The 53,908-nt window shown below is 44.1% G+C and overlaps 2 protein-coding genes and 1 long non-coding RNA gene across 5 annotated transcripts; all 3 read left to right on the top strand.

The window, feature by feature from the left end:
* The first annotated feature begins 1,823 nt into the window (after positions 1 to 1,823).
* Positions 1,824 to 14,269, top strand: ppp1caa (protein phosphatase 1, catalytic subunit, alpha isozyme a). Of its 2 annotated transcripts, none has more exons than XM_029768101.1 (8): positions 1,824 to 1,966; positions 2,216 to 2,323; positions 11,116 to 11,247; positions 11,520 to 11,750; positions 11,852 to 11,956; positions 12,237 to 12,460; positions 13,068 to 13,202; positions 13,389 to 14,269. In XM_029768101.1, the coding sequence occupies exons 2-8, from the start codon at positions 2,269 to 2,271 to the stop codon at positions 13,503 to 13,505; spliced, it is 999 nt and encodes a 332-aa protein (XP_029623961.1). In that variant the 5' UTR covers positions 1,824 to 1,966; positions 2,216 to 2,268; the 3' UTR covers positions 13,506 to 14,269. The 2 variants fall into 2 exon arrangements, with proteins under 2 accessions (XP_029623961.1, XP_029623954.1); XM_029768094.1 differs by having other exon boundaries at positions 1,827 to 1,966; positions 2,213 to 2,323.
* A 2,567-nt stretch (positions 14,270 to 16,836) lies between these two features.
* Positions 16,837 to 18,569, top strand: LOC115203422 (uncharacterized). Its single transcript, XR_003880164.1, has 2 exons — positions 16,837 to 17,032; positions 18,339 to 18,569. It is a non-coding gene; the product is annotated as an uncharacterized LOC115203422 (long non-coding RNA).
* A 970-nt stretch (positions 18,570 to 19,539) lies between these two features.
* On the top strand, positions 19,540 to 32,279 carry kmt5c (lysine methyltransferase 5C). Of its 2 annotated transcripts, XM_029768081.1 has the most exons (10): positions 19,540 to 19,898; positions 20,272 to 20,404; positions 20,651 to 20,816; positions 21,074 to 21,183; positions 21,301 to 21,464; positions 21,806 to 21,825; positions 22,069 to 22,205; positions 23,919 to 24,085; positions 24,338 to 25,615; positions 29,999 to 32,279. In XM_029768081.1, exons 2-10 carry the CDS (start codon positions 20,292 to 20,294, stop codon positions 30,193 to 30,195), a joined length of 2,352 nt encoding a protein of 783 aa, XP_029623941.1. In that variant the 5' UTR covers positions 19,540 to 19,898; positions 20,272 to 20,291; the 3' UTR covers positions 30,196 to 32,279. The 2 variants fall into 2 exon arrangements, with proteins under 2 accessions (XP_029623941.1, XP_029623931.1); XM_029768071.1 differs by having other exon boundaries at positions 24,338 to 32,279.
* Positions 32,280 to 53,908: the final 21,629 nt, after the last annotated feature.

Below are 53,908 nucleotides of genomic sequence, written 5' to 3'. Positions count from 1 at the left end.
GTGAAATGACACTCACACACAAACACACGCACACATAAACACAATCTAACACACACATTATTCTTTAATTGTATTGTTTTGTATTTCATTGTATTTTAAATGTGTGTGACTGTTCTTGTCTGTCAGTTTATCAGTGTTTTGTTACTTGTCGTGTTTTATGTTTTTGTGTGGACCCCAGGAAGAATAGCTGCTGCTTCTGCAAGAGCTAATGGGATCCAAATAAATGAAAAAAAACAATAAAACATAAAAACTGTTTCAAGTGAGAATTATGGTCTGATGCTGAAAAAGAAAGGAAATGATTGCCCACTTCACCCATATTATATTTTTGCAAAAAAAGTAGTGTGTACTTCCAGTAGTTAGCTACACTGCTACATCTCAGAAAAGTAATTCAATACTGAAAACACTACCTAGATTCAAATTTAGTTCAACTACCACCAAGCTACTGCAAAATGAGGTTCACTACCCTGTCATACTTTATTTGGATAGTCTGGATAGTCCATCTGTAGACGCTCTACAGATGGTCATACTGACAACAAACTATCTGTTGATAAGAAACTGCTTGCTAAGGTTACGGTTAGGGTTAGAATAAGAGTTAGGGTAAGGGTTAGGGCTTGGGCTAGGGTTATTAAGTTTAGGGTTAGGATAAGGATTCAGTTTGGGGTTAGGGCTAGGCTTAGTAGATAGTTGAAATGTTACGGATAGTCTGAAGAGCATCTACAGATCGACTATAAAGTGATACCCACTACCCACTACATGAAAAAATGAAAACAAAGGATATGTGAGTGAAAGATAAATTGTTTATTTTTGGTTGTATAGATTGAAGACATGAACAACAATAACAGCAGAGGTCTCTCAATACCATCATGAAACCATGAATCATTTGGAGTTCACACATTTAGGCTCTGATTCATAGTAAACATGTAGCCTATGATTCACTGTGAATTCAGTCGAAGTCCCCCCCCTCCCCTACCTGTATCATAAGGCACAGAACTCACAATGTCCCACCCATACCCCAGACCTCCAAGGAAAAGTTTAGCCCATACCTCTGTCGAAACTGTCTGACGAATAGAAACACAGTGAGGTGAGGGATGGATTTGGAAAGCTGGTAAAGAACGACTAAGGAGGAGGATTGTGTAATATCGACCTGTAATGGAGGAACGTGAATTTGTGGAGATAATGGGAAGGAATGAGGAATGTTGGGAAAGAGATGGGTTAGGGTTGCATAACATCCACATATTACCTTCCCACAAAGTTATACACTACACACGACACACTAACCTACTACATTATTTGAATAATCTGTGTAGTGATAGGGCAAAAACCAGGACCGAGTTTGGGAAACCCTAGACTCTACACTAATGCAAAATATGCCTTACACTTTAGACTTCTAACACACCGTGGCAGTCCTTGCCTGTACCAACCCCATTGACGTCGGTTTCCACTAGATAGCACAGTCACAAAGTCAAAATTGGCTATATCGTAAAAATCATTGAAAACATGCTTTTCGGTCTTAATTTAACGTTAGGGTTGGGTATACGGTTAGCAGTGTGGTTATGGTAAAGGCTAGGTCTAAAATCACATTTTAAGAAGATACATTGTAGAAATAGGCAGAGTTTCTGACTTTGTGGCTGTGGTAGTTCTTTATACCTCAGTAGTGGTACCTAGTGACGACCGTTGATGTCATCCGTAAAACAGCTGGAGGTGGGGCACCAGTGTGTGACGGATGTACAAGGTATCCAATGGCAAACGACAACATGGGTTCAAAATCAAGCAGTGACCCAATCATCATTGAGTAAATCTAAAGCTCGCCTTAGTATCAACCCCCTCTCTTCTAGCTTCCCCTGAACAACACGGCCCTTTTTAAGTTCAGTGGGGGAAGAGAAAGGGGGACTCTGAAATACGAAGACACAAAACAGACCTGAAAGGGCCCTGTCTTCTACACGGGAAGACTATTGTCACATCAAAGGTTGATTATATGTTAACATTTCATATTTGCATCATTCATTATTGGCTAGCTGTAACTAAAGCGGGTAGCTTGGTTTGTTAGCTAACTAACATCGGCTAGCTAGCTTGAACTAACTAGCTAGCTACAACACGGAAGGGAAAGTAAAGCCAAATTACATTCCCCCCCCTCAATTTGACATAACAAAATATAAGCTGCCCAGTTGTTTGTTTAACTTGATCGGTACTTGTTTTTTTTGTCTCATCGAAGAAGCAACACGAAACGAAGGTCTTGACTGCCTGAACCACGACAAAAAAATAAGTAAAATGGCGGAGCCGGACAAATTAAACATCGACTCCATAATACAGCGTCTTCTGGAAGGTGAGGATTTGCACTTAACTAGGAATCAAGCCACTTAATTTGATGAATTACGAATCAGTTGTTATTTGGATTTTTGGATTTTCAAAGAAGCGTCGGAATTCTAATGATGTCTGGTGTATGTTAGCGTAGTTAGTAGGCTTAACGTCAAGTTAGCTGTTCTCTTTGAAAACGATGGGTCCTGGTTAGAGTGCGAGAACGTTACCTAGGTCTACGAACTAGTAGGGCAAATGAGATGGCTGGCTTGCTGCTTCAATCTTTATCACTCGGCCTGAAGTGCCCATTTTGTTGTAATATTAGTATTAATGGCAAATCATTATTAAGATGACAAACACGACTATTTTACGATGGTGCTGTGTTAGCTAACTAACTCTAGCTAGTTACTGTAACGTTAAATATGTTCCGTGTTCTGTCTGGTGTATGCTGTTATAAAAATGAATGCGAAGCTAGCCAGTAACCTCGTTTAGGAGGTTTTGTTTGCCAGTATTTAGCTAGCTATGTCTAACACACACCGGTTATACTGTAGCCTAGGCAGACGATAGTACATGGGCGCAAGATCTGTACTATCGTCTAGGTTGGATGTGCATTCCCGGTAATACACTAGTGTCCCCCTATGGATCGGCTTGTACATAAAACATCCTCCATTCAAGGGAATGAATGAAACACAATTTACCACCACAATTGTTTCTATTTTTGGACAATCTAATATGTCGCACACCATGTTCAACCAAGAATGTGCAATATCCTAAATTGTCCTTAAAGACAAATTGTTTCATAAAGAAAGTATGCATATTTTCAGTTTTTTTTAATGCCCATTAAAGCTAGTTAAGGAGGAAAGTGATGCATTTGCAGCCTGAATGGAGGATGCTGTATGTCGGAGCAGGCCCATTGCAATTCATGCCTGGATGAGGGAGAAGCATACTTAAGCATGTTTTGTGCTGAAAGCGTGCTTGCTGAAGTAATAACTTGCTTTTATTGTTTAAATGCAAGCTACAGTAGGTTTAGCCATATCATTAGTGGTTGGTTACACAGAGTGAAGGGCACCAATGGGTCACACTGGCTTTCATTCGGTGCAACTGTTTCCACCATGATAACATACTACTGTGATACTCCAAATTCCATGGACAGGAAACATCAGTGCCCTGGTTTTAGACTGTCTGTCTAAAGAAGGCCAATGGCCTTTACTACATTATAAAGTAAAGGGAATATCCAGATTTGGGTTTGTTTTTCATTGGCCAAGTAGCTTATAGCAGGGCTGAAAGTTGTGCATACTGTAAACACTAGAGGTGGAAACATTATGGCACATTACATTCTCTGCGATTGCAGTAGATTTGTAATGTAATGAAGTGTTGCTTCCGTCACTCTCCTTGCCCCAACCTGGGCTTGAACCAAGGACCCTCTGAACACTGCCAACTTTCACCCAAGAAGCATCATTACCTATAGCTCCACAAAAGCAGTGTCCCTTCAAGTGCTAGGGAAACAACTACTTCAAGCTCCGAGCCAGCACTAGTTAGCGGTGCTGGCTAGTAGTAATTGAACACTACTAGCCCGCACCACTAGGTATTTCACATCGGCTACCGAAGCATGAATAGTAGAAATATGGGCAGACTTGGGGAATGTGAGGGACAGTGTTGTTTGCAAGTAGCAGTCCTAATGTCTTTCTCTTGGGTTTTTACTCTGAACACGTCTTTTGTTATGGGCAGCTTATGGACGTATTGATGGATTAAAACGATTCCGCTATCCGTGTTTCTGTTTGTGACCACCACACCACTCTTGGAGTATTGTGGAGGTTAATGACTGTTGAATAATATGTAGGTGTTAGTGTTTGGTGCATGGGAGAAGCTGTCTATACCACACAGGTTTGCCTACCCTCAGTCCTGGCCACTCCTTAGATTTATGATGGCTTCTATAGTAACATATATGAGCCTTGGGGACAGTGTGTGTACATGGGGGGGCAGAAGCAAACTTATGATCTGTATGATAAATGTTGTGTAATGGGAGACCTGAGGCTGTCAGACCAACATAAACCCCTCCAGCTACTAAATCTGCAGGGGCCTTCCGCTGTAATAAGCACAGTGGCTGAGACAGACATGAGCTTCTGCTGGCCTGGGAACAGTTCAGAAAACAGGAAGTGGGGCATTCTGCTGCTCTTGAAACTTGTCTAGTTAGATTTTTTTTAAATTAAATGTCTCTCCAAGTCTGGTCTAACTGGTTTAAAAGTCACATCAGGTGTTCAAACCCCTGAATCTGCTGTTTTGTTCTTCCCTTTTTGAAATCTATTGATCTAGATGTATACAGATTATTACTGTATCAATTTATAGGCTATCGCTTATTTATGTTTTGACAATTATTGACTGTAATGGTACTGCAGTTAACCTAGACATTTTCACATGTCTGTTTTCTCGGTGTTATCGCTCCTCTACATCATGGTAATAGCGGTGCATCATGTTGTAGGGCTCCACCACGAACAATAATCCAGACATTTCATCGGATGTATAAGTGTGAAGCATCCGATTGACACTTCCACTCACTACCTAATATGGTGATGAGAGAAAGCCCAGTGGCCTGCAGTGAGACAAGATGGAACGAGATGGATTTTTGCCGACATCGTGATCATTTTCTCCTCGATGAAACATTTTACCTCAACAGTTTTCTGTTCTCAAAGCTAGAATCCGTTATGAAGAGTGGACTAAGTTTTGGAGATTTTACCCTTTGTCAAAGTCAAACAATTAAAATGTTGTTTAGGAGAAGTGCAAGGGCAAATTGAGTTGTTGCACACACACACTTCAGAGTAGGTGTTCCTTAACGGAAATATGCAAATACATGCTAGAACGCGCCAATAGGACCTCTCTAGCTCTTGCTTGGCTCTGCCCACTCCTTGCTTGTTCTCCCCACTATGACTCATTTGTTCCCGTTGGAAACGCCAGGCTGTGGTCTATCTTGGGTTAGTTATAAAAAATCTTTAGCTCCACCATGTTGTCTGTCTCCAACTGTTTGAACAACATACTAGCCTGTCCACTTTGTCGTTCTTCCACAATGAAATCAGGTAGGGGACTGTGGATCGGTCTCTGTTCGTACGTTAGTAAGAACGCCATCTCAGACAGCGCTGGCCCGAGTTTGATGAAACTTGGGTGAACGATGTCACTGATTGGCCCAAGGCAGGAGCTATAGTAATTAACTGAAATTTGTGAGTCACACCAGAGAGGAAGAGGTGAAGCGAGAAGGATAGCTGGGCCCAAAATCTGTCTTCTCCAGCAGATGGTGTTTTTATATTTTTCGCTCGTTAACTGAGGTGTTTTTGTATGGAGGTCAATGCTTTATCTTGGCCAGGTCGCAGTTGTAAATGAGAACTTAACTCAACTAGCTTACCTGGTTTAAGTAAAGGTGAAATATATATATATATATATATATACATACACACACACACACACACACACACACACAATGGAATGGCTTATTTGCTACTTAATTGATCAAATAGAAATTTCATAATGTTTTAGTTGTTAGTTTTTATGCTCATTGCACATTTATAAAACAGGCTAGACAGCTAGTAGATTAGACAGGGTCTGCTCTGTGCTAAATTTTGGGAGTTGAGACATAAAAAGGGTATCATTGGAAAGGTTCACTTTTCTACTACAGTAAAATGTCTCGAATGTGTTTCGGTGTCCATATGAGTGATTCTGTTGTACCAAACCTCAAATGCAAATAGCCAGTTGAAACTGCTTGTTGTCATAGAGAAAGAAGTAGTCTAACAACTTTGTTGTTGTGAGTGGCAGGGGGAGGGGCTTGGTGTGTGTGAATGGGAAGGTGCACACAGCACTGGAGTAGAAAGACAAGCAGACATAAATGCTCATAAAAACGGGACAGCTTTATTCTTGAGATGCATGTGTTTGGAATTTCGCGCTAAAATGCACATTCAAATTAATTAGATATATCGCTCAGCCCTAGCTCCTTCTGACTTTGACTGTGGCTCTTGATGGCTGGAAGCGTTGTGGAAACCGTGTTCTACTCTGTTCATGATAAGGTTGTCTGACAAGTTCAGAAAAAGAAGAAAAACAGCTGTACTGGCAGTATATATAGCGGACCTTTTTTTTTTCCTCTTGCGGTGTGGCAACTCATTACAAGGCAGAGTGTTTGCCTCTGTCGTGAGAGTTGTCATAATTAGCCTAACATGTCATGTATGGCATTTTCTGAATTAGTTTTGAAGTCTTGGCCAGTCCATAAACCATCACCTGTGGCTTTTTGTCCATCCAATCCTGCTGTATTTCTATGATATAGAGACAGGCCAAGGTAACTGCCTTCTGGTTGCTTAATCAGTCGTTTGTCAGAGAATGCACTGACCACCATCGACCTTTAGCTGCACCATGTACACCTTAACACATGGGCCAGCCTGGTGACAATGTTTGCAAACCAGTTAAATGTGGTAACGGTGTGACTAGTTTCAATGGGATTGACCATCAGCCTCCTGACCTGTACATCTGAACGGTCAGTCCAGGCCGCTACTACCACCTCCTGTCACCATCTAAGAGGATGTCCATATCAGCCATGGACATATCAGGTGGGGAATCTGAAGCCAGCCAACTGTTGATTCCTAACGGCTTTCCTATTGTGCTTGTCCAACTTTTTTATTTTCTATCCCGTGACCAGTAAAGCGGAAAGCCCTTTGTCTGACCCCCTCCCCATCCCCCACGCCCCTTCTCTAAGCTCACTGTTGCCATTGGCCATGTGGCTAACTTTAGAGTAAGCTCTGTCATGGCTTAGCCGACCCTAATCCAGGTTTAAAGTGACAAGCAGCACTACCCTATTTATACCCACATTTCACTCTTTAAGGCCAAGGCCTGTGTTGCTGCCCAAACATGACACTGCTCATTTAGATCTATTGCTGAGGTCCTACCTGGAAGTCCTCGTCCGTTTCCATCCTCCATTTTCAGAACAAATGTGTGTGCCCCTCTCCCACTGCCTGTGATTTTATTAGGGCAGAATATATTTTTGTGAAAGCACTACACTGAACAAAAATATAAATGCAACATGTAACAATTTCTAAGATTTTACCGACTTACAGTTCAAATAAGGAAATCGGTCAATTGAAATAAATTCATTAGGCCCTAATCTATGGATTTCACATGACTAGGAATATACATGCATCTGTTGGTCACAAATACCTTACAAAAAAGGCAGGGGCATGGATCAGAAAACCAGTCAGTATCTTGTGACACATCTCCTTTGCATAGAGTTGGGCGGCAGGTAGCTTAGTGGTTAGAGAATTGGGCCAATAACTGAAAAGTTGCTGGTTCGAATCCCCAAGCCGAATGTTGTTCTACTCCTCTTCAATGGCTGTGTGAAGTTGCTGTATATTAGCGGGAACTGGAACACGCTGTCATACACGTCGATCTAGAGCATCCCAAACATGCTTGATGGGTGAGTTGTCTGGTGAGTATGCAGGTCGTGGAAGAACTGGGACATTTTCAGCTTCCAGGAATTGTGTACAGATCCTTGCGACACGGGGCCGTCCATTATCATGCTGAAACATGAGGTGATGTCGGCGGATGAATGGCACGACAATGAGTCACAGTATCTCTGTGCATTCAAATTGCCATCGATAAAATGCAATTGTTTGTTTGTTCGTACCTAATGCCAGCCCATACCATAACGTTGACATCAGCAAAATGCTCGCCTACACAACGTGGTATGCAGTTGTCAGTACGTCCAACTGGCCTCACACTTTTTCTAAAACAACGTTGGAGGTGGCTTATGGGAGAGAAATGAACATTACATTCTCTGGCAACAGCTCTGGTGGACAGTCCTGCAGTCAGTATACCAATTGCACGCTCCCTCTTTTTGAGACATCTGTGGCATTGTGTTGTGTGATAACTGCATGTTCTCTAGTTTGGTATTTGGCATGGTCAGCAATGTTCAGATTGAGCTGTCAGAGCTTTGACAAGTGTTCAATTAACCCCGGTGTGTGTTTTTATAAAGAACACTGTCTGCACCCAGCTTGTAAAGCAGAATGTCACTGAAGGGTTTCAGGCAATTTTATTGTTCTGCTCTCTTAAGTGTATCGATACCCCATTTAGCTTCAGCAATTACAGTACCAGGTGCATGATGGAGCACAAAAAGTGTCTGGTTGAATATTAGGTTTTCTGTTGATGCTTGTTTGTCATTGCCTAGTTCTCCTGTGATGGTTTATAGAGCACTGGCATTGGACTTTTCACCTGCACCTAGGGAAGACAGCAGAACATGCAGGAAAGGGGGTGGAATTGATTCTGTGACACAAATAACCCTGATGCGCATTCTTGCACAAGTTCCCCCGTACATCACTACAAATACCTAGGTGTCTGGCTAGACTGTAAACTCTCCTTCCAGACTCATATTAAACATATCCAATCCAAAATCAAATCTAGAATCGGCTGTCTATTTCGCAACAAAGCCTCCTTCACTCACGCCGCCAAACTTACCCTAGTAAAACTGACTATCCTACCGATCCTCGACTTCGGCGACGTCATCTACAAAATAGCTTCCAATACTCTACTCAGCAAACTGGATGCAGTCTATCACAGTGCCATCTGTTTTGTTAACAAATCACCTGATACCACCCACCACTGCGACCTGTATGCTCTAGTCGGCTGGCCCTCGCTACATATTCGTCGCCAGACCCACTGGCTCCAGGTCATCTATAAGACTATGCTTGGTAAAGCTCCACCTTATCTCAGTTCACTGGTCACGATAACAACACCCACCTGTAGCACACGTTCCAGCAGGTATATCTCACTGATCACCCCCAAAGCCAACACCTCGTTTGGCCGCCTTTCATTCCAGTTCTCTGCTGCCAGTGACTCGGGACGAATTGCAAAAATGTATTTCCCTCGCCAACTTTAAACATCAGCTATCTGAGCAGCTAACCGATCGCTGCAGCTGTACATAGACCATCTGTACATTGCCCACCCTATCTACCTACCTCATCCCCTTACTGTTTTTATTTTATTTACTTTTCTGCTCTTTTTGCACACCAGTATCTCTACATGCACATCTTCATATGCTCATTTATCACTCCAGTGTTAATCTGCTAAATTGTAATTATTTGCTCCTATGGCCTATTTATTGCCTACCACCTCATGCCTTTTGCACACACTGTATATAGACTTTCTTTTTTCTACTGTATCATTGACTTGTTTATTGTGTTATTGGCTTGTTTGTTTACTCCATGTGTAACTCTGTGTTGTTGTCTGTGTCACACTGCTTTGCTTTATCTTGGCCAGGTCGCAGTTGTAAATGAGAACTTGTTCTCAACTTGCCTACCTGGTTAAATAAAGGTGAAATATATTTTTTAAATGAGTCACTTGAATACACTTACTACATGCTCCTTTATATCCTTGCCTGGAGCTTGTCATGCAAACAGGATTTCTGAATAATACAGTCCTACTGTTGTATTTGTTTGACTATAGATGTGCTGTTGTAGTGATCCCTTGCAGCTATAGTGAAGGTTTTAGTTTGGGCGGAGTGTTGAGATTGAAGTAGGAGCCTCATCCAGCTGATCATGTTAAACCTGTACTTGACCTGCAGCGCCACAAAAGCCTCAAGCTGCCCTGCAAATCATGCCAACATACTTATGAGTATTCCCTGCACCAGAGCTACAATGGTGCGTTAACTACATTAAACATTTTACCAATTTGTGGCTCCAGTAGAGCTGATCACCTGTCTGTGTTGATCATTGAACACATATCAGTTGCACTGTCGATTTGCACCTCTGCTTGATAAACACTTACACAGCCACAGGGTGGGTTTTCCTTTTCCTGGTAGAATGTGTGTAAATGTCATAACTAGCTACTATACTCAACAAACATGTAAGATTCTTGAGATCCAGTGAGAAGAGTTAGGGGACAGCCAGGAGCATGCCTCAGGAAGATGCTCAGCGCAGCACTGTGCATGTGTCCCTTGTGACCTGACCACATCTCAGAACAGCCTGCTACTACCATCCTGCTACTACCATCCTGCTACTACCATCCTGCTACTACCATCCTGCTACTACCATCCTGCTACTACCATCCTGCTACTACTAGCCTGCTTACCTCTGCAGTGTGGTCAGAGGCGGCCTAGCAACGTTTGCTGTCAGTTCACAGGCTACCCTATGCTAACAGACTGCATGCGGTGCACTTGTAACCAGAGAGCTCTGAAGTTGGCCATCAATGATATGTTTATTTAATTGTGATGTAGGCCTACTTTGATTTGAAGGGCAGTGTATTTGATCCTTGTTTGAGTCGTCCACCCTCTTTGAGTACATTGTGAGATTCGCTGCGTGTGCCTCTTTCCGTTGCAGCCTCTCTGTCCTGGTTACATCAGCAGACAGGCAGGTGGTGTGTTCATACATGCTTCTGGGGCTGGGTGCACACTGCACACATTTGTTCAGACACATAGCCAGGCCTGTACCTTCTGCTAGTGCTCAGTTCAACACTGCCATCATCATCCCCTAGCCTTGAGTGCTCAGAAACAAAGACCCCAACCCCCTTTTCATTTAGGTTTCACGCTCTGTAACCTTGAGATTCTCACGTCAAATAGTTCATCCTCCTGGCTTGTGCTGTGTGAGCAGATTCACCTTGGCTCTGCAGTATGCTCAGGGTTGTACTGTCAGCGGGGCCTGTGATATTGATTGGTTTCTCTGCTCTGGTGTACTGTGTGTTAGATCTGTGGCTGTGCTATTTGTGTATGTGTTGTTTCCATGGTCTTGGCCTAGCATGTTTGTTCCAATAAGCGCAATGTCAGTCCTCACTCTGTTTGCTCTGTCTTTCTCTCTCCTCCAGTTAAGGGCTCTCGGCCAGGCAAGAACGTTCAGCTGACAGAGAACGAGATCCGTGGCCTTTGCCTCAAGTCTCGCGAAATCTTCCTCAGCCAGCCAATCCTGCTCGAGCTTGAGGCACCACTCAAGATCTGCGGTGAGTCATATTGGATAAGTTACGATGGCTGAAATTGGTTTCATAGTAATTAATGTCAGTGTAGCAAAGCAGCTGCGCCTCTCTGACACATAACTGATAGTGAAAGCTCCAAGGTTTCACAACACGACGGATTGTCTGATTTTACTGTAGAATTCTAATCTCTAATTGCCTTTGCTATCTCAGTCCAACGGCCTGTATACACACACAGATCTAATGTAGTCAGGGAGGGTGTGGTAGTGACTGACTGGCCACCTCTGTGCTGCCCCCTGCAGGTGACGTCCACGGTCAGTACTACGACCTGCTGCGGCTGTTTGAGTATGGAGGCTTCCCCCCAGAGAGCAACTACCTGTTCCTAGGGGACTACGTGGACCGAGGGAAGCAGTCCCTGGAGACCATCTGCCTGCTTCTGGCCTACAAGGTCAAATATCCAGAGAACTTCTTCTTGCTGCGTGGCAACCATGAGTGTGCCTCCATTAACCGTATCTACGGCTTTTATGATGAGTGTAAGTGCCGAGACGAGAAGCTGGAACACATGCTTAACGACAGGAGACCGGAACACACACAGAGTATAGCCTTTTTAGTAATGTCCCCTGCTCCTCTTTAGGTAAGAGACGGTATAACATCAAGCTGTGGAAGACGTTCACAGACTGCTTCAACTGTTTACCCGTGGCTGCCATTGTAGATGAGAAGATCTTCTGCTGCCATGGAGGTGGGTGGTGTATGCTTGCATGGTCTGAGTGTGTGGGTCTTTCCCCTGTGGGCCTTATCAATAAGCACTTGGTGGCCCCATGATCGTTTGGATTAATCACTCCCCTTAAGTGTTTGTGGTGGAAGATGACTCGTGTATACACTATACGTTTGATAAGAGGTGGTAGTTATCAAGGTGTGATTTCAGATATTATTGTTCTTGGTGGTAGAAGACAGTATCATGGCAGTCATCATTCATTTGTATGGTGATGTAATGTTTCTGTGTGCTATGTTCTGTCCAGGCCTCTCTCCAGACCTCCAGTCCATGGAGCAGGTGCGCAGAGTGATGCGACCCACAGATGTGCCTGACCAGGGCCTGCTGTGTGACCTGCTGTGGGCCGACCCAGACAAAGATGTCCTGGGCTGGGGCGAGAACGACCGCGGGGTCTCTTTCACATTCGGGGCAGACGTGGTGGCCAAATTTCTGCACAAACACGACATGGACCTTATATGCAGGGCACATCAGGTAATGGCTTAGCTCAGTGGTTTAGAGTTTTGGATGGAGGTTAGGGGCTCGGAAGAGAGTGTTTTGCGGGACACTGTCAAACCAATGGTAGGTTTGGAAAGAATAGAGGGATCTTGTTATTAATCAGGGAAATCAGATGATCGAAGGTCAATGTAACCTACATAAATTTTGAAGCACTTTTTAAAAGCTGGAATCCTTAATTGGTGACACTGCCACGTCTGTTTGTGATATTACAACAACAAAGAAGTTGCTGTTAACAACAAACCCTATTTTTTTCCCTCTGACATCATTGCACGCGCGATAGAACAGCAGAATATGTACTGCAATTTTTTTTGGTCCATGCTGCCGAAGACGACTACTCCGTTTCACAACACAAACAACAACAAAGGTGCTGGGGTGAACAGTGGCTCTGTTTCCCCTGATGCGGATTCCATCTTTAAAGCGTGTCATTTTGTGTTTTTACTGGCGACGGAGGTTGTGTTCATTTAAGATGGTAACTCCTCTGTTTGAAATGTACTGATTGCCCTGCAGTTGTTGGTTATCCACTCCTGGTATTTTTTCTGTTTATTTTTCATTGCGTTCTTACCTCTTTCATTCCTGTCCTCAGGTGGTAGAAGACGGTTACGAGTTCTTTGCAAAGAGACAGCTTGTTACTCTATTCTCTGCCCCTAACTACTGTGGAGAGTTTGATAATGCCGGTGCCATGATGAGTGTGGATGAGACCCTCATGTGTTCCTTTCAGGTGTGTACTCCTCTGCTTTTCTCTCTGCCCCTTTTCTCTCTCCTTCAGTCTGGCTGTTCCTGTCTGTCAGTCTAGATTTTTAAGGTCTGCCAGTCCCCTGTCTTACCTGTTATGTGCTGCAGTGTTCAGTCTGTAGGAGTATATGTATATTTATAGCTGTCTAAAGAAAGCCTCTCTGTTCCTCAGATTCTCAAGCCAGCGGATAAGAAGCTCTACTCTTATGGTGGAGGTGGAGGAATGGGATCTGGACGCCCCGTCACCCCGCCACGGAATTCCGCCAAAGGCGGAAAGGCCAAGAAATAACACCCACTGGACCCCCCCACCCCCCTCCCTGAGCACCCCTCCCACACTCTTTCTCTACCTCCCTCCTTTTCCCTCATCACCAAACAGCAACAAAGCAGACAGTACCTAGGGTTCGGTCCTCTTTTTCTCTGATACTGTTTTTAACTGTTTGAGTGTATGTATGTCTGTGCGTGTGTCTGAAAGAGAGGTTTATTGTATTCTGTTTGTATGTCCTTCCTTTCCCCTGCTCTGTTCTCCTGTCACTTTGTAGATGAAATTGGTCCTTCCTTTCAGTGATGTAAATGCACACCTGGGGGGCGGGGGGGGGGGGCCTTTACTGTTTGTTAGGGCCCTGCACTGTTTTGATGCTCAACACAAGCTTTTGTACATCCTGTTTGAGAGGTGTGTGTGTGTGTATGGAATGGGGTCAATCTGCATGGTCAGATGGTAACAACGGCACACACCACACACTGAGAGCACAGGTGGATATGTGCAGATGGACCCTTTTAGTTTATGGATTCACAAAGATCAAGAAGTGGACACGTTTATTTTTTTTCTCCCAAAAACCAATGATTTGAAAACGCAATCATGGATGTGAACTCGTTTTTTTTTTTTTTTTTTTTTTTTGTAGATGCATAAAAAAGTTTGAATCCGTGAGTTTTAGTTTATTTGGAAGCCGATGATTAATAAAGAACCATTTATTTAAAATATTCCATCACACTGTTCACTATGTTCACCTCACCATTGCTTTGTGATTTGTTTATATATTAAATTCCTCTAACCCACATGTCGAACTCATTCCACAAAGGGTTTCTGTGGGTTTTTGCTCCACCCTTGTACTTGGTGGATGAATTAAGGTCACTAAATAATGAATTTCAGGGATCCCGAGTGGCGCAGCGGTTTAAGGCACAGCAATCTCAGTGCTAGAGGAGTCACTACAGTCCCTGGTTCGATTCCAGGCTGTATCACAACCAGCCATGAGTGGGAGTCCCATAGGGCGGCGCACAATTGGCCCAGTGTCGTTCCGGGTTAGTGTTTGGCCGGGGTAGGCCGTCATTGTAAAGAACTGACTTGCCTAGTTACATTCGGCCCTTCATGCAATGAGTTTGACACCCCTGCTCTACCCCCTTTGTCATTCCCACTTGCTCTTCTCTTGTCTGAACGGTATCGAAAGCTTTGTTCAGGGTGGGATGTTGGCATAAGTTGCTGGCTCCCAAGAAATACCCATTTCCTGTACAGCATTTTGGGGGCTTTTGCTTAGCCATTTTCTATCATCCCCTTTCCTTAAAATGTGTTCTCCTTGCTCCTATCCTTTAAACACAGTCAATGTTCATCTCTGGTTCTCACCCCCCCTTCCCATATTCTGTCTCCCATTTTGCTCAGCAGTTTCCCTCTGGGTTCTGAGTAGTCAAAGAATGTCATACCTCAATTCTCACCTCACTTTGCATCTGCCCCCCCACCCCTTACTCAGCTCATGTTTTTCTCTTCTCTTTTATATTTAAAGATGTGTAACAACTTGCCAGACAGCATTAATGCTCATTTCCTGTGCTGGGTTCTTTCTCACATTTTAGTAGCTAGCTCATATCTGCTTCTAGTGCTCTATCCTCTCCACTAGGTGGTGCATTTCATACAACACTCACCATTGCGTCATCTCACTGAAGACGGGGATCAGGAGTACTGTACATTCAATGTGCCCCCAACAGTGCTGAGTGCATTAATGGTGTATAGGCGGCAGTATGTTTTTTAAAGAGCACATGGCTCAAGGTTTTTTGGCTTTGTAGTTTATAAGGAAAATTGATCATATTGTGAGACCAAGGAGTGTTGGTTTTAATGACATGTTATGATCTATTGACCAGAGGAAGTGTTATTTGCTGTTAGATAAGGATATTGAATGCTTGATATACAATATTTTTAAAAGAGCTGTAATATTAGAGAGAACATTTTGGGTTAGATAACTTTTTTGCTGATAAAATAACAGTGCAGGAGTTTCAAGTTGTCGGGAATTGTCAATGGCTTGTTTTCTGACGAGGCTTTAAGACAATGATTCAGAGCTGTAATGTAGACCATCTGCAATTTTTTGAAAATATGCATTTTGGAAACAAGCTTTGCTTACATGCTTTAGGCAGTAGGGTAGAGCAATGCCTCAACTTGAAGATAAATTGTTTTGGGGATCATTGCAGGTCTTAGTATTGCTGTCCTGAATGATGCTTCACAACTTCCAATGTCACCCGATCCTACGCTGTTCATAACAGGGTAAACATTCTGCTTGTAATGTTGGTCAGATCATTAATTTGCTAAAATCATTATGACATAACCAACAATCTACTGTAACTATCGATATCAATCGTATTTCTTTTGAACTTTTATTTCAAGGACTAGGGCAATATAGATATTGTGATAATGTAAAACGTTTATTTTATTTTAACCAATCAGGGACGTTTTTCCTTAATGCACTGTCGCTGGGGGCAATACAAGGCCACGTTCAGTTGCCAAACGTTGTCGAACGTTGCAGATAGAAATGCCATGAATAGAGCTGATGCGTTCGTATTCTACATGTCAGAGGCGTTTGTTCTACATAGCCTATTTCTATCCGAACGTATCAAAACGTGAAGTCCTGCTGGACGCGCCCCAGGCTAGAAAATCTCAAATATAAATGAATCAAAAACGTTAAATAAAAATAAAATGTTTTATTTTTATGTAATTTGTTTTCCAACCAATCACAAATCCTGTCTCTGTTACCGGGTAGATAATAAAAAATAGTGAATTTGTACTTTGTCTGTTTTTGTCTTAAAGATGATACAATATGGACGTTTTTCTCGAGTGTTGGTTGTATGGTTCGTATGCATGATGTGCAATATAAACTTTTGCTCATGGGTGTGGGGAGGTTGGCCCCCCTTCTGTCTAAAGAAGTAATTCCTGGACAATATTACTGTCCATAATAGTGGGACATTTTTGTCTCAAGAAACGGCCAATATTCCATAATGGAACTTTAAATGAGCCATGGTTTGTGTATAATGTAAGATAAATTGACGCTATAGGCCACTAATGTTGAATTACCCATATCGTGATACATACTACATGTTTGAGATTACATTTTCAATGGGCGCCATCTAGTGTATACAACAACGTATGCAGTTCATCTATTGGAAATCATTTATAGTAAAATTGTATTATAGGGAGAAATAGGCGGGGCATAAATGCACGTTTCAATTTTGCACATTGCCCTATTAATTCCGATCATATAAAACAGCTGAACCAAATCTCAAAACAATAGCAGACAAAGCGCCACTGGAACGGAGTCAGGTCAGCCTTGTTGAATTGTTTGGGCTAAGATATAATTCAAACTGAAAATGGATCCTTGTGATTGCTCAAAAAGTAAGTTCGCCTAATGGAATTGATCTCTAAATTGCGAATTGACCTGAACGGGTACAATGGATTTGCAGTGCAGGTGACCCTTATTGCTTTAGTAGTTGACGTTTTGTTTATAGCTGGACGCTGCAGTTGCGGTGGACTCTGCAAGTGTACAAACTGCGGATGTGCCACGAAAAGTAAGTGCATGTGTTGATCTGTTTAAGCTCGGAACAAAAATTGTTACACCCGCAATAACTTCTGCTAAATATGTGATCTATACAATTTCATAAAGTGCAATCCGTCGAAGCAAAGTGACGCTAACGGATGGAGCTGGACAAATGTATACTTAGACTGCGGTATGGGATGTAAGGACTGACTATCCATTTAAAAATATAGTTGTAGCTTTAGTGTTTTCTCTTCCAATATTTTGTAAACTTTTTTTTGATGGAATAGGCCTACGACAGTTAAACTAAGCGCATTGTGCATTTAAGTTAAATACTTAAAGAATCAATGGGTACATGTCGTGAATTTGTCAAAATAGCTGTAACAGGTGCAGATTGCCTGCCCCCCCCTTGTTTTTTTACTTTACAGTTCAGTTGTGAACAATTGGTAGCTACGTCTTCGACAGACTAAACATCCCAAACCAATGAGAGGATTCGAAAAATTGGGCCCGGGTAGGCGTGCGTTACACCGAGAGAAAGATTATTGCGTTCGTTTAAGAACCGGGCTGCCTCCTGAGCGTGAGCCAGGTTCCCGGAGAAAGCCCACGGCGAAATCGGCTCAAAGTGACGTAATTATGCGCGTGAAGTAATGAGTAGGATTGCGTTAGTTAGAAATTACTATTGCTCGTTATCTGCCTTCCCTATGAAAACTAGTTTGCAAATTCGGTGCGGTGCAGATTAATGACTGTTCGATTTGCGAACCGGCTCCTCCCTCACCGCCTTTGCCCGTTCACATCAAGGGCCATAGGCTGTGCCCCGCTGCTCGACATAATCAAATCCGCCCAGTGTCAACGCGCAACCCACCATTGAGACCTAAGAGCGAAATTGACTACCCTAGTGTCTCTTTTAAAGCATGGGTTCCCGAACTCGGTCCTGGGGGCCCCCCTTGGGTGCGCGCTTTGATTTTTGCCCAAACACTACACAGCGGATTCAAATAATCAACTCATCAAGCTTTGATTATTTGAATCAGCTGTGTAGTGCTTGGGCAAAAATCTAAACATGGGCCCAAGATCCAAGTTTGGAAACCCTGCTTTAAAGGAATCCTTCACCTGAAATTACTTAGTTGCGTATCTTTCCTTACATTGTAAGCATTTAGTGCAATTTTAAAATGGAATATCCACTGTCAAACTCTGGATGCTGGCACTAGTGGCATGTCTAACATTCAGCTGAACTTTTAGCCCAGATAAAATGCCTTCAGGCCTGTTATATAGCAGCCACAGGTCTTGTTAGAAAACCAGTCATGGTCATTAATCAGTACTAATCTCTTCTATCATTCCTCCAGGTTGTTGTTCCTGCTGCCCGACTGGATGCAGCAAGTGTGCCTCTGGTTGTGTGTGCAAGGAGGGCAAGACGTGCGACACAAGCTGCTGTCAGTGAGGGCTTGACGCATGACACTCCATGTCCTCTACCTGTGCACATGTCCTCTACCCGTGCACATGACGTTATCCCTGTTGTATGACACAAGAGCATTGTAATAAATTGCAGCTCCAATTTTGGATGTCTTCAATCATGTGAAACTGATTGCTTTTTAGTAGCATTAATGTGACTTTGTGATATTACCATTTCCTTGGAAAGTTACATGTCTGGCTAAGTAAACATGTGATCTGTCTGATTGTAGTGGGTACCATCTGGGGCCAAAATCAGGCCCTTGCTGGTATAGGGACTTTGCATGTCTTCCTTATTCAGTGGTGCCATATATTTAATATTGTTCATAGGACATGAGGGGGGGGGGGGGGGGGTCTCCACTGTCCTTGATCAATCCTCTGTGATTCCAGTTTTCTGGCTTCTTCGATCTAGTCCTAGACATTTGCTAAGTGTTCTATTGCCTCACACTGGCTGCGTTTAGACAGGCAGCCTAATTCTGATATTTTTTTCACTAATTGGTCTTTTGACCAATCACATTTCAGAGCTGACCCATTGGTAGGAAGAAATATCAGAATTTGTCTGCCTGTGTAAATTCATGTTAATAGGCCAACATCGTAATATTGGCTTTGTATTTAACGTAAGCGTATAGGCTTAATCAAGGTCTGGAAAACTGGCCCAAAACTTCAGTGTAGTTGGAATGGGCTCGATCTACAATGATTTGTACCTCAAGCCTGGGTAGTTACAAGCTTACACTGATGCGTTATCCCCTCGGTGTCCCGTGCAAGACACCCAGCGTGTGTGTAAGGGCACACTTCCCCAAGACCATGAAGGACCACTGACATGATCCCACTGCTTACACCAATGTAGTAGATGGCTGAGACGGGGTCCTTAGCCATGGATTCTGTCGATGTAACAGCGTTATTTGAGAGGGTTATCCATTTGTGTAACGTGAAAGTTCTGTTAAACTGAAATTTATAAATAACGACTGTCCATTCAAGCAACTGAAACCCAACCTATGACCAGGTACAACCAACAGTATTACTAGAACTAAAGGACATCCTCTCCTTATTGACAAATGGCCTGTGAGAGATTTCGTAACGGGCGTAAAATTGACCTTGGCAATAGCCAATGAAAAACAACGGATATGGCCCTAGTTCGGTTTCACTGCAGCAGTGTTACTCGCATACCTCAGTGGTTGTTCGCCCAACTTCTGATACGAGAATAACAAACATTAAAAAAAAATATTCCTTCCTTCGGGTCAGTCGTTTTGCTGTGGAAACCAGCTGATTAGCTAATTTGATTACATTTGCAGCGTTGAATCAACGAGGCAACACCAAGAAATTGTGCTGTGTTTCGGCGGATCAGCTAGCTACGTAACGTTAGCTAGCTGACTCGACATCTGACATAGCCAGCTAGCGGCTAGCTAGCAACCACTACGGATACAATCTAGCTAACGGCTTTCGTTAAATACTCCCAGGTAATGTTATGCTAAATATAACTGCAGACTAACTTATATAAATCAATATAGCTAGTTATATTTCTCATGTTTGCTTATGCTTGAGTCAGACGCTAACTAGCTAGACTTTCAGTTTAACGCTATGTCCTGCGGTAGCTAGCTGCTAGCTATGATAATTTAGACATCAAAATCAGAAGGCTAGCTAGCTAGCTAGCTGGTCAGTTTGCTAGTTTCTAACATAACCTTATTGATGTTTGAGCTAGAACTAGCTTATCGAAGCCGTACATAAAGGCTAATGTTAGCTTGTATGGGGATACGAGGACGACTTGACTCAGTTGTGGGTGGTTGTCAGTCGCATCGCCCTGTCCCTTGACCCCGACCCCTGTCCTTTCAGCATGCTGATGGTGGGAGGCGATGGACGGATGCAGTAAAATGAGTGTGATGGAGCTGTGTGAGACGGATGATCTGGCCACCAGCTTGGTGCTGGACCCCTTGCTGGGGTTCAGCACCCATAAAATGAACGTCAGGTAATCTCTTTAAACCTCCTATCCATTACATTATATTTGACAAAAGTGTGTGAAATGACAAACTTTTGCCATAGGTGTATGCATTGTACCATTTTTGTTGTGCTTGGTCTTGATGGTTCCTCTATGCTTCTAGTAATCAGTCTTCATCAGGCAGTTAAGGCACAACTTCAGCGTTCTTCACAGAGAAGTGGAAAAGTTAATTCACAATTGCAAAGAACAGCACACCTAATTCTTGTCGCCCTGCAGTCCCCCCCCAGAGGTCCGTCGTTGGGGCTACCTCAAAGAGACTCTGCTACGCTTCCAACGCACACATGACTTGCAGGCCACCTTTGAGGCCCTTACAGTGGGAGACTGGGCCTGTGACTACTTCACTGGACTGGGAACACATCGTCTGGAACTACTGAAACAGCATGTAAGTGTGTGTTTGCAGGATCAGTTAACCCTGTTATATCAGTGTGCACTAGAAGTATGTTTTTGATTGCCCCTTCCTTTCTTTAGTCAGTATAATTTCTTTCATTTGTTCATTTACTTTTGTTGGCCTCTGTCATTTTTTCTTATTAGTTTGGGTAGTTAGCTAATATTACCTGTTTTCACTCTGTGGGTATTCATGATTGTGTGCATGAACATGCTTGGCTTTATGCATGGTCTTGACGGCTATTATTTCTTCAGGTGTATCGCTACCTCTGTGCCTTCCTGTTGGATAGTGGTGTCCAGATTGAGTCATGTGACCGATACTCTTCAGAAACCAACGGAGCAAAGATAACCTCTACCAAGCACTGGTAAGGATCAACTTCTTTTAACAGTTGCATTCAATAGTCATGTGCAACTCTGCAGATTAGATAAATCTTGTCTGTGTTTTTATATATCATGTTTAACTGTGACGCTGAATGCTGCAGGTTTGTAGGTGAGCGGATGGAGGTTCTGTTGGGTTGTATAGCCGAGCTGAGTCCAGCAGACAGTGCTGTTCTGAGAGCAGGGGTGAATGACTTTAGTGTGATGTACTCCACTCGTAAGCGCTGTGCACAACTCTGGCTTGGGCCTGCGGCTTTCATCAACCACGGTGAGTTTTTCAAGATTCAACCCCAGTTACTGTCTGCCACACTGTACACACACTAAAACAGAAACCCACTGTGCATACACTATCACAGAACACACAGACAGAGCATCTGCTTATGGGATTTCTCTTAATTAGTTATTCCTAACAAGTCATACATTAGATCTAGAGTGATCAAATCAAATGCTCTAATCCTGTTATTTAATGTGCTCACCTACAGCAGAGCTTCACAGGATTTGCTAATGGTCAATACTTTTATTATACAGACGCATGGCACAATTTCCAGTGTTTTTAAGTTGTTATATCTGTATTGTAACCATACGCTTGTTTCTGTTTTCTGGGTGAAGACTGCAGACCAAACTGTAAGGTAATCAACAGTGTTATATATTATTAGTCATGTTACTCTTCTATATTTTTAATCGCTCTGTGTGTTTGTTCCTGTTAAGCATAATTCCCTTTTTATAGAAGTGTTGTTATACATGATTATTGTTATTATCCTCTTCGTCTGTGTCTTTTGTTTGTACTATTATGGTTTTATTGTTGGAAGTGTTACATCCCCAGGGCTAGCGATGTCACCTTGTTTCATCCCTCACCTCCCCCTTCTCTCCAGTTTGTTCCTGGCGATAAGAATGGAGGCTGTGTAAAAGTGGTGAGGCCCATCGCACCTGGGGAGGAGATCACCTGTTACTATGGCGACAGCTTTTTTGGAGAAGACAATGAAATGTGTGAATGCTGCACCTGTGAGAGGTGAGAGGATTGAGACATATCTGCTCATTGTCTCAATGACCAGCTTAATTTACATACATGCATGCATGCATACATGCATGCATACATACATACATACATACATGCATGCATACATACATACATACATACATACATACAGTACCAGTCAAAAGTTTGGACACACCTAAACATTCAAGGGTTTTTCTTTATTTTTTACTATTTTCTACATTGTAGAATAATAGTGAAGACATCACAACCTTGAAATAACACGTTAGTAATCAAAAAAGTATTAAACAGATCAAGAAATATATTTTAGATTCTTCAAAGTAGCCACCCTTTGCCTTGATGACAGCTTTGCACACTCTTGGCATTCTCTCAACCAGCTTCACCTGGAATGCTTTTCCAACTGTCTTGAAGGAGTTCCCACATATGCTGTACACTTGTTAGCTGCTTTTCCTTCACAATCTCAATTGGGTTGAGGTCAGGGGTTTGTGGAGGCCAGGTCATCTGATGCAGCACTCCATCACTCTCCTTCTTGGTAAAATAGCCCTTACACAGCCTGGAGGTGTGTTGGGTCATTGTCCTGTTGAAAAACAAATGACAGTCCCACTAAGCCCAAACCAGATGGGAGGGCGTATCACTGCAGAATGCTATGGTACCCATGCTGGTTAAGTGTGCCTTGAATTCTAAATAAATCATAGACCGTGTCACCAGCAAACACCATAACACCTCCTCCTCCATGTTTTAGGGTGGGAAATACACATGCGGAGATCATCCGTTCACCCACACAGCGTCTCACAAAGACACGGCGGCTGGAACCAAAAATCTCAAATTTTGACTCCAGACCAAAGGACAAGTTTTGACTGGTCTAATGTCCATTGCTCGTGTTTCTTGGCCCAAGCAAGTGCAACCTTCTTATTGGTGTCTTTTAGTAGTGTTTTCTTTGCAGCAATTTGACCACGAAGGCCTGATTCACACAGTCTCCTCTGAACAGTTGATGTTGAGATGTGTCTGTTACTTGAACTCTGTGAAGCATTTATTTGGGCTGCAATTTCTGAGGCTGGTAACTCTAATAAACTTAACCTCTGCAGCAGAGGTAACTCTGGGTCTTCCATTCCTGTGGCAGTACTCATTAGAGCCAGTTTCATCACAGCGCTTGATAGTTTTTGTGACTGCACTTGAAGAAACTTTGAAAGTTCTTGACATATTCCGCATTGACTGACCTTCATGTCCTAAAGTAATGATGGGCTGTTGTTTCTCTTTGCTTATTTGAGCTGTTCTAGCCATAATATGGATTTGGTCTTTTACCAAATAAGGCTATCTTCTATATACCACCCCAACCTTGTCACAACACAACTGATTGGCTCAAACGCCTTAAGAAGGAAATAAATTCCACAAATGAACTTTTAACAAGGCACACCTGTTAATTGAAATGCATTCCAGGTGTCTACCTCATGAAGCTGGTTGAGAGAATGCCAAGAGTGTGCAAAGCTGTCATCAAGGCAAAGAGTGGCTATTTGAAGAATCTCAAATATTAAACATATTTTCATTTGTTTAACACTTTTCTGGCTTACTACATGATTCCATATGTGTTATTTCATAGTTTTGATGTCTTCACTATTATTCTACAATGTAGAAAAAAGTAAAAATAAAGTAAAACCCTTGAATGTGTCCAAACTTTTGACTGGTACTATATAATGACGTGTAACATTATACTATTTGTTTATTATTTAGAAAAGGAGAGGGTCACTTCCGACACAGAGAGAGGCAGCCTGGTTGTGATGACTCTAATGACCTGTCTGGCCAGAAGTACCGCCTCAGAGACACAGACCTTCGTCTTAACAGAGGGAAAGCACCCTGTCCTCCTACATTTCGGCCTACATTTACATTTTCAAATTCAGGTAAGTTTGTGTTTCTCGTTTCAAACGTTACGCTTGTCTTTTAACAATGCCTGAAATTCTCATTCTCTGAAGATCCAAGTGGTACTAGGTATTGGTCATTGAGCAATAAACTGTCTTTATTGCTAAATGTTTTGCAGATAAGACAGTTAGTGACAGTATGCAACTAGAATGTAATGTTAGGTGCAGTATGAATTTATTTGTTATGCTATTGGTTTTGCCTGAATTTCTTAGTTCTTTGTCTTCCTGTCTTAGCTATCCCTTCAAGGAATTCATTTACCCAGCAGATGAAGAGAAATGCTCTGATGATGAGCAGGAAGACCAAAAGGTTGAAACAGGAGGGGCAAAGGAGGATATCGGGAATGAAGCAGCAACGGCTGATAATGCCATCCCTATCAGAGGTGGTGTTGAGGAACCTTAGGGTTCGAGTACGGCGCCACACGTTCAACTTCTTGTTGAGCTGCAAGGACCCCACCAGCAAGGAGAGGGCCTTGCTGCACCAGCTTGAACATGTGGAGACAAAAGACAAGTGGAGGAAGGAACAATCTGCTCTCTGCTGTACAACCAAAGAGAATGACAAAAAAGAGAAGAGCAGCAATACTTGTGAGTTAAACCTGAAGCCTTTCACTCTTCACCCTTCCTTGTCTTCTCAACAGAATGCTGGACCAGCAGTTTGTGGACAGATACTGGGTGGCAAGCCCCTTCGAGTGGTGGAAAAAGTATCTGTCCAGACAAGGATCTCTTCCAGAACAAGGAGCATGATCAGAAACTGTCACACACGCCAGTCTGTTTCCAGAGCCAAGAAGAACAACAAAATCATTAGCAAGCGCATTGAACTCACCAAACCCATTTGCAGAAAAAGCAACAGCGCAAGTCCTCAGAAACACATGGATAGCTGTAGTGGAAAAGATGCCACGCACAATGTTATCGAAGATATTCATGGGACCAATTGCATAACCATCGAAAATAACACCAGCGGCAACAACAATGATGTGGCATACATCAGCAACAGAACATACACTGGTGGAGGGCCCAAAGGCAGCAAGGCTCAGGGTGCAGATCAGAAACCAGTGGATCTGAAAGTGGAAATCAAAACCATTGGAGAATCGGGGACTGATGGGACACTTGTGGCGAGCAAACCCTCTGGTAAAAGGGTTGAAGTTTGCCAAAGTGCTTTGGACAAAGCCAAGAAGCCTGGGAATCACCAGAAACCCATTAGTACTCCCCTTGTCACTACCACCCCTAGCACCATTTCTCTCTCTTCCCCCTCACTTGACCATGTTCCAGTAATGTCAGGACTGAAGCAAGTCACAGTTAGCTTGATAAGAGTGTCTGTGCCGGGAAGTGTAGCAGAAGAAAGGGCCTGTCCAGGATTGGAGGGAAAGGGCATTGTGAGAAGCGAGAGCAGCGTACCAGTGCAAGCAGAACAGATGGCTAGATCAGCTACACAGGGAGGAGAGGCAGACACCAGAGTGTCCAGGTCCCAGCAGAAGTCCATGGAGGAAGCAGGCAGAGAGTTGTCAGACGCTGAAGGTAAGAAAGGGGTGAGGGAAATGTATTTCAAGGCTAAGGTTAACAAAGTTGATGTAGGAAGGGGACAGACTGCTGTGGTGAAAGTCGATGTATTACATGGTGAGAAAGGGGCAGGTGAGAAGGTCATTGAAATAGAAGCTGCTGGTGGGGGGGAACAGGTTAGTGTGGCTGGGAAAGGGCATAGGGGGAGTGTAAAAGACATTGACAGAGGGGCAAAACTAAGTAAAGGTGTACAATCTCAAGTTGTTGGCTGTGATAAGAGGGTGCTTAGAGGGCGAAATGATGCAGAAGAACAGAGTAATGGAAAAGCAGGAGGACAAAATAGCAGAAGTTGTGACAGCATTATCAGAAAGGATGGAGGTAAGAATGAGAGGTTGTCTGAAATGGTAAAAAAGGGGAGTAGTATAACTATGGACAAGAAGGGTGTTGTCATCAAACAGGTGAGGGTTCTACTTTCTGATATTCTAAGAAAAGAGCGGGATCAGAAGGCTGGGGACTCAGGAAGTGGGAACACAGGAAAGAAAGATCTAATTTCCTCCAACCATAAGCAAATGGAAGATGGCAGAGAGGCAAATAATGATGGAGGGAAAGAGGTTAGGGAACACATGTCTGATGCACAGACAAATAGTTTGCCTCATGCAACAACACAAAGTGGGATAATTTCCAAACGGGGGAAAGGAAGGGCTAGTAAGATGAAACTTGAGGGTCCAGGCCAAGACTTGCATATTCACTCGCCACAAAGTAATGATGATTTAATCCCAGCGAAAGATAGGCTTTCCAAGTCTCCCCCTCCTTCTTCAGAATATCTTCAGACACACACCCAGGCCAACATTCCTCTGAAGAAACGGATGTTCCGTAATTCTGTGGAGACTGACTCTGAGCAGAGTATCAACTCTCCTGTGTCAGAGCCATCCTCCAAGGACCTCAAACCCTCCACAGAGCTGAGGCAGAATCTTACTCTGTGCTCAGGAAGAGAAACCAAAGCTATCAAAGTGTTGGAGGACAGAGGTAGAGGTGGGCTGCGGTCTAATAGTGACCCTAAGTCTACCGTTTCAGAGTTTGGGGTCCAATCTCGGACACAGACCTTCAAGAGGACAGGAAAACAAAATGCAACGCCCAGAATGCTGCGTCCCAGAGTCAATCAACTGGAACAAGACCGGCCACGGAGGAGTGCAGGAAAGTATAAAAGAGGGACCCGAGACTCAGAGGTACTGGAGAATGAATCTGATGAGGACAAACACAAAGCAGGACATGATGAAATCTCACTGGATTCTAAAAAGGAACATGTAAATGAAGGAGAGAAGAAGCCAGAATCACATACTGAGTTACTGAATTCACTCACATCGCAAACATGCAAGGAAGAGAACGGGAAAGGGCAGAGCCTCAACTTCAAAATTCGTTTTAAGAGAAAGAGGGGCAAAGTGTGGGAGTTGGACAGACCTGCAGGAGGAGAGGATTTGATTATTGAAGCAGAAAAGTCTATTGATTCACAACAATTGGAGCCTTATAGGGCCATTTTAGATTCTGTGTCAATCTTAAACTTAGAAATGGAGAAGGGTGCCCAGGTAGATGGGAAGGAGACTCATGACGTACGATTTTGGAAAAGACGTAAAGTTAGACGAGACAGATTGGGGAGTTTGAAAGATAGAGGTCCCATTTTGATTAACAGGCAAAGTGAGGTTGTAGCTGTAGACTCGAAAGAGAAAAACAAGGAACAGGGGGAGCTCAGCGAGGTAGAGATAAATGAGGTGCTAGACGAGGTTATTTATGGAGTAAAGCAACTACCAGGAGAAAAGGGCCATACGATTTCTAGTGAGGGTATGTCTGTCGGAGTGGGGGGACTGCAATGTGACTATCAAGTCACACCAAGTCCTGTTAGAATCTGTGAAAAAGAGAAAGATATTCCATCCTTGGCTGAAGACGGAGAACAAGTGAAGGATACTTGTATTGGAGTAGAGAGTAGTTTGGTTGACAGTGGGGCACTGCATGAACACAAAGTAAAGGATGAGGACCAACCCTTGCCACGGATCAAACTGAGGAGAAAAATACAGGGTGTATGGGAGGTGGACAGCCAGGAGTTGGAGCAGAGTGAAGCAGAGTCTGAAAAAGAGAAGAAAAAAATGACATGCGTTAAGCCAAAAGAAGAGTGCCCTTCTCAACCTCCCACCTGCCAGAAACTCAACAGTGCAATCAAGTGCAACACTTTAAAAGATTCCTCTGCTGTTCTTCTGAAAAAAGAACCTCCCCCCCTCACTTTATCTCTCTCAACCTTGACCCTTAACTCTCCCCAACCTGTGGGTTCTGATGTGATGGCCTATGCTCCAGAAACAATGAATGATAGGGCCATGCCAAAAATCACTAATAGGGGAGGAAGGGGAAGGGGAAGGGGACGGAAAGAAAGGCAGAAAACAGAGACTGCTCGTAAGGTTGCAACTGGAGAGATGGGAACTTCTTGCCTTAGTCATAACCTGCTACAGATAGACAACAGTCTTTCTAGACTCTCAGAAGGGTTATGTCAGTCACAATCCTTAGAAAAAAACATACCTTCTGATTACACTGCTTCCACCTCAAAGATTCCATCCCAGTCTCAGTCTCAGTCTCCACCATTCAGTTTTCCAGAAAGGATGCTTTCCACAGAATCCAGCTTTGCTAATTGCTGTGAAGATCTCCTCGACTTCCAGTGTCTCAATCTTGAAGGGTTCTATCATCCACAGAACATCCTCCAAACCTCTCCAATAGACCTCTGTCCAATGGATCCACCCAGCGGGCCCTTTAGTAGTCCCCTCTCTCATAGCCCCTCGGATGCTTGGAACCCAGAAACCCCATACCTTGGCCCTCCAAGCCCAGGAAGTATCTTCAATGCAGAGGATCAGCAATTTCTTAATGGTCTTGTGTGCTCCAAAAATGAGTCTCTCCCTTTGGATTGTGGAGTTAAGGATGCTTCCAAAGACAGAGGACAGCTCAATGCAAATTTTTGTTTTACATCCCTGAGCAGCGCTGAGGGGACTTTCATGGATCGCTTTTTGATGAAAAATCCTGGGATGAAATTGTCAAAAGAAGATTCTAAGACACAGGCCTTATCTTCAGCAGCCAAAACCCACTACTCTCAGAAAGAATCATTCATGTTTAATACAAATACTCCATCCATCGGTTCCCATTCCCACAATATCCCAGTCAATGTTCTCAATCAGAGCACCAATGGTACTAAGGCTAGTTCTGCTCATTCCAATTTTTCTAAGGTCCAGCCTCAAGTGAAAACTCCGGGTCCCTTCCACCTGATGAGCTCTTCCAACAAATCTCAATCTTTTTCCACCTCTCAGCCAGTGCCAAGTTCCTTCAAAACTGGGCCCCAGAATTACTCCGTCAAGTCTGTCCATTCACCTCAAGTGGTTTCTAACAAGTTTGGCTCACAATTAAATCCTAATGTAGGAGATGCTTTTCGCAACACGTATGACAAAAGCTCTAGTGTGATCCAGAGTGTGCTGAAGTTTCAAGGAGGGAAACCAAGTCAGAATTTGAATAGTGCCCCTTCTAAAGTTAATATTGTTGCTGGCAACCCTAAAATTGCGGCCAAACCTCATATTGCCAAATCTAGGTACAGTGACACTGACAAGGTCCACCAGAGTAACAAATGTTCAGGTTTTAGCACTGGCGGACATAAAGGTAGCATGCCCAGTTATAGCATCATTTCAGGAAAAGATCCAGTTCGTCTCAATGCATCGAACTACCCCATCAAGTCAAATCTTCCCAATGACAAAGTCCATCCAGATTATTTCCAGACGTCCAGTAAAAGTACAACGACAGCTTTGGAGAAGCCGCCCTCTGACAAACCTCAATACACTGAAACCAGCTTCGGCAGCAAAAACTTCTCCACTCTCCCAAGGCCTTTCTTTTTCCCCAGCCAAGCACCTCAGAGTTATGGGTCTCCTCATGGCAAACGTTTGAGTCAGGACAAGCCCTGTGCTGCTGTGCACTCCCAGAACCCTCACTCTTCCTATGCCACATCGGCGTCACCTGACAAACTGTGTTACGATTCCTCAGACTTGACCTTTTCCACCTCGCTCTCTCCCTCTATGTCTCAGCACAATAGCCCCCAAGTAGCACACAACTCTCCCTCTGGATCACAGACACCAGCTAACAAACAGCAGCCCCCCTCCTCCTCCTTCTCCTACTCTTATGGTCACCAAGGTCCACCTTACGTGGTCAACTTTACTGGTGACCACTCAGTCACCATGGGCCTGGGAGATTACCCAGGGTCACCACCCACCAACTATACGTACCGCTGCCTCATGGAGCCTTCGGGCACCCAGGGAAGGCTGGTTCTGGAGCCATGTGGACCCCAACTCTCACACTCACCATCTTTCTCTGTGGGGGGCTTTTCAGGGCTTAAAGGCCAGGATGACCACTGCAAGAGGGACACACAACAGCAGTGCCAGCCCATAGACCACCCACCAACATCCCACCATGCTCCCACATCCTCCCACTCCTTGAGTACCCCGGTCTCAGACCGTAAGCCCAAAAGACTGAGGCTAGTGGTTACTGATGGGCTAGTGGATCTGGACCTCCAGTATACAGACTGATTTATACCTGTTCTTCTCATCTGACTTTGATGCAGCTTGTAATATATCAACATTGTACAGAATTGTTCATGAGGAGCATATCTCTGCCCTGATGTTTTTTAAACAGCAATTTACACAGTCTACCTATCATTATGTTTGTTTAATGGTTACTGGTGTTTGTTCTAATCCCTCTCTTGGATACTGTTATGATATGAATGTCTCAGAGAAGCTTTTATTGACATCTGTGGGGATCGAGTAATGCTTATGCTTAACAGTTTTACTTCTATTTATTTTGTGAATACAACCATCTTCTGTGTAAGTTCAGTGATTTGCAAGAGGAAAATATGTAGTGAATAGATCAGTCAGTCTCCACAATGCTTTTCTGGCATGACGTCCTTTCATAGTCTGTCATAGCAGAGGTTAGCCTCAAGGTGGGCACATTGAACCCTCTAGTTAGTAGTATGTGGAGGCCTTCTTATTGTACTGTAACATAGTTGAATGGGTTGTTCTCTAATGTTGACATGTCAGGAAGATAGGCCTACACAAACCGTTTGCACATTCTACAACGTGATTATTTTGACATAAAAATGTGTTTTTAAGTTTTAAAACAAGTGTGTCTATCATGTTTCTGTGATTTTGGGCAGTAGGGCTTTGATTCCAGTCGGTTTAAGTACTGTCTACGAGCTCTAAAATGTACAGTTTTATTGGATCTGCTCTCTGTTCCACTAAGTACATAGACTTGCAAGTGTGTGTGGGAGTGAGGAGGAATATTAGGTACCATGCTTTTCTGTACATGGTATGTTTGTGCACTGCCTTGCCAATTTGAGTGAAGATTAGCAGTCAATGGTGCATTAAGAAATGCACAGTGCATCAACAGTGTGTGTAGTGTAGAATGACTTCCAGGCCTGTAAATTCCAGGACAACTCCACTGAGGGGTGGCGTGCATGACATGAACTGCAGCTCTGCAGCCGCTGTCCAGAGCACCCACAGTATACGAGGGAGGGAGACCGGGTGGGTGGGAGACTGACTGCAATGTTTTCTGCAGAATTCGTTTTTTTCTTTGGTCTTGTGTAGGTCAAGGGGTAGATGATACTGTATTAGTGGGGCAACTTGGACTAAGTGGGTACATTTTGTGTTCCCTCCCTTCCTTCTCTCCCCTCTATCCACACTGAGAATACTTGGTGCTTATGGCATTATTTATGAAGCAACTTCAAAGCAATCTGTTGTGAATTAGAACAAGGACAGTGACTTGTTACTTGATAATCTTGCTTTTAGTCTTGTCTCGCTCATGACTTAATTGGATCACACTGGTTAGGCTAGTTGTGTAGATGGTGATCACAATGAAATGTTATCTGAGAAATGTGTAGTCAGACACGTGGTTGCATGTATTATTTTTACATCCATGGATGAGATTCACATTTTTGAAATGGACGTTGCTCTTACACATTTGTAATGTCATTTGAGCATTCCACTTTCCTCATCTAGACATCGTTCCAGTAGCAATCCAACAGAGGTACTCAATAGGACTACATCATCTTATGTAAAACCATGAAGCAGTCATGTCTGTATTATTATTATTATTATTATTATTATTATTATTATTATTGAAAATGGTGCTTTATTGTAATTTAATATTTTACATATAATATTGATTGTTCCAGATATGAAAGGTTTGTTTATATTACATGATAGAACATATTGTTTATTTACTTTTAAAAAAATCTAACATTTCATTTATGGTTCCCCAACGTCTCCCCTGGACCAAGATTTCGAGTTGATTCAGGTGGTGATATATAATCAGCCTTTTGAAGAGGTAAACATTCTAATGGTTTGCTGTAGAATTGTAAAATGTAAATCATTAAAGAAAAATGCGTTCTTTTTTTTGAATGAAGCTTTGGATGTGTCTTCACAATTTATTCGCGGTATGACATGTATTTATTGGTTCAACAAACCCCCTTGTGTCGTGTCGCATGAAACTGTATTATGATCCATGATCCATTTATAGATTTGTGGATCGTCTGAAGCATGCTATGTTCAACTTGTAATGTTAGCTTACAGTGCCTAGATATTTAATCATTTTGCTTAATTAAATACAGTAATTATATTATTTGACTGAATTTGTTTGGTTGCAACCATCATTGTAGTCCACAGAAAATGCTGTAAACTCTATATTGACTTATTTGTTCATTCAGCCATTTTGTTATAGTGTAGTTTATGAAAATACCAAACTTCTAACAGTGCATATGTTTTGGGGTGAAAAACAATATGCTGGTTTGATTGTTTGATTGAAAGCTTCCTTCAGGCAACTACTTCCTTATTTCCTCAACATATTTCCACAAGCTTTCATATTCCTTTCTTGACTGGATGTGTGTCCCTCTCCAGTCTGTAATGTCTTTCTCTCTATCCATACAGTATATGACTGTCATTTACGTCTTGTCACTAAGCCTCCTGTCTGTTTCCCATCTTCTCCATCACTCAGTTTTTAGTCTTGTTTCTAGCCTCTTCTCTAAGTGCAGCAGCATGTACTTCCCATTGGCATGTTTAGCGCTTCAGATCCTGTGACCCACTTTGCTTGTCTCAGTGGAATGTGAGGGGTTAAATGTGATGCCAAGTGGAACAGCTTTTCCATAATGAGGACAAGCAGAGCAGAGAAGCAGGCAGCAGAGAGGGAGAGACAGAGAGGCGATCTGAGTGTGCTAAGAGACTGGATCCTTTGAGGTGTTTCACCAACCTCTGAATGATCCTACAGCCCTTAGCATCAATGCTAGTACCTGCTGACACCTACATCAAATCAGTGATGTAAATGGTATTAATCCACACCATGCACCATCAGCTTCACCTACACACAGCCTAGTCCATATATGTGCAAAATAGGCCACACACTGAAGGATTCCTTTACTGGCTCAGGGAACTGAAACGGGCCATCTTTAACAACAGTGATGTTCCTTTTTCAATTGTTCTATAACGCCTCAGCCACTCTTCCTCCTATTCTACTGTACGTCACAATTCCACTCAACTCTTAAATATACACTACATGACCAAGTATGTGGACACGTGCTCGTCGAACATCTCATTCCAAAATCATGGGCATTAATATAGAGTTGGTCCCCCTTTGCTGCTATGACAGCCCCACTCTTCTGGGAAGGCTTTCCACTAGACGTTGGAACATTGCTGCGGGGACTTGCTTCCGTTCAGCCACGAGCTTTAGTGAGGTCGGGCACTGATGTTGGGCAATTAGACCTGGCTCGCAGTTGGCGTTTCAATTCATCCCATAGGTGTTTGATGGAGTTGAGGTCAGGGCTCTGTGCAGGCCAGTCAAGTTCTTCCACACTGATCTCGACAAACCATTTCTGTATGGACCTCGCTTTGTGCACGGGGGCATTGTCATGCTGAAACAGGAAAGGGCCTTCCCCAAACTGTTGCCACAAAGTTGGAAGCACAGAATCATCTAGAATGTCATTGTAAGCTATAGCGTTAACATTTCCCTTCACTGGAACTAAGGGTCCTAGCCCGAACCATGGAAAACAGCCCCAGACCATTATTCCTCCTTTACAGTTGGCATTATGCATTGGTGCAGGTTGCGTTTTCCTGGCATCCGCTAAACCCAGCTTCGTCCGTCGGACTGCCAGATGGTGAAGCGTGATTCATCACTCCAGAGAACGCATTTCCACTGCTCCAGGGTCCAATGCGGCAAGCTTTACACCACTCCAGCTGACGCTTGGCATTGCGCATGGTGATTTTAGTCTTGTGTGCGGCTGCTTGGCCATGGAAACCCATTTCATGAAGCTCCCGACAAACAGTTATTGTGCTGATGTTGCTTCCAGAGGCAGTTTGGAACTTGGTAGTGAGTGTCACAACTGAGAACAGACGATTTAACTCACCTGTCACGATCTGTGAGCTTGTGTGGCCTACCACTTAGCAGCTGAGCCGTTTTGCTCCTAGACGTTGCCACTTCACAATAACAGCACTTATGGGGAAGCTCTGACTTGTTGGAAAGGTGGCATCCTATGACGGTGCCATATTGAAAGTCACTGAGCTCTTCAGTAAGGCCATTCTTCTGTCAATGTTTGTATATGGAGATTGCATGGCTGTGTGCTCTATTTTCAGCAACGGGTGTGGCTGAAATAGCCAAATCCAGTAATTTGAAGGGGGGTCCACATACTTTTGTATATATAGTGTATGTAGCAGCATTAGCTCCTCTGCCCCCATGTTTAACACCCTCTGGTGATTACAGGCTGTCAGAGGGGCAGAGAGTAGCTGTAGCCATGTGTAGTGTAGTGGTGTAGTCTTAGAGATGGCTGAGACGGACTGAGTGGACTTGGTGTTGGAGTCTAGAGGAGACCAGCGGTAGACAGTACAGTAGGAGTACAGCTCAGTCACTCTGCCAGTGGAGCGGAGAGACAGAGAGAGAACACCCCCATTTGTAACCCTGAAAAATGAGCTCAGCTGGAGAGGAGAAAGAGAAAAGAGAGATGGAGGAGAGAAGAGCAGACAGAGAAAAGAGCTGGATTTAGAGAGCAGGGCAGAGATGGAGGAGAGGAGAGAGAAAGCAGAGGGCTTAGAGAGGGCTTAGAAGGAGGTAGTGTAGCAGGACATTATTTCCCAGGTGACAGGAGGCTGAAGCTCCAAATGAGTGTCCAGTGCTGGTGGTGTCAGGGCATTAGTGTAAATTATGGCTTGGACAGAGAGAGGACTGAATAAATATGTCAGTTCCATGGCCAGGGATATGGCTTTTATCGTTATTATGAACATCTTTCTTTCTGACAGTTCCTGTTAGTAGTTTAATGTCAGACTCTTTGCTCTTAGAGCTTGGGGTTTCAACTATTTTGTTAGATTGAGTTAATTGATATACCGGTAGCTCCAAATGTATTGGAACAGGGACAATTATTTTGTTGTTTTGGCTCTGTACTCCAGCACTTTGGATTTGAAATGATACAATGACTATGATGTTGAAGTGCAGACTGTCAGCTTTAATCTGAGGGTATTTTCATCCATATTGGGTGAACCGTTAAGAAATTACAACACTTTTTGTAAATAGTCCCCCCATTTTAGAGGACCAAAAGTATTGGGACAAATTCACTTATGTGTATTAAAGTAGTCAAAAGTGTAGTATTTGGTCCCATATATAAGTTACAGTGGCATAAATATCATACCTCCCCCCCCCAAAATGCTAATTACTTGGGGTAGGATATTTGTGTGTCTGTAACTTTCTCACTCATAATTATTCACGATTCATTCAGGGTTATCCGTAACCATGGTAGCATCCACATTAATGTAGGAGTGTTTAGAAACATATTCTATTCTTATTTACAATAAAAGTGACTCCAAAATGAGTTATTATTCATTTATATTGGGCACAAAATAATCAGAAACAACCAAAACAAACAGCAAATGTATCCAACAAGTTTGTAGAGTCACAAGCTTGATGTAGTCATTGCGTGCTATGAATATGGGACCAAATACTTAACTTTTGACTACTTTAATACACATATAAGTGAATTTGTCCCAATACTTTTGGTCCCCTAAAATGGGGGGACTATGTAAAAAAAAGTGCTGTAATTTCTAAACAAAAATGATAAAAATACTCTCATATTAAAACTTAGTCTGTACTTTAACCTCATAGTCATTAAACTCACTGTTAGGGTTGCACATTTTGGGGAATATTCAGAGGTGGAAACTTTCCGTGGGAATTAACGGGAATATATGGGAAATAACGTAAATATATGCAAATTAATATTAATACCATTTAAATGTAGATGTTTTTTACATTGGATATATTTACCATATCATATAGAGACAGAAACATGAAGCTTTTACCTTATCATAAGTAGACATATCTGCAAATGATTAAATCCTTCCAATAGAAATAAAAAAATAAAAATGTAGTTACGAATTGAACTTTAATTAAATTAGTTGACTCTTCACATGGGATGATTTCACTGAACAACAAAATAAAGGGAATATTGGATGATCCCTAATGATCCATCACATCTTCCAAAAACTTTTTCAACATAGATCTGTAAATTGATAGTCTAGAGACTAAAGCTTTGGTTGTCTTCCTCTCAGGCTTCCATGTCTTCTCCCTGGACCTCCTCAATGTACACCTCTTGAACATCAGATACTGAGGCCTCACTTTCACTGTCACTTTCCAACCTGTTTGAGGATGGCCACCAATTGGCCACCAATTTTTCAACCCTTGTATTGTTCAACCTGTTGGGTGCTTTGGTGTGTGTGTGTGTGTGTGTTCCCAAACAAGGACCAGTTGCGCTCTGAGGCGGCTGATGTTGGTGGGATTTGGAGGATGATGGAGGCAACAGGGGAAAGAGCCTCAGATCCACTAAGTCCCTTCCACCAGGTGGCGGATGAGATATGTTTCAACTGTTCTGCCTGCGGCTACGGAACCCTGACCTGTTCACCGGACGTGCTACCTGTCCCAGACCTGCTGTTTTCAATTCTCTAGAGACAGCAGGAGCGGTAGAGATACTCTGAATGATCGGCTATGAAAAGCCAACTGACATTTACTCCTGAGCAGCTGACCTGTTGCACTCTCTACAACCACTGTGATTATTATTATTTGACCCTGCTGGTCATCTATGAACATTTGAACATCTTGGCCATGTTGTGTTATAATCTCCACCCGGCACAGACAGAAGAGGACTGGCCACCCCTCATAGCCTGGTTCCTCTCTAAGTTTCTTCCTAGGTTCTGGCCTTTCTAGGGAGTTTTTCCTAGCCACCATGCTTCTACACCTGCATTGCTTGCTGTTTGGGGTTTTAGGCTGGGTTTCTGTACAGCACTTTGTGACATCAGCTGATGTAAGAAGGGCTTTATAAATACATTTGATTGATTGATTGATTGATTGATTGTTGGTAAGACTGCCATATTGTATCTCCATCCCAAAGCCCTTGCTTGGAAATGTACTTCGCCAGACTGCCAAGAACCTTGCCCTCATCAAGGCCAAGGTGGCGAGACATGGTAGTGATGACAGCATAGGCCTTGTTGATCTCTGCACCAGACAGGGGGTTCTTGCCAGCATACTTTGGGTCCAACATGTACGCTGCGGCGTGTATGGGCCTCAGGCAGAAGTTTCCTCTGCTTGGAGCAACAGTGAAGTGGGCAGGGCAGTACGGATTTCTTCTCTTACATCTGCAAGCAGAATCTGAACATAAGACGGGATGGCATTGTCTCCCTCAATCTGTGCAATGGCTACTGCTATAGGTTTCAGGAGTTTCAGGCTGCTTACCACTCTCCCCCAAAATACATCATCCAGGAGGATCCTCTTGATGGGGCTGTCCATTTCGGCAGACTGTGATATGGCCATTTCTTGGAGAGACTCCTTCCCCTCCAGGAGACTGTAAAACATGATGACAACACCACCCCAACGGGTGTTGCTGGGCAGCTTCAATGTGGTGCTCTTATTCTTCTCACTTTGCTTGGTGAGGTAGATTGCTGCTATAAGTTGATGACCCTTCACATACCTAACAATTTCCTTGGCTCTCTTGTAGATTGTTTTCAGTACCATGATGTCCTTGAGGAGCAGATTCAATGCATGAGCAGCACAGCCAATGGGTGTGATGTGTGGGTAGGACTCCTCCACTTTAGACCAAGCAGCCTTCATGTTCACAGCATTGTCTGTCACCAGTGCAAATACCTTCTGTGGTCCAAGGTCATTGATGACTGCCTTCTGCTCAACAGCAATGTAGAGACCGGTGTGTCTGTTGTCCCTTGTGTCTGTGCTCTTGTAGAATACTGGTTGAGGGGTGGAGATGATGTAGTTAATTATTCCTTGCCCATGAACATTCGACCACCCATCAGAGATGATTGCAATACAGTCTGCTTTCTCTATGATTTGCTTGACCTTCACTTGAACTCAGTTGAACTCTGCATCCAGCAAATGAGTAGATAAAGCATGTCTGGTTGGAGGGGTGTATGCTGGGTGAAGAACATTCAGAAATCTCTTCCAATACATTTTGCCTGTGAGCATCAGAGGTGAACCAGTTGCATACACAGCTCGAGCAAGACATTCATCAGCATTTCTCTGACTACGTTCCTCCATTGAGTCAAAAAAACTTCTGATTCCAGGAGGACCATGAGCTGTTGCTATCTATAAGATTAATAATTTTCACCTGGAATAGAAGTAGAGGGACTTTTGTCAGAGGTTGCTTGTTGTGAGCACTGAGGGAACTTTATGCACTTGGCCAGATGATTCTGCATCTTTGTTGGATTCTTCACATATGATTTGGCACATTATTTGCAAATGTACACAGCTTTCCCTTCAGTGAAATGTCTCCACACATCAGATAATGCCCGTGGCATTTTCCTTTAAAGATTAGAAAAACATTTGTAAAAAAAATAAAAATACAATTCCATGTACAGATAAATAGTTAAGCAGTTAGATTAAACAACTCCTTTGTAAGATAAATGTTTTAAAATGAAACATGTATGGAAACAGGTGAATTAACACTCCTCAGTTAGCAGGCTTAAGCAAGCTAAAACCCACACGGTAGCAAAAACTAACTAGCAGAAATTGTTAACAAGTTAGAAATGATTTAAACACACTTTGCTGTAGGCTACTATTTACTAGTTTGCAAAAAAGCATGTATGTCATATAAAATATTTTCACCCCACCCAGTATTGTAATCAAAACTTAACAGAAAGCATGTAGTCCTTGGCTCAGACAGTGCAGTAGTGTGGGCTCAATAGCATCTCATTAGTGTGCAAGATCTTGAGAATCAGCTGTACATGTGATGGAAGAATGCACTGTGCATGCAGAGGGTTGCAATTCCATCAAGTTGGGGATAGTTTAACCAAAATATGCCACAAGACCTAGAATTGCCTTGTGTATCCCACAAAAAAGGTTCACTGTTATAAGCTAACCTTTTTGATGAATTTAAACAAAATTCCCGGGCCTAACTTCCCATGGAAATTTCACGGAAAGTTTCCGACCCTTTGCAAACCTACTCATTGTATACTAAATTCAGCTAACCACACACAGACTCTCACAGATAGACACAGACAGGGGCAGGGTTTAGACAGGCAGCCCAATTCTGATATTTTTTCCACTAATTGGTCTTTTGACCAATCTGATCAGCTCTGAAAAATATCTGATGTGAAAAGATCTGATGGGATTGACCAATTAGTGGAAAAAAGATCAGAATTGGTCTGCCTGTGTAAACACACAGACTCACCCAATCACGCAGGGGAAAGCAAATTATTCAACGGCAGTGCGTACACACCCAAAACAATGCAAACTCAATTTAGTGACGATGATGATGGATCACATTTACATTGTGCTTGATATTGTATGAGGTAACTCGCTAGAGTGAAGGGTGGACTTTTCCCACAGGGGAAACATTGAACTTAGCACTCAGTCTTTTCACTAAGTACAGAGTTTAGTCACACTTTGATATGTCACTTTAATATTTATTATATTTCAGCCAGTGAGATGGTTTTGATAGATGGCTTTGATGGGCACACACCGCTGGGGCACTGGGATAGTCCTGGGATACATGGGAATGACTGACAGCTCTTTCTTGTGGTTGTCCATCCAGATACTAACCAAGCCAACACATACACAACTCATATTAATATCAGAGTGTTAGGAGGTAGGACTTCATCTCCATGTATAGTTCTGAACACATCCACAGACGTCCACTGACTGATTCCCTCTGAGGGTAGTGTGTTTGAGCCACGAAAGGGGCGTGTCTGCTGTCAGAGCCCCCTTATCAGCTTTGACATGCCTCACTCACCCCTGATTGGCGTAATGGAAGGGATTTCTACTTGCTATTTATTTCAGTTAGTCAGTTGGAAGGCTCCTTCTCCACCCACTGTACCTCCATCCACTGATACCCCTCCCCACACACACATATACAGTCTCTCCCCCACTGTTACCCCTCCCCACACACACACACATACAGTCTCTCCCCACTGTTACCCCTCCCCACACACACACATACAGTCTCTCCCCACTGTTACCCCTCCCCACACACACATATACAGTCTCTCCCCACTGTTACCCCTCCCCACACACACATATACAGTCTCTCCCCACTGTTACCCCTCCCCAAACACACATATACAGTCTCTCCCCACTGTTACCCCTCCCCACACACACATATACAGTCTCTCCCCCACTGTTACCCCTCCCCACACACACACATACAGTCTCTCCCCACTGTTACCCCTCCCCACACACACATATACAGTCTCTCCCCACTGTTACCCCTCCCCACACACACATATACAGTCTCTCCCCCACTGTTACCCCTCCCCACACACACACATACAGTCTCTCCCCCACTGTTACCCCTCCCCACACACACATACAGTCTCTCCCCCACTGTTACCCCTCCCCACACACACATACAGTCTCTCCCCCACTGTTACCCTTCCCCACACACACATATACAGTCTCTCCCCACTGTTACCCCTCCCCACACACACATACAGTCTCTCCCCCACTGTTACCCTTCCCCACACACACATATACAGTCTCTCCCCACTGTTACCCCTCCCCACACACACATATACAGTCTCTCCCCCACTGTTACCCCTCCCCACACACACACATACAGTCTCTCCCCCACTGTTACCCCTCCCCACACACACATATACAGTCTCTCCCCACTGTTACCCCCTCCCCACACACACATATACAGTCTCTCCCCCACTGTTACCCCTCCCCACACACACATATACAGTCTCTCCCCACTGTTACCCCTCCCCACACACACATATACAGTCTCTCCCCACTGTTACCCCTCCCCACACACACATATACAGTCTCCCCCCCACTGTTACCCCTCCCCACACACACATATACAGTCTCTCCCCCACTGTTACCCCTCCCCACACAAACATATACAGTCTCTCCCCACTGTTACCCCTCCCCACACACACATATACAGTCTCTCCCCCACTGTTACCCCTCCCCACACACACATACAGTCTCTCCCCCACTGTTACCCCTCCCCACACACACACATACAGTCTCTCCCCACTGTTACCCCTCCCCACACACACATACAGTCTCTCCCCCACTGTTACCCCTCCCCCCACACACACATACAGTCTCTCCCCACTGTTACCCCTCCCCACACACACATATACAGTCTCTCCCCACTGTTACCCCTCCCCACACACACATATACAGTCTCTCCCCCACTGTTACCCCTCCCCACACACACACATACAGTCTCTCCCCACTGTTACCCCTCCCCACACACACATACAGTCTCTCCCCCACTGTTACCCCTCCCCACACACACATATACAGTCTCTCCCCACTGTTACCCCTCCCCACACACACATATACAGTCTCTCCCCCACTGTTACCCCTCCCCACACACACATATACAGTCTCTCCCCCACTGTTACCCCTCCCCACACACACATACAGTCTCTCCCCCACTGTTACCCCTCCCCACACACACATATACAGTCTCTCCCCACTGTTACCCCTCCCCACACACACATATACAGTCTCTCCCCACTGTTACCCCTCCCCACACACACATACAGTCTCTCCCCCACTGTTACCCTTCCCCACACACACATATACAGTCTCTCCCCACTGTTACCCCTCCCCACACACACATATACAGTCTCTCCCCCACTGTTACCCCTCCCCACACACACACATACAGTCTCTCCCCCACTGTTACCCCTCCCCACACACACATATACAGTCTCTCCCCACTGTTACCCCTCCCCACACACACATATACAGTCTCTCCCCCACTGTTACCCCTCCCCACACACACATATACAGTCTCTCCCCACTGTTACCCCTCCCCACACACACATATACAGTCTCTCCCCACTGTTACCCCTCCCCACACACACTTATACAGTCTCTCCCCCACTGTTACCCCTCCCCACACACACATATACAGTCTCTCCCCACTGTTACCCCTCCCCACACACACATATACAGTCTCTCCCCACTGTTACCCCTCCCCACACACACATACAGTCTCTCCCCCACTGTTACCCCTCCCCACACACACATATACAGTCTCTCCCCACTGTTACCCCTCCCCACACACACATATACAGTCTCTCCCCCACTGTTACCCCCTCCCCACACACACACATACAGTCTCTCCCCCACTGTTACCCCTCCCCACACACACATATACAGTCTCTCCCCACTGTTACTCCTCCCCACACACACATATACAGTCTCTCCCCCACTGTTACCCCTCCCCACACACACATATACAGTCTCTCCCCACTGTTACCCCTCCCCACACACACATACAGTCTCTCCCCCACTGTTACCCTTCCCCACACACACATATACAGTCTCTCCCCACTGTTACCCCCTCCCCACACACACATATACAGTCTCTCCCCCACTGTTACCCCTCCCCACACACACACATACAGTCTCTCCCCCACTGTTACCCCTCCCCACACACACATATACAGTCTCTCCCCACTGTTACTCCTCCCCACACACACATATACAGTCTCTCCCCCACTGTTACCCCTCCCCACACACACATATACAGTCTCTCCCCACTGTTACCCCCTCCCCACACACACATATACAGTCTCTCCCCACTGTTACCCCCTCCCCACACACACATATACAGTCTCTCCCCCACTGTTACCCCCTCCCCACACACACATATACAGTCTCTCCCCCACTGTTACCCCTCCACACAAACACATATACAGTCTCTCCCCACTGTTACCCCTCCCCACACACACATATACAGTCTCTCCCCCACTGTTACCCCTCCCCACACACACATATACAGTCTCTCCCCACTGTTACCCCTCCCCACACACACATATACAGTCTCTCCCCACTGTTACCCCTCCCCACACACACATATACAGTCTCTCCCCACTGTTACCCATCCCCACACACACACATACAGTCTCTCCCCACTGTTACCCCTCCCCACACACACATATACAGTCTCTCCCCACTGTTACCCCTCCCCACACACACATATACAGTCTCTCCCCCACTGTTACCCTTCCCTACACACACATATACAGTCTCTCCCCCACTGTTACCTCTCCCCACACACACATATATAGTCTCTCCCCACTGTTACCCCTCCCCACACACACATATACAGTCTCTCCCCACTGTTACCTCTCCCCACACACACATATACAGTCTCTCCCCCACTGTTACCCCTCCCCACACACACATATACAGTCTCTCCCCACTGTTACCTCTCCCCACACACACATATACAGTCTCTCCCCACTGTTACCCCTCCTCACACACACACATACAGTCTCTCCCCACTGTTACCCCTCCCCACACACACATATACAGTCTCTCCCCCCACTGTTACCCCTCCCCACACACACATATACAGTCTCTCCCCACTGTTACCCCTCCCCACACACACATATACAGTCTCTCTCCCCACTGTTACCCCGCCCCACACACACATATACAGTCTCTCCCCCACTGTTACCCCTCCACACACACACATATACAGTCTCTCCCCACTGTTACCCCTCCCCACACACACATATACAGTCTCTCCCCCACTGTTACCCCCTCCCCACACACACACACATACAGTCTCTCCCCACTGTTACCCCTCCACACACACACATATACAGTCTCTCCCCCACTGTTACCCCTCCCCACACACACATATACAGTCTCTCTCCCACTGTTACCCCTCCCCACACACACATATACAGTCTCTCCCCCCACTGTTACCCCCTCCCCACACACACACATACAGTCTCTCCCCACTGTTACCCCTCCCCACACACACATATACAGTCTCTCCCCACTGTTACCCCTCCCCACACACACATATACAGTCTCTCCCCCACTGTTACCCCTCCCCACACACACATATACAGTCTCTCCCCCACTGTTACCCCTCCCCACACACACATATACAGTCCTCTCCCCACTGTTACCCCTCCCCACACACACATATACAGTCTCTCCCCTTACCCCTCCCACACACACACACTACAGTCTCTCCCCACTGTTACCCCTCCCCACACACACCATACAGTCTCTCCCCCACTGTTACCCCTCCCCACACACACATATACAGTCTCTCCCCACTGTTACCCCTCCCCACACACACACATACAGTCTCTCCCCACTGTTACCACCCTCCCCACACACACATATACAGTCTCTCCCCACTGTTACCCCTCCCCACACACACATATACAGTCTCTCCCCCACTGTTACCCCTCCCCACACACACATATACAGTCTCTCCCCCACTGTTACCCCTCCCCACACACACATATACAGTCTCTCCCCACTGTTACCCCTCCCCACACACACACATACAGTCTCTCCCCACTGTTACCCCTCCCCACAACACACACATACAGTCTCTCCCCCACTGTTACCCCTCCCCACACAGACATATACAGTCTCTCCCCACTGTTACCCCTCCCCACACACACATATACATTCTCTCCCCCACTGTTACCCCTCCACACACACACATATACAGTCCTCTCCCCACTGTTACCCCTCCCCACACACACAGATACAGTCTCTCCCCCACTGTTACCCCTCCCCACACACACATATACAGTCTCTTCCCCACTGTTACCCCTCCACACACACACATATACAGTCTCTCCCCACTGTTACCCCTCCCCACACACACATATACAGTCTCTCCCCCACTGTTACCCCTCCCCACACACACATATACAGTCTCTCCCCACTGTTACCCCTCCCCACACACACATATACAGTCTCTCCCCACTGTTACCCCTCCCCCACACACACATACAGTCTCTCCCCACTGTTACCCCTCCCCACACACACATATACAGTCTCTCCCCCACTGTTACCCTTCCCCACACACACATATACAGTCTCTCCCCACTGTTACCTCTCCCCACACACACATATACAGTCTCTCCCCCACTGTTACCCCTCCCCACACACACACATACAGTCTCTCCCCCACTGTTACCCCTCCCCACACACACATATACAGTCTCTCCCCCACTGTTACCCCTCCCCACACAGACATATACAGTCTCTCCCCACTGTTACCCCTCCCCACACACACATATACATTCTCTCCCCCACTGTTACCCCTCCCCACACACACATATACAGTCTCTCCCCCACTGTTACCCCTCCACACACACACACATACAGTCTCTCCCCACTGTTACCCCTCCCCACACACACACATACAGTCTCTCCCCCACTGTTACCCCTCCCCACACACACATATACAGTCTCTCCCCACTGTTACCCCTCCCCACACACACATATACAGTCTCTCCCCCACTGTTACCCCTCCCCACACACACATATACAGTCTCTCCCCCACTGTTACCCCTCCCCACACACACATATACAGTCTCTCCCCACTGTTACCCCTCCCCACACACACACATACAGTCTCTCCCCACTGTTACCCCCTCCCCACACACACATATACAGTCTCTCCCCCACTGTTACCCCTCCACACACACACATATACAGTCTCTCCCCACTGTTACCCCTCCCCACACACACATATACAGTCTCTCTCCCACTGTTACCCCTCCCCACACACACATATACAGTCTCTCCCCCACTGTTACCCCTCCCCACACAGACATATACAGTCTCTCCCCACTGTTACCCCTCCCCACACACACATATACAGTCTCTCCCCACTGTTACCCCTCCCCACACACACATATACAGTCTCTCCCCCACTGTTACCCCTCCCCACACACACATACAGTCTCTCCCCACTGTTACCCCTCCCCACACACACATATACAGTCTCTCCCCACTGTTACCCCTCCCCACACACACATATACAGTCCTCTCCCCCACTGTTACCCCTCCCCACACACACATATACAGTCTCTCCCCCACTGTTACCCCTCCCCACACACACACATACAGTCTCTCCCCCACTGTTACCCCTCCCCACACACACACATACAGTCTCTCCCCACTGTTACCCCTCCCCACACACACATATACATTCTCTCCCCCACTGTTACCCCTCCCACACACACATATACAGTCTCTCCCCCACTGTTACCCCTCCCCACACACACACACATACAGTCTCTCCCCCACTGTTACCCCTCCCCACACAGACATATACAGTCTCTCCCCACTGTTACCCCTCCCCACAACACACACATACAGTCTCTCCCCCACTGTTACCCCTCCCCACACACACATATACAGTTTCTCCCCACTGTTACCCCTCCCCACACACACATATACAGTCTCTCCCCCACTGTTACCCCTCCCCACACACACATATACAGTCTCTCCCCTACTGTTACCCCTCCCCACACACACATATACAGTCTCTCCCCACTGTTACCCCTCCCCACACACACATATACAGTCTCTCCCCACTGTTACCCCTCCCCACACACACATATACAGTCTCTCCCCCACTGTTACCCCTCCCCACACACACATATACAGTCTCTCCCTTACTGTTACCCCTCCCCACACACACATATACAGTCTCTCCCCCACTGTTACCCCCTCCCCACACACACACATATACAGTCTCTCTCCACTGTTACCCCCTCCCCACACACACATATACAGTCTCTCCCTTACTGTTACCCCTCCCCACACACACATATACAGTCTCTCCCCCACTGTTACCCCTCCCCACACACACACACATACAGTCTCTCCCCCACTGTTACCCCTCCCCACACAGACATATACAGTCTCTCCCCACTGTTACCCCTCCCCACACACACACATACAGTCTCTCCCCCACTGTTACCCCTCCCCACACACACATATACAGTTTCTCCCCACTGTTACCCCTCCCCACACACACATATACAGTCTCTCCCCCACTGTTACCCCTCCCCACACACACATATACAGTCTCTCCCCTACTGTTACCCCTCCCCACACACACATATACAGTCTCTCCCCACTGTTACCCCTCCCCACACACACATATACAGTCTCTCCCCACTGTTACCCCTCCCCACACACACATATACAGTCTCTCCCCCACTGTTACCCCTCCCCACACACACATATACAGTCTCTCCCCCACTGTTACCCCTCCCCACACACACATATACAGTCTCTCCCCCACTGTTACCCCTCCCCACACACACACATATACAGTCTCTCCCCACTGTTACCCCTCCCCACACACACATATACAGTCTCTCCCTTACTGTTACCCCTCCCCACACACACATATACAGTCTCTCCCCCACTGTTACCCCTCCCCACACACACATATACAGTCTCTCCCTTACTGTTACCCCTCCCCTCCCCACACACACATATACAGTCTCTCCCCCACTGTTACCCCTCCCCACACACACACATATACAGTCTCTCTCCACTGTTACCCCTCCCCACACACACATATACAGTCTCTCCCTTACTGTTACCCCTCCCCACACACACATATACAGTCTCTCCCCCACTGTTACCCCTCCCCACACACACATATACAGTCTCTCCCTTACTGTTACCCCTCCCCACACACACATATACAGTCTCTCCCTTACTGTTACCCCTCCCCACACACACATATACAGTCTCTCCCCCACTGTTACCCCTCCCCACACACACACATATACAGTCTCTCCCCACTGTTACCCCTCCCCACACACACATATACAGTCTCTCCCTTACTGTTACCCCTCCCCACACACACATATACAGTCTCTCCCCCACTGTTACCCCTCCCCACACACACACATATACAGTCTCTCCCCACTGTCTCTGTGTATGGAAATCAGCATTGCTGCAGTGCCCTTATCCTCTTATACACATCCTTTTCATTGTTAATTTATATTTCATTATGTGTGTCGCTCGGCAGTCCTGCTGCATCTGCTCAGACTGTGTCTGTTGGAATAATTTGATTAGAAAAAACAGTCATTGAGATGATGAAAATAATTGGATAATTGTATTATCCATTGTATTTGCGCTGTCGATATTGTGTGACGTGTTAATTTGACAGTTTGGGTCTGTTTCCCTGTGAAGTCTGTGGTGCTGGTGTTTCCCACTGTCTGTGTTCTGTAGGGTCTTCAGTTCTGTCCATTTTTTTTATTTATTCCCAGATAAGAGTGAAGAACTCTTCAAAACATCAAAGAGAGAGTGAGAATGGGAGAAGAGGGAAGAGAGAGAGAGAAAGAGAGGGAGGGGTGTGCCCTGTATCTGGGTGCTGGTGGAGGCGAGAGAGAGGGAGACTGGGAGGAGAGGACGAGGGGGAGGGGCGAGAGCACTAGAGAGCGAGAGAGACACAGGTATGGGAGGGGGATCGAGGGAAGTAAACCAACCAACCAGATGAAAGTGAGAGAGAGATTGGGCTGTTTGAACGTGCTAGAGGGGAAGAGAGAGAGGGAGAGAGAGGGAGAGCGAGAGGGACATTTTTAGGACTGAGGAAATAGAAGTGTTACTACTGGGCTGTTCTGCCTGGTGCTAGAAGACCGACATGGAGAATATGCATCGCCCCACAGCACACACAGAAACCGGACACCACGTAAAATGTGATTTTTAAAGGCCTCACTATCAGCGGTGATTTTTCCACTTCTCCCATTCCTTTTTTTATTTTTATTTTGCGCTGCCTACACTCTCCTTGTTTTTGTGTGTGGATCCCCCCTCCCTCCCTCCCTCCACCACTTCTGTCACTCTCTCCATTTCCAAAGGAGGGATCTGGAATCAAGTGCAACAGAAGAAGAACAGTAAGTGAAGCTCTTTTTCTGCATCCGAGGGAGACAGAGAGAGGTGCATGGGGGAATATTGCAAGGCAAGCAGAAGAGAGCAGGGATAGTCTCAGGAAAGAATGGAGAGGGTTAGAGGGACTTGTGGTTGCGGGTTGTTTATTCAAGTTACAGCGTTGATGTGAAATGTGTCTAATTCATTGGTCACGTGGGTTGACGGAGAGTCATATCAATGCTGTGACTAGAGGAAGATACACAGGCAAATACCGTGCAGAGAGAAGATACATGACAGAACAAGATGACAGAGAGATAAAGGAGGAGGAGGTGGTGAGAAGGCAGAGGACAGAAGGGAGAGTTGGGCAACATTGACATTTTGGCAGCAGAATACTCTCTGATAGCAGTACATATATCACACCTTCTCAGATGGAAAAAGAGACGGAAAGAGAAAGTGGGACCTTTTCTAGATGTGGTTCAGTGAAAGACACGAAGGTAGGATTGGCTTGAGATGGCGATTTGTGTAGGCAGGTGTTCAGTACAAGGCATCAGCGAGGTGTTATTTACACACTCACCCACATCCATTGGCATGGATTAGTCTACTGAAGGCTGTTGTACCCATGCAGGAACGGTGATGGACTGCTGCACAGTCAAGGCTGCTGGTGAATGTGATTGGTACTCACATCAGAAGACTAACAACCATTTGAAACCACGTAGTCAATGATGTCATGATGCCAGTGGAACACTGCATGGGTAGAACTACCACGTAGTCATGATGTCATGATGCCAGTGGAACACTGCATGGGTAGAACTACCACGTAGTCATGATGTCATGATGCCAGTGGATCACTGTATGGGTAGAACTACCACGTAGTCAATGATGTCATGATGCCAGTGGAACACTGCATGGGTAGAACTACCACATAGTCATGATGCCAGTGGAACACTGCATGGGTAGAACTACCACATAGTCATGATGTCATGATGCCAGTGGAAGACTGCATGGGTAGAACTACCACATAGTCATGATGTCATGATGCCAGTGGAACACTGCATGGGTAGAACTACCACATAGTCATGATGTCATGATGCCAGTGGAACACTGCATGGGTAGAACTACCACATAGTCATGATGTCATGATGCCAGTGGAAGACTGCATGGGTAGAACTACCACATAGTCATGATGTCATGATGCCAGTGGAACACTGCATGGGTAGAACTACCACATAGTCATGATGTCATGATGCCAGTGGAACACTGCATGGGTAGAACTACCACGTAGTCATGATGTCATGATGCCAGTGGAACACTGCATGGGTAGAACTACCACGTAGTCATGATCTCATGATGCCAGTGGAACACTGCATGGGTAGAACTACCACGTAGTCAATGATGTCATGATGCCAGTGGAACACTGTATGGGTAGAACTACCACATAGTCATGATGTCATGATGCCAGTGGAACACTGCATGGGTAGAACTACCACGTAGTCATGATGTCATGATGCCAGTGGAACACTGCATGGGTAGAACTACCACGTAGTCATGATGTCATGATGCCAGTGGAACACTGCATGGGTAGAACTACCACGTAGTCATGATGTCATGATGCCAGTGGAACACTGCATGGGTAGAACTACCACGTTGTCATGATGCCAGTGGGACACTGCATGGGTAGAACTACCACATAGTCATGATGTCATGATGCCAGTGGAACACTGCATGGGTAGAACTACCTCGTAGTCATGATCTCATGATGCCAGTGGAACACTGCATGGGTAGAACTACCTCGTAGTCATGATCTCATGATGCCAGTGGAACACTGCATGGGTAGAACTACCACGTAGTCAATGATGTCATGATGCCAGTGGAACACTGTATGGGTAGAACTACCACATAGTCATGATGTCATGATGCCAGTGGAACACTGCATGGGTAGAACTACCACGTAGTCATGATGTCATGATGCCAGTGGAACACTGCATGGGTAGAACTACCACGTAGTCATGATGTCATGATGCCAGTGGAACACTGCATGGGTAGAACTACCACGTAGTCATGGTGTCATGATGCCAGTGGAACACTGCATGGGTAGAACTACCACGTAGTCATGGTGTCATGATGCCAGTGGGACACTGCATGGGTAGAACTACCACATAGTCATGATGTCATGATGCCAGTGGAATACTGCATGGGTAGAACTACCACGTAGTCATGATGTCATGATGCCAGTGGGACACTGCATGGGTAGAACTACCACGTAGTCATGATGTCATGATGCCAGTGGAACACTGCATGGGTAGAACTACCACGTAGTCATGATGTCATGATGACAGTGGAACACTGCATGGGTAGAACTACCACATAGTCATGATGTCATGATGCCAGTGGAACACTGCATGGGTAGAACTACCACATATGATCTGCCACACAGATACACCTGTCCACGTATTCCAACATGCACGTTGACATTTAGATACATCCATATGCACATACACTACTGTGCACTTTGCTGTGCATCCAAAGGCGTATGCACCTGTGACTTCAAACACTTATATATCCACATCTACTTTCATTGGAATGAACTTCCACATGTGCCTGCATATACCAATAGGGGCCTACTCTACACACACACACACACACACACACACACACACACACACACACACACACACACACACACACACACACACACACACAGGTGGGGTTAGTAGAGCTGAATATGGAAGAATTGTGACGTGGTGAGATATTATAAGGCTATATTATTATAAGGCTGTATTGTTATAAAGATTATTATAAGGTTGTATTATTATAAGGCTGTATTATTATAAGGCTGTATTATTATAAGGCTGTATTATTATAAGGATTATTATAAGGTTGTATTATTATAAGGCTGTATTATTATAAGGCTGGATTATTCTAAGGATTATTATGAGGTTGTATTATTATAAGGCTATATTATTATAAGGCTGTATTATTATTAGGCTATATTATTGTAAGGCTGTATTATTATAAGGCTGTATTATTATAAGGATTATTATAAGGCTGTATTATTATAAGGCTGTATTATTATAAGGATTATTATAAGGTTGTATTATTATAAGGCTGTATTATTATAAGGCTGGATTATTCTAAGGATTATTATGAGGTTGTATTATTATAAGGCTATATTATTATAAGGCTGTATTATTATAAGGCTGTATTATTATAAGGCTATATTATTGTAAGGCTGTATTATTATAAGGCTGTATTATTATAAGGTTGTATTATTATAAGGCTGTATTATTATAAGGATTATTATAAGGCTGTATTATTATACGGTTGTATTATTATAAGGCTGTATTATTATAAGGATTATTATAAGGTTGTATTATTATAAGGCTGTATTATTATAAGGCTGGATTATTATAAAGATTATTATAAGGTTGTATTATTATAAGGCTGTATTGTTATATAGATTATTATAAGGTTGTATTATTATAAGGATGTATTATTATACGGTTGTATTATTATAAGGCTGTATTATTATAAGGATTATTATAAGGTTGTATTATTATAAGGCTGTATTATTATAAGGCTGGATTATTCTAAGGATTATTATGAGGTTGTATTATTATAAGGCTATATTATTATAAGGCTGTATTATTATTAGGCTATATTATTGTAAGGCTGTATTATTATAAGGCTGTATTATTATAAGGATTATTATAAGGCTGTATTATTATAAGGCTGTATTATTATAAGGATTATTATAATGTTGTATTATTATAAGGCTGTATTATTATAAGGCTGGATTATTCTAAGGATTATTATGAGGTTGTATTATTATAAGGCTATATTATTATAAGGCTGTATTATTATAAGGCTGTATTATTATAAGGCTATATTATTGTAAGGCTGTATTATTATAAGGCTGTATTATTATAAGGTTGTATTATTATAAGGCTGTATTATTATAAGGATTATTATAAGGCTGTATTATTATAAGGCTGTATTATTATAAGGCTGTATTATTATAAGGCTGTATTATTATAAGGATGTATTATTATAAGGCTGTATTATTATACGGTTGTATTATTATAAGGCTGTATTATTATAAGGATTATTATAAGGTTGTATTATTATAAGGCTGTATTATTATAAGGCTGGATTATTCTAAGGATTATTATGAGGTTGTATTATTATAAGGCTGTATTATTATAAGGATGTATTATTATAAGGCTGTATTATTATAAGGCTGTATTACTATAAGGCTGTATTACTAAAAGGCTGTATTATTATAAGGCTGTATTATTATAAGGCTGTATTATTATAAGGATGTATTATTATAAGGCTGTATTATTATACGGTTGTATTATTATAAGGCTGTATTATTATAAGGATTATTATAAGGTTGTATTATTATAAGGCTGGATTATTATAAGGATTATTATAAGGTTGTATTATTATAAGGCTGTATTATTATAAGGATTATAAGGTTGTATTATTATAAGGCTGTATTATTGTAAGGATGTATTATCATAAGGCTGCATTATCATAAGGCTGCATTATTATAAGGATGTATTATTATAAGACTGTATTATTATAAGGCTGTATTACTATAAGGCTGTATTATTATAAGGCTGTATTATTATAAGGCTGTATTTTTATAAGGCTGTATTATCATAAGGCTGCATTATCATAAGGCTGCATTATCATAAGGCTGCATTATTATAAGGATGTATTATTATAAGGTTGTATTATTATAAGGATGTATTATTATAAAGCTGGATTATTATAAAGCTGGATTATTATAAGGATTATTATAAGGATGTATTATTATAAGGATGTATTATTATAAGGCTGTATTATTATAAGGATGTATTATTATAAGGCTGTATTATTATAAGACTGTATTATCATGAGGATGTATTATTAAACAGCTGTATTATTATACGGATGTATTATTATAAAGCTGTATTATTATACGGCTGTATTATTATAACAATGTATTATTATACGGCTGTATTATTATAACGATGTATTATTGTAAGGCTGTATTATTATAAGGATGTATTATTATAATAAGGCTGTATTATCATAAGG

Source organism: Salmo trutta, chromosome 1 (assembly GCF_901001165.1).
Source record: "Salmo trutta chromosome 1, fSalTru1.1, whole genome shotgun sequence".
Taxonomy (NCBI): domain Eukaryota; kingdom Metazoa; phylum Chordata; class Actinopteri; order Salmoniformes; family Salmonidae; genus Salmo; species Salmo trutta.
The sequence above is the reverse complement of the archived record's forward strand: the minus strand, read 5'-3'. Positions and strand labels throughout refer to the sequence as shown.

Coding starts and splice junctions, on each gene's coding strand:
- ppp1caa (XM_029768101.1), top strand. CDS start 2,269: ATGGCGGAGCCGGACAAATTAAACATCGACTCCATAATACAGCGTCTT. Junction 2,324..11,115: donor AATACAGCGTCTTCTGGAAG/GTGAGGATTTGC, acceptor TCTCTCCTCCAG/TTAAGGGCTCTCGGCCAGGC. Junction 12,461..13,067: donor TTATATGCAGGGCACATCAG/GTAATGGCTTAG, acceptor TCCTGTCCTCAG/GTGGTAGAAGACGGTTACGA.
- kmt5c (XM_029768071.1), top strand. CDS start 20,292: ATGGACGGATGCAGTAAAATGAGTGTGATGGAGCTGTGTGAGACGGAT. Junction 20,817..21,073: donor TGGAACTACTGAAACAGCAT/GTAAGTGTGTGT, acceptor TTATTTCTTCAG/GTGTATCGCTACCTCTGTGC. Junction 21,184..21,300: donor ATAACCTCTACCAAGCACTG/GTAAGGATCAAC, acceptor TGAATGCTGCAG/GTTTGTAGGTGAGCGGATGG.